Genomic DNA, 71149 nt, shown 5'->3' on the forward strand with positions numbered 1-71149 from the left:
TTTTCACCACCAACTAAAAATAGCCGAGTGAAATTCCAGAGCTGCCTTTCAGCGCCGCCGGCTGCGCTCGGCTTCCCAGGACAATGGCATTTGTAGCCTGTTAGCAACAACAGCGCAGGCCAGGCTCCAGCTCCCGAAATAACAAGTTATAAAGGGCAAATTCTGTCTTTAATTACAGCTGTACAAAAAAGTAGCCTTTAAAAAGACCGTTATCGGAATCTCTTAGCGCGCGGTGCCAACTTAAAACCGAACCGGGGAATGCAGTTAAGAGGGGTATGGACTTACCGTGCATAAAATAAAAATTCAGCGGGTATTACCGAGGGCGTAAGGCACACACAGTTGAAGCATTTCGAAGAGCTGAAGCTCTTTGACACAGGAAAAAAAACGCATTCAGACAGCAAGCAGAAGCTCGTCATCCACTACAAGCGCTCACGCGAGCCTCCTCGCAGCCGGCCGCGGCGGCGCGTGCCCAGCGGCACGCCGCTTCCAAGTTCAGGTGTGAAATGGCGCGGGCGGAGCGGCACAGGGACGGGACCCTCGGGATGTGCTTTAAACCTCTCCAAGATGCAGAGAAGCGGCTCCACGCGACACACTGGAAACAACACTTTATTTATTCTCTTGATTCCAGCTAATCGAGATCGGATCCCTCCTGGGGAAATAATTATTTTACGGTCCGCGGTAGAGCAGGCACGCGGAACTCCATCCTGCCCAACTTTCAAATACAAACCTGCATCCGCCCATCACTTCTGCCTGAAAGCGCGCAAACTCGGCCCCACCGAACTCCCTTCCAAATCCCACAGCAATCCAGCCGTGCCGAAGGCGGTCAGGTCTCCCGGATGAGCGCTGCAAGGCGATGCTCGTGGTTGTACGCCAGGCAGAAGCCGCCCGACGCTCTGCAATATTTGAGGTGAAAAAAAAGACAAGTGTAAATCAGCGCTTTCAAATACGAGACAATCTAAGCGCTAACGCCGACCTTGCGACCGGGAGAAAAGCACACCTGTGATGGGAACTGCTTTTTGAAGGGTGAAAGGGACCCAGCGACCTTTTTTCAGGGGTTATAAGGAAGATAATAGTTTGACGACGTTTCTCTCCGGTGACCTCATCTTTCTGTAACCGTGAAGAGGAGTTACAGATGCGAGCACCTTTCCCGTCAGCCAGCTGAGGGGACCCCAGCACACAGCTCCCACGGCTGCTCTGTGGACTAGACGCAGTTTTCTCGCGCTAGACTAGTGTTTTCTCGCTGGAACATGAAGGGGAAGAGACACGAGAACCAGCCGAGAAGATGAGTATGTGAGGAAAGAGCAGCTGCCAAGCGCGTCTGGCGTGGAGCATTTGCGACGCTGAACGAGACAGCTCTCGGGCATCCCTCCACAGCAGCCAGGCTTCGCTGCTCCTCCTTTTCCCTTGGAATGCCAAACTGAAAAGCAGAAAGCGGGTTTGCTGTTGCTGCCGGTAAAGGGTTAACCAAGAAATAGTTCTGGGGTTTTTTTTGAGGACAATATAAATCCACACGCCTGGTTACATCAACTGGTAAGACCACATGGGTAGTTTTCTGCAAGCCATAGCTTCTCCCGTGACGTGCGCTGACTGATGGGATTATTTTTTTTAACTTTTTTATTTTGTGCTTATCTCAGCACGATGCTTTTATCTGCACCATGAGCTGACTGGTGATCAGCTTTCTGTACCGAGGTTGTAGGGAGCATGAGATGCATGCAGGGAAGTGGGTTTGTGCATAATTTTTATTTCTGCTCCAGCAGAAACGTCACAGCTCCGACACTTCGGCTATCCGGAAACCCGAGGACCGCGAGCCACGCTCTCCCCTCTGCTACAACTGCAGATCAAGGACAACGCGAGGCAGCGAGTACAAAAACTGAAGTCTGCCTAAGCTCCCAGGAGATCTACCGCTGTATGAGCCTGCACGGCGCGGCAAGAGGCAAACAGCTACACAGCACAGATCCTGCTCCCATCTGGTAGTGTGGCATGACAGGGTGGATGCTCAGCCAGAGAATCGCTGCTAGGCGAGACCGGCTGACAGGCGATTTAAAGCATCCGTTAAAATTCCCGATATTAATGATGTCTTTTACACATCGCCTTCCCAGCCAGGGAAGGAGGCAGGTCCCCTCTGGGAAAGCCATCGATACACCTAGCTCGGACACAGGAGAAGCCAGAGGCGAGAGGCCCATGCGGCACATACGCTTCCGATCTGGATTTGTCCCGCACTAAGAGGCAGGGTAGCAAAGTCAGTTCCGTGACTGGAATAGCAAGGGCAGGTTTCTGCATCTGCGGGGTATTTTCCACCTGCCTCCGTTGTTCACTTTAGGTAACACTCACAGCGCAACTTTCTTTGAACTTGGGTTGTTGGGTTTTTTTCCCCTCGCTTCCGAAGTTGGATTTCTGCTACAGCTTAAAAGAGCAACTCGGTATGATGAAAAACCAAGACGTTCTCAAGCCCAGCTATGAAACAGCTACCGCAAAACTCAAGTACTGACCTGAAGCTGGCACCGAGCTGCGAGTAAAGCAGGTGTTTCCTGGGCTAAAGAAAATAAATCAGGAGTCCGTACTATATTCTTAAATATGGTTTAATACTCTTCTCCATTTCTGTACATCACAACACCAAGATATCACTGCTTGGGATCTCTCTGCAGAGGCTATATAGTATGCGAAGGCTAGGATTTTTCACCCCCGTTTAACGTGTTTGTATGTGTAAGTGTAATACATATCAGTATATATTGATATACACATCAATATATAATGCAATATATATCACTGAAGAGAACACATTGATTAAAGAAATACAAAAATTTGGCATCATTTCCAAACTTAAATAGTAAAAATAAAAACTACAAAAAGGAGCTGCATACCCTAATGTATCATGTGAAACAACAAGCAGTATATTCAAAAATGTAAATTTACATCCAATTTTTCTGGTCTTGTCATGTCACATTAGACCCATTTACAATGGCAAAATCCAGAACATACCGCTGTGAAGACCGCAAACGCGCGCAAACCTGGGTTTGCGCAAATCTACGGCGGACCCAGTCGCACCTTCCGTCAGAGATTCCAGCTTTGATGTGAAAACGACAGCAAAGCCATCTGCCGGGTTATAAACCAGGGTTACAAATTCTATCACTCACAATGACAGTAATTTTGGACCTCAAAGAACAGCGTGGCAGAAATTTGAAGACAAGCTCCCCCTCCGTTCAAGTGAAACAGGATTCTCGGAAAAAATAGGCAGGTATGCAACTTGGAACAGAAGCTGCTTTTGACCGATGCACCAGGAGTGAGAGAGCCAGCGAAGAACAGAGCTACCGGGCACCGCGATGTCAGGGTGCCCGTCGGAGAACCCAGGAACCCCCAAAAAGAAGCAAGACCTGTGCATTATCTCGTGCCAACGTTCACTTCACCCTCCGCCTGCAAGACCGTCTGAAAAACCCTTAGCCCTTTCTAGTAGGTTGAAATGCATTCTATATAGCAGGCATGACAAAAAGCTTTCTTGAGTCTTGATGCAACCAGAAGTTTTAACCCGTTAAGGGCACATTAGAGTTCGGCATCAGATTTACAGGACGTTTGTGAGCCACTACAACCGACTGCCTTAGTGCTGGGAGATGGATGTCCCCCGTGGGTCGTGCTAACGTTCAACGCATTAGTATCAAATGCTCCAAATGCGCCAGTACTAAGGTTTCAGTCAAGGACTCGCTTACGAATTATTCCTGTAAAATACCCGCTTCCATTAAAGAACTGTGGGTTCAAATTCACATAATCAAGGAAACCTTACGCAGTCCTAAAGCCAAAAGAAAAAAAAAACCTTACTGAGGAACAAAACAAAGCAAAGTGTACCTTACTTCACTTAAATCGTATGTTTATTTTTGTCAAGACTGAAAAAAAAAAAAGAAATCCTGAAGGCTGCACTGCTCAAATCCAAATTAAGCCCAAGACTTCAGCAGCATTATCATTGCAATCAATGAAGTGCATTTCCTAGTTTGTAAGAGCAGTGCTTCTGCAAATAGATTAAAGCACGTTTGGCTGGTAAGCCTCCCCAAACCATCTGAATTTGAAAGCCACACATTATAAGCTAGCACTCTAGATAAGTGCCTTCTCATTCTTTTGAAGAGAATGAATGGCTCCAATTTCGTAACATTTCTTCTTCTGCAGTCTAAGCTGAGAATGCCATGTAAATGGGTCACGTTGCTGCAAAATGCAGCAATTGATTTCTCCAATCAAAGTAAAAAGAAACAAACCAGTAGGATCTTACTTCTATTAATTTTTGAAGGAAGAGGTTTACAGCAGTTAATGTATCATGAAGGTTAAAAAAATCATTTTCATAAAATACAAGAGCAACCAATTTCACCATTGAGTAAAAGTAAAAACTGGGATTCTTTTTAAATTAGTCCAAAGTGGCATATAGGAACTTAGTAGTTTGCTGCTGTACTGACACTATGACAAATCAAAGTGTAGGGTTTTGCTTTTTTAAATCCAATGCTCGTGGATCAAGTTCTGGAAATGTTCCAATTCTAAGGCAGGGATCTGTTGTGTTTTCCACCATGAGTTTGCTCCTTGGGTTGGATGCTGGAGGGGCGAGGCACGTTTTGCCGGACCCAGGTCGACTACCTAGTAGTCATCAAGGTCAAAAAATTCATCGTCTCCTCCTTGGTATTCCATTCCCTGGAAGTCCACTCGGTACCGCAAGATACCTGGGAAAAACAACACGCTTTAGCTTCTTCGAAATTCAAAAAGCATTTTAAGCAGTTTACTGAGCCCTGTCTGCATGTTAAGAGTCTCTCAATTAAATTTTCAGAAGCTGACTTAGCACCTCTATTGCAAGATAGGCTCAGATTGACAGCAGACGTGCAGCTAGAGTGAAAATGCCACATCATGTTACAGCCCAACGTAATTTATTGCCAAAAGGAAGAAATACCTACCTGCCCAGCACAGGCCAGCCGAGCCTGTTCTAGGAGGACTGTATCTCCAAGAAAAATACCAGTAACAGATCATTTGTCCTAGTAGAACTGCTCGGACGAAGACCTATCAGCTAAATTCAGAAGGCAGCTGGCACTGGAGTAACTTTTACAATGGAGTAAACGCAGGATTTAGCGGCTGTCTTCCTGGACTCTTCCCGCCCCAAACACCAACCTGGGTTTCTGGGAAGCCTTTATCCCTGGAAACATTTACTTAGGTGAAGGGTATTCAAGGGGTATTTCCTTTCAAGTCTACAGGGACTGGAACAGCAAAGAGTATCCCACCATGCAGAAGAGACCAGATCTGGCAGGACAGGAGGGACTCCTGGAATTCTAAACCCTGAAAACTTAGAAGCCTGTTGCTCCTTACGTAGCCAAATAATTCAAGCTTGTTTCCTTCCGACTGGGGTTCTTTGGCCCCCAGAAATTCCTCTTTACAACACACTCATCTCTATTTTACATCCACTAACCTAAACCCAGTAAGTGGCAATAAGTGGCTTATCAGCAAATAAGCAACAGTTTTGTCCTGGAATCCCTGGTCTGGGGAGAACAAGGTGCATGGCAGGTGGGTTTGCTCTGCCCTGCTACTGATTTTTGGCAGACTGAAGCACACGAGCTATGCGCACCTCCACCAGACTTAGCTGAAACTGGTCAGCGAGTTCAAGAAAAGGACTGAAGGATTTCAGAAGCCTCATTTCTCCATGAAGTTAGGCTAAAAATACTTCTATTTTGAAAAGAAGCGGAAGACCAAGGAGCAAAGTACAGGGAAGTTCTGAGAGATGAGTAACAGATATCCAAGTGCTTCAGAAACTAGGCTGCTGTTTGTCATAACACCACTTCTACACAGCAGGGCATGGTCTGCCACAAAACAACTGTGCAGAGAGAGAGTGAAGCAGTTCACAGCCCTTCTGAAATTCAGCAGCTGGAAAGAAGGACAGTCCACCCTCTGAGCACTCTGAAGGACAAAGGGATCTGAGGAACGCAGTCTGAAGCGACAGCTCCTAACATGCAGCATCATCTTGCTGAATATGGAATGAATTCACCTGGAGATCCCTGATGATCATGGTAGTTTCTTAAACTGGTATCGTGACTAATAGAAGTAAGATTAATCTGTTTAGTTTTCCACTTGTGTTGGCACCAGATTATCAAATCAACCATTAAAAAAAAAACCCACACGTTTTTCTCTTGCAGTTTACCTCCAATTCCTCCAAATCCTTTCACAAATTGGGATCCTTCCTGTGATTTGTCTGTAACAATTTCCAATGTTGCTCCAAATTTCTTGTAGTTGTTTGCAAACCACTCCAGAAGGGGCATACTTTCTATCAGTTCATGTTCCTGGCCAGTCTGTGTAGACATTTGGGAGGAAAAAAATAAAATAAAAAAATGTTATGGTCACTGCATGTTGGGTACCGAGAAAATTCACACCAAAAGAGTTGCCTTTGGCTTAAACATCACCACTGTCTTTTCACTCCTAAGGCAGAGACACCAGTCTTCATGCTCTGCAGGCTGGAGCAGCCCGACACACTTGCCAGGGTCCAGGTGGGAGGCATTCCCAACACATCTGTATCAGACAAGTGCTAGCACAAGCAGAAGGCTCCTGGTGTTAAGAAATTAAATATTGACAGGCCTTGTTTTGGGCCTCCGTACTACAGAAGTTAGTGCAGAAGCAGGAGAGAAAAATGCCTTGTTTATTCTTCTGCTCAACTGCCACCTCATGTTACACTCTTAGTTTTCACTGTTTCTTGAGATTTGCTTTATACCCCGCGAACAGTCCATCGCCACTCATCTAACCAGGCGCTGTTTACTCTGAGGAAAGACTGATCTAGGCAAATATAGAGGCAAAAAGCACAGTTTTGTAAGTAGAAGGTCAAGTGATTATTGGCATAGAAACACTACATCATTGCAGATAACACTGTAAGCCTCCTGTACACAGGAGGAATTAGCAATTACCCCACCAGGAGGCAAAGCAGGTGGAAATGGCTACCCTGGCAGTCCTAATACGAGACAGAGATGACCGCCCTTTTTGCAAGGGACAGACTTTTTTGCCCAGCTTACTCTGCAAAGTACTGCAGCCCCGTCTGGGTTTTTTGACCTGCACAGGCAAGAAACTCACAGGCAGTGAATGACAGATTCACGTTTCAAATATATCAAGAAGCAAACACTCCCCTGCACTTAAATCCACATCATAGTTTCTAACCTCACAGTTGCTTTGTACTGACCAAACCAGTACACAATAAGCAGGGAGTAATGGTTTGGGACCTTAGCCTGCATGTTGCATGGTGGCTACCAAACTCTTCTAGCAGATGGTTTGGTGGTGCTCCAAGACCCCGTGTTGCCTGCCGCTTCAACTCACTCACACCAGCTTGGAACTGGCAGCAAGAAAGATTGAAGAAAAGCAAGTACAGAAAATCCAGGGGTTACACTGAAGGTGAACAGGAAAAGCCGCAGGCTATTGTCTTGAAGTCTCATCCGAGTGCCAGAAAGGTCATCATGCTCACGTCCTTGCGATAAACTAAGCTCAGATGTTCACAGCACTGCACCAGTATACTGAGAATAGATCTACAAGCCCCAAAGCTGAAATACCTCTTTATCTGTGAAGTGGGATTTATCCTTCTCTTGCTCTGGTGTCAAATACAGGATCTTCTCCTCTGAGAAGGGAGAGAAAAAAAATATTAGATTGGATAAGACTACCAGATGCAGGTTACAGACAGCAAGAGACTGACAACGGCCAATTACAACACAGGGGGTTTGGTCATTGACGCTACCTTTCTTTCTAGCTGAAGCTCTACGGGAAACCGAATGGGGCACACCAGTAGAGAATAACTGCAGTGCCAACACCAAAAGAGGCAGAGGTCCTGCTGCAGGCATACGGTTTGTCTACAGCCAGAAGAACTGTGTTTCTGGCCTTAAGGGTCAAGTCAGTCTCCCCTCTATAACGCCCTCAGATCACATTTATACTTAGACAACCGAAAGGCAGGTTTCATGCTAGCTCTGTGACAAAATACCACCCCAGCACTGCAATTCTTTCTCCACAGTGGAAGCTTGTTAGTGTCAGACTTTTCCCCCAGAGCAGCTGGGATGCTGCAAGTTAGTGACCTGCCTGCACAACATCCCCTTGATCAAGCCCTTGAAGATCTACTTAGGGAGTTCCTCCAGCATAATCTACCCAAAGTGAGAGGGCTTAGGTGTTAAACCCTCACGGACCTTTCAGTGTCACACAAGCGCTACCTACCCTCCGTGCCTTGGCAGTGCAGAACGTATCTCATTATATCCAGATTTTCATAGACTATCAGTATCTCTACTGCTCCCATTTCCAAAGCTTTTAGTGTATCTTCAACGCCAAAACAGTACTTCCCCGTGTCCTGACTGATTTCGTCGAAGTATCGTCCTGCAGCCAGGATACAAAGAAAGAGATTGTCATGAACGCCGATCATGCCGCATGGATTTTTAAACAAGCCTGATTCAAATGCAAGAAGAAAGTGGAAAAGGAGACTGCAATGCTGCTGAAGGAAGTCAGGGATATAATAACACATCAAAGCATGCAATTTAGAACATTCATCAGCAGAAAGTCAACTCCATCAAACAAATGCCCCGTCAGGCATCTCACTCCATTGAAAGTTTTTCCTTCACTATGAAGCAATCAATTGGACTAACCCACCAGCAGGCACTATTTAACTTCACTCTTCTCAGTGCAAGGTAGCTACTGTTACTATTGCCCTCCTGTGCTTTCAAATTAGCAACATGTGTCTGCTGACCCTCAAAGGGATCATTTCTACTGCCATGTGGAAACAAAACATATCTTAACTCTCAACTTGCTAAAGATGCAAACAATCTGAGGATGTATTTTTTCCCCTCCCACCCAAATGTCACCAGAAGGCCTGGAACTAAGGCAATCTCTGATGAAAGGATAAACGGAGAAGATAGATACGAGAAGTCTGGTGGGGAAAAAAACCCCAACAGAACACCCCACTCCTTAAAGTCTCAGTAAGTCCCGCAGCATTTGAGAAGGTGTCCAGGTAACAGAAAGAATCACAGCAAGCCATGCTCTGCCCAACTCAGAAAGCATCGCAGGGCTGAGGCAGCACACAAAGGCACTACTAGGAGGTCCAAAGCAAGATCAGCATATTCAGTCAAGCACATTTGACTCAGGAGAAGGCTGAACATGCAGTCACATACCTATTAGTTTCTTCTCTTGAATGAATTTCACATTGGAGAGGACCTCAGTTGACAACTCAATTGCTTGATTGAATCCATTTTCTCCTCCATATGAAATGTCAACTAGTTTGAGCACTTTGGATTGCAACCGCTAAACAAGAAAAAGAGGAGACGTGAAAAAGAGTCTATTACACAGCACTGCCGTAAGACTACTTCATAATGCTACAAGAGTTAAGTACCTGGCAAGAGTCACAGCATTAATCTATTTTGCTTCACTTGCAAGCAGAGGTTCTAAGTCAGAGGGACCTCTGAATGCTTAATATTGAAGCACAGTTTTCAGGCAACAGGGACACAGAGATTAGGTTTAGTGCAGTCTAATTCCAATAAAGCTTCTGCTTTAGATTTGGGAACACAAAGAATGTGAATGCCAGTTCCAAACCAGGGAGGACAGATTTCTTGTTAGCACTGTAATTAAGAAAAGGAGATCTTGCCTCCTCGCAGGAGGTATTAGGAAAGGGAAACCTCTCTAGGATACATCAGATTTTGATCTTCAGAGACCAAAGTTACATTCCTCCTGAGATGCTTCTTATACCAGAGCAACTGCTAATTATCACCATGTTACTACTGACAGCTGAAACGTTTGGGCTTTGCTCAGAAAAAGGCCACTCACCTGATCAAACATGTCAGATTGACTTAATTCAGTTTTGAAGTCAGCTGATCCAGCTAAAACGAGACCAGCCACGTTCACCTTGTCGCCAGAAATGAACAGTTGCACAGCCGTCTCTGCTACCTTCCTTACATAGTTGTGTCGTTTTTCCATTCTCAAACGAGCAAAACGCAAGGCAGACTGACCTCCTCTACCTTTACGAGAGAACAGATGTGAGGTAGCAATTTGGAAGTCATTTCATTTCAGGAAGGTTATTAGCACACGGTCCCAACTGGGCCCTGAATAACTGAAGCCACGGGCAGATGCAGCCTTCAGAATTAGTTTGCCACAAGCAGAGCCAGAGGCACTCGTTGAAACAGTAAGTGAATACAGAGGGTTCATTCACAGCCAGAGATTTTTTCCCCCATGTATCCCACAGAGGGAAATATGTTGGGGTTTTTTTTTTCTTTTTATACAAACTCGCAACCCTCTATAGAAATTTTTAACATCTGTGCACATTTTTTATGTCCTGTACCTTCATTAAAAGCAATTTCCTTTGCTACACTGCCTCACCTCATACCTTTCTTGCTGATGCAACGCATCTCAGCAGACTCTGCTGCAGAAACTTATGGGGGAGACGTTTCTATTCCATTTTGTCCCATCCTAATCTACAAAGAAGGACGGTAAGCCAGGAGTAGCCAACAGACAACTTGCTGAATTCATCAGTGGCTCACGACAACGTGACATCGTATAGTGGAACTAGAATTTTGCTTGCTCCATTAGGCTTCTGTGCTTCTTGCAAGGAACAGCTTCTTGCTTTTCACCGTGGTTTGCACGCAACACCATCAGATGCAAACTTTAAAGACACTTCCAAGTGGTACTACTACTTGTGCTAGTAATATTTAGTTAAGACCGTCCCAAAACCAAGTAAAGGATCAAATGCACCAAGAAATAAGAAGTGCCACTTTAAGAAGGTCAACTGCATATTACAGTGATTCATTAATTTTGACAGAAGGCTCAGACTAGAGGCTTTGCTGTCAGATTTCAGGGGAGCAAAGAATTGAGTAGAGCTAAACACCTACAGGCCAAGTTCCCTGCTTCTACCCTCACATCCCACCCCGGGATATTCTGCTGCAAATAGTCTGGAGATACGACTAGCGCATTACCATGCTTCTTTGGAAGATCCACAGTGAATTTGTGCAGGACTTCTCTTGTGTTTCCTTGAAGAGTTCCAAAGAGTGCACCGCTACCATCTATTACAATAAAGCCAAACTTGCTGTCGTCAGAAAGCAGCGCTGTAAGAGCCTGGAACAGAAAACGATGTTGTCAGCAGTTAGCATCAGTTTATTAAGGACCCTGGTTCAGAAAGGCTAGAAGAAACAATACACCTCAATAAATTTTAGTTCCGTAGGCGGTCATTGCTATTTTTTACAAATAAACTAGAGGAAGAGCAGCAGATTCAGGAGTTGAGACTATGCCAGATTACTATCTCACACAACGCTGCCAAGTGCAGAAAGAAAACTAATGTTTAAGCTTCATAACTATTTTCACAGCGTTACCAGTTCATCGCATGACATCAATCACAGGCAGGTGTAATGGCAAAACCCTAAAAAAATTGGTTCTGGAAAGTGTTAAGTGAAACGGGTCACACCTCTACGAGGCTGCACCACCTCTCCGGTTGGCAAAACTGGAAGAGTAATTCTCCTAGCATTTCAGCCAGGAAAGCAGAACTTGCTTAGTTCACTGATCAAGCTATTCGTCAGTTCAGTTTTATACTACGAAGCACTGATAAAGACTTTCAACTTGCCAACTACCACAAACACTGATCTGCTGCACCTGCTGACTTCAAGTCCCAAAGGTAGAATGATGAAATCTACAGTGGCTATGACAAATTCAGCCTTACAAAGCAGAATTAAGTAACAGCAGCAGTAATTATCCTGCGTGTATCCTGGCTATAGAGAAGACAGCCATAATATTTGCTGGAAAATGAAGTTATCCTTCAGTTTTCTTCCCTTTAAAGAGGGCAGCAAAATTCATCCCGTAAGGTCATATAAGTTGACTAACAACTAAAGCACTGCTTAGTATCAAGGCTTTTGAGTTACTTTTGTCCAATTTCCTGCCCAGCCCTGGTTCTGGTGGTGTGGGACCTCCCCAACTACCCAAACTCTACACTCCTTTTCCAAGGGAATCCGTCAGCTACTGTTCCCTCCAGGGCAGCCTGAGCAGGTAGGCACATTCAGCACACGTACACACACTTCTCTTCACTTATACATGCCCAAGAAACATAATAGCAAGAATCCTCTTTCTGGCTGGCAAAAACACATCAGCGGGATGGAGAACTTGTCAAATTCCAGATTGTTTTAAGTCACCGGTTTAATACTGAAAGAGTGATAGTGTTGGTTTACTGCACAGGACCTTTAACTGCCTGCATGCCTGCCAGCTTGATTATTGGGCTGAACGGAAAGAATAAAAACCATCAGTCATCTTTATCCAAAATCCACACAACCAAGTCTACAGCTTTCAAGCTTAAAAGAAACAGACACTAAGGTTTAATGAAATCTACTGGCCAAAATAAATATTCTGTATTAATTCCTCAGCAGTGGGATGAATGAGAGGAGGAAGTGGCATATTGCATTGCAATCTATTTAACTGGGACAGAGCCAAGCAAATCGTGTGACTGGAATGAATGCTCCAGCCAAGGTATCAAAATAAGTCATTGTAAATCCTACCCTTCAGACACACATCAAGGTTCATATCCCACTTGGGAAGTTTCTTTGGTTTCACACAGGTAATAAACTATCTAGAGGAAATCTTATCAGATACTCTTGCCAGGCAGCAGATGACTACAGCTCTGATGTTCTGACTCCCTCTTATTTTAATAAAGTATCCAACGATCAGCGATTCCCCCAGTTTCCCCTTCATTAGTCCTACGTCAGCAATCCCACTCTTTGACCTATCGAGCTCAAAAAAGGGACTATTGCTTTTATTCTGTTCCTTCAGCCTGGGCTGAGTTTCCTCTTTGCAGCTTCAGCCTAAAGGTGAGATCACGTCCTTTTTCTGCTCCTTGACATGTCCTCACTTTCATAGGAAATCTGCTGATGTACGGAGCCGGATGCCCTATCTGATTAGTTGCATGTTGGGGGGGAACCACTGGGTTAAAAGCACAGCTCTACAACCAAATATTTGTCTATAGACAAATCAGGACTTTAGTGCTAACATCATCTCGTTGCTCAAGATAGTATACAGTAGGCTTTTACAGCTAGATTCGATTCTGCAGTGCAGATAATACCAAGTAAAATAATCACACACTCAAAAGACACAGGAGAGCAAACAGCCTGTGGAGAAAGGGGTAATCACATCATCAGTAGTAGCAATTACCACAAATTCCTCTCAAGTTATTGCCACTCTCTTGCTGAGCAAGGCTACACACCAGCATGGGTGTATTTACAGCTGCCTCCCGAGAACAGCCCACTGGGCAGCAGCTACTTTTTTTTTTGTACTGGATCAGTGCCCTGAGGCAGTAGCCGCAGCCAGGACCAAATTAATCCCTTTCCTCATAGGGCAGAAGGCAACTCACCACTGTCCACCCACTGCCAACAACTGCAGGGACAAGTATCTCCCTTGGCTTTGCACCTCTGGCTCTCTCCTGAATTCTCTTATTTACCTCTTGCTTGCAGTTGCCTACGGACGTGTGGGCTCAGCAGAACAAGAGCTGTACCCGTGGACAGTTTTGTTATTCCTGGTAGGTCAAAGATGCATTGGGATTTCATCCTTGGTGGGGAGACAGAAGAATAGGGATGTACCTCATGCGTGCAACAAGCATACCTTTCCTTCCTGTACTCCTCCTACCCTTTGAAACCCAATTGTGGATCAGACCTCCAAAAACCCAAGCAAACAAGCAGAACTACATCACCGAAGGGTCTGTCAAGCCCATGTCAGATGGGTTTGATGACAGGCAATTAAGTCTCAGTCCACACATTTATCGTGGTGAACGCCATGGACATGAAAGGCATCTACTACAAATACTGAGACTGCTGCAACTGCCAACAGAGCCAAAACAGACTTAGACACAATAAACTGACTTCATGCAGTCAAGACTAGTGTAATCCACGTTACTTTAAATATGCCTCAAACCATTCATTTAACTAAGATAAGTAGATGTGGGATAAAAATAATCCCACTTTACCCCAGACAGATTAGGCACATGCCAGTTCTCCATCAAGGGTCTCAGTTATATCATGACTGGCAACATTAATATTATCTTGGCATTACTTTAAGGCCCGGCTTAGAATAAGATCTATGGGCCTCTAAGGTTAAGAAAAAAACTGCCTCCAATTACAGAGAAAAGCTTATGTCTATGGGTTACACAAACTCAGCAGTTACTAGCTGGGCCATAAAGTCAGCTGTAGTAGGAGCTGGACAATATCTCAACTGCTTTCAGCGAATATCACACATTTCTGAATACTAGCCAGTCACAAGCCATCCGGTGGCTTCACCAGCAGGATGTCTTAATTAAAGCCTGCTGTTCTACAGACTGTGGACTCAAGCACACCAAGGATTGTTCCAGTGAGTCTAGCACAGCAGTCTGACTTTGCTGCAAAACCAGCAGGCAACAGGAGACTTCTTACCTCTGTATGGAATTTGTTGTCACACAAATACAACGACGTATTGATTGGTTTGAAAGGTTCAAAGTCAATGTTGACTTTCTTCTCTTTTCCTTCTTCTGTCACAATTGTTCCACAGTAAACAACCAGACCATTTGGAGGTACTATAAAGGACACAATGCAATTTTAGATCACTAAGAAATAATGCAAGCTGTACCCACCAAAAACTAACTACTAGGCCTCGAGACTTAAGGCAGAGTTAAAATTGAAGTTCCCAAGTTTTTTTATTTTCCATTTCCCCCACCTCATGCCCTCCCCAGATCTCTACAATGGAAAACAAACTAATTCAGTGCACCTATACTGAAGAGCTTAGAGCAGGAAGCTGAAGGTAACACTGACGGAAAGACTTGCAGCAGAGCTGCAAGAACACATACCTGTGTTAAACCCATGAGCTTGCAAGCTCAGAGAAGCCAGAAAAAGGCTGAACATCCCCATGAAGCTTTCCTAGTCCTTATATAGCGATTTATAGACTGACCATCTCAATGAAGGCCACTTGCCAGCGTAAAGACAGTAGCGATAAACTCTTTTCCAGTAGCCATTTTAAATGGCCTGGGTCTATTTCCTCCCCAAATGACGGTAGCTGCATCGTGGCATGCATAAGGCATATATAAGTTTCTGCTTGATGGAAAACCACTAGTTTAATGCAAATGAATTACTGTGGAACAGCTCTTAAGGCTGGCCAGGTTTAGAAGAGTCAGTACTGCTAAGGACAGAATCATGAGCCAGCTTATCAAAGACAAGGGCCATCCTACTTATTCTAGTCCCAAGGTCTACCCTTGAAGTAGTCATCCGTGGGCAACATACCTGGAATACCAATGCAAAACAGCAGCACAGGCCAACAGATTTGATTAGCAGAAAACTGCATAGTGCAGGAACTTAAGGCTGCTTCCAAGCAAGGGAAGTTTGCCAGCATCCATACAAGCTAGAAGTTACCTTTGTTATAGAGTTTCAGTCTTTGCTGTACAGATGTAATGGCTCCCAGTACTGAAAGGCGATTCACTCGAGACTTAATGTTGGAGGCGGTGCCAAACTCATCCGCTAACATTTTTGCCACTCGTGAAATCTGGTCTTTGGGGGGAATGATCAACGATATCATGCTGGTACCATTGCTGAGAAAGGAAAAAAGAGGGGTTGTGAGCAGCCACCAGCCAAAGCAACGAGTGTATTCATACCATATTCCATGCACGCAGCTGTCTCTCCTCCCTCCCCCTGCCAAGGATACTTCACTGTTATCGGTGTAACTCCCCTTCTGCTGGACAATAATGGGAGAGAAAAAGAAAACAGAAAAACACACTCTTCAGAGGATTTGACTCCATAACCAAGCGTTCAGGTTAGCCACTACCAAGCAATTCCTCCAAGAGCTGCTCGTTTAACCTGGGATGCTACTCTGGAAAAAAGAACGTATGTACAGGCTAAGGGCTGCAAGCTAAAGGCATGTAAGCAACCCCCAGCAGAGATTATTTAAAACAATGCAGCCACATACTTTAAGGACATTTTTAAGCCCATCGCATTTGTTCTCAGACAGCTAGAGCACTAGCCAGCCCAAGTGCGGTTCTAACACTTTGTTTTCCTCAGATTAAGACAGAAAACTGAACTGGAAGGATCCTTTTGTAGCAGTTAAGTCTTTTCTACTTTCCCACTAGCACTCTGCTTTAAAGAGAAGCTCACCAACTCCGGCAGCTGCTTTAAATAAAGCATGCTTAAGGACATGACTGCTAGCTCAGAATCACCAACCCCAGGCACGGAGTCAGGAGATAAGACCCCACAAATCACAGAACTGGCTAAAATTAAATGAAAAAAAAGTAAGTTTGATATTCGTTTTTCCTGTGGCTTTGGGGTGGATCCTGCAGAGGTCTTAATCCCCAAAGCAGCCTCATGGTTCAAATCCATCCAAAGCCAAAAGGAAAATCAGGGAAGTTCCTGTCCGCCTTCCAGCGGGTACCTCCCATTTGCCATTGAAGTATCGCAGATGTTTGAAGTGCTGCGTCTGCATTGTCTCAAATTTAACCCAGACCTCATACTTCACATTAGAGTAATGGCATAAAAATCAAATGCTTCGTCGTCTCCTCTAGCCCTCTCAAGGGCAAACCAGCTAAGCTCTGTGAAAAAACCTCTACTCAGGATTCTGAGTCAGAGCACCGACAAAGTGCTTTTCAGCCATAAAAAAAATAAATGGTTTTCGCTCTTTTACATTTCTTACAGTAGGACAAGACTAACGCGGTACCTGCCTGCCGCTGTTTCAGGTTGTCATGCACTAGCGTCCTGCCTGAAGTGTTTGGGCTACAGAGACAGCAGGGAAGTGCTTTAAAAAGCATCACTTCATTAGCCTCCTTACAAAAGTTGTACAGCCCTCTTCCAAAGATCTTCAATTCAGGCCAAGTTGAAACGGATGCTGGTAGGTCAAATAAGTCCCTGACCTTAAAGACAAGTAATTGGTTTTAATATCCAAGATCCCCGTACACACTAATCAAGAAAGTCACAAAGAGATACTTGCACACGTTATTCCCAGAAGGAGCTTTGAGCCATGCTGACAGCTATCAAACTTCCAGGTCACACCAGCCAAGAATACTCCATATACCACTCAATTAAAGCAGTTAGCTACCCCAGTGAATGGCACAAGCCTTAGGGGAGATATAATGGCCTATCATTCCCAGCAGGATCCTTTGAGTAAGAGGCTGATCAGAATGAAAGCAACTCTTCCCGACTTTTCTGAAAGTAGCACTCTTGAGGCAAGCTCACGCAGTTCATTTCTTCCTCTGAAAGAAGAGATTCTCAGACTTCGCAGAGATTAGAAAACTCCACACATCACGCCTAACCTGCTGCACGAGCTAAGGGCATCCCGATGTGGCAGGCAGGAGATGGGACCGTTATGCCCCTTGGGCACTCCATGGCTCTCCTGCTAGGAAGAGATTTCATGCAATTTTTCCTGTATTGAGGGAAGAGCAGACAGCGAGCTGGGGGAGCAGGTGGGAATAGCAAGAAGGAAGACCGGGTGTGCCCTCCCAAATCCAATTCTTCAGTATAAAAGCACTTGTAAAGCTACCTTCAGTTTTCGAATGCAAGCCACCCCTCAAATCCCAGCCCCTGGCCTCGTCTTATGTTCCACTGCCCCAGGAACGCCGGCGTCAGCAGAGCCGCTGCCCAGAGCGCAGCTCTGCGTACCGTGAGCCGGCTGGATTGTACCAAACCCACACCTTGAAGGGGCCACCGTAACTGGTGATTGTTTATATTACACATGGCGTCTTATCTATAAGGTAGTCACGTGTGTCAGTCAAATCGCCGTTCCTCAGCAACACCCTGCCCAAAGCACCCTACCCAAGGTAATACAGCGGACTTCACAAGCCCTCGTGATTTATTACCGCAAACAAATAAACAAAAAGGGTCTCTTAGATGATGCATTCTCCCGCATTGAAGTCTCACACTAGTTTAACAGAGCACAGTACTGTGCTTGGTCCAACCCTCCAGCAAATTCCCGCCTGGATTTCTATCCAAAAGCACCTTCCATTACCAACATCAAGTGCATTGCTTGGGTTTGACGTGCTTTCGCCACTATTTACTCGGCCAAAGCTATTTCAGGCACTAACCGATTCCTGCAGAATCCAGCAAAACAGCAGGCACGCAGCTTGCCACGGGAGCAGCGGCAGCCGGAGCACCTCACGGCATTCCAGGCTGCTGGAGCCTGGAACACAAAGAGTCAGCCGGTTTGTCACCCTGTGTCCCCGGGCACCCAGCACCCCAAGGGGGGCAGCCCCCACCAGCATACTGCTGCTGCAGCTTGCTGGGTACAGCTAATCCACCCAATCAAGTAGTTCATTAGGCAGCCAGCTAATTGAAGGTAACAGTCAGCACCCTCTGCTCATCTCCCTCTTCCTTAAACAAGCACACAGTCAGGATCCGATCATTAAATTAGATCATGTCCCAGAGAGGTTGAGATGAGCAAGACACCAGCTGAAGCAGATCTGCACACAAGTGACCGGGATGGCTGCAGAACAACTCTCTCACACGCCACTTAAACCTTGCTATCCTACCACAGAAGAGCGGTTTTCCCCTTTCAAACCAAGCTTGTACCTGTATGTGACCTTACTGCAGAATGGCAAGGTCTAAAAAAAACAAGAAAACCTGTGGTTGCATCTGCTAACTTCACCACAATGAGACAAAGCGTAGCAAAGAGTTTCTAGGAAAGCTGCTGTTCAAAAACACTTAGAAAAAAAGAGGTTATTCTACAGAGTAATACCATTTGCAGGTTTCCTATGGGTCTTTGCAGCCACTGCACCTGAACAAGGCAACAGGTATTTCGGCAAAGTCCCATGCCTCCTCCTCCTCCTCAGCTGCTAGATGAGCTGCACACCAGCTTCTAGAACACATTTACTCTGGGAATGAGGTAGGGGAAATCACGTTGACTACAACCTCCCGAAAAGGGCCTTTCCAAACAGCAGCCCTCTAAAACCAACAGGCTCTGCCGTGCACGAAGCGCTTGGGACATTTGCTGCCTGGCAGGCCATTGCCAACCACGAATCCCCAAGCGAGCACAGTGCCAGACAGAACTTCATTACAGAATTGTTACAGTGAACAATTAAGTAATCAATCTAGATTAAGGACAGCGCTCACACTGGCAGCTCGGGATCGAACGTGCAATGAGCTGGTTCTTTGCCGTAGCATCCCCAGCGCTCCTGCAGGAAGGATGGACCCGAAGCATTCCAGAGTCTATTCTGCTCAGCAGGATCCCCATTTCAAAATGCAGCATTGCTAAGAGGTTTCCCCACCCCCTTGTTTTAGGGTGTCCAGGACAAATTATACTCGATCAGCTGGAAGCTAAAGCTTTCAGACTGAACTCAGCCAGGAAGTTTTAAGCAGCTAGGGACAGTTGCTGTCTCTATTCTGGGCTAAGGAGTGCCTGCACAGCAGCCAAATAGCTGCCATCGTACTTGCAAGTATGTGCATCAAGTCCCAAAATGCTCCGAGATGTTTGCTTTGTAAGAAGCCGGCATCCCGACCACAGAACAGCACAACATGTGCCGCTGCACAAGGGACTGGAAAGGAGAAAACAATTAAAAGCATTAAAGGCACCCATCCACACACTACAAAGAAACACGGGGGTAATTAAGTGCCAACCTCTGGAAAGGTAGAAACACTTCACTGTCTGGGTACTATGGTTACTGCTCACACTGTGCCAGCCCTGCTAGTAATTGGCAATTAGCTCAGATTTAGCATGGCCTGGAAGGTACCAGCATTAGGTATGTCTAGGACAGATGATGATGATGATGATTAAGGCTCCAACCTTACTCCTAAACCACTGCAGGTGGGCTCCAACCTTGCTCCTACAACCTGCCAGAGAGCTGCTTGGGGGAAAGGGGGAAGGAAAACCAAGCACATTTTGCTCTCTCGAGACAGAAAGTTCTTTAAAAAATTGAGGTTTGTGGATAGGACAGCCCGTTCCATTATTAAAACTTCAATGTTACTACAGTTTGAATTTCAGACAACTGTACCACAAAACAAACAAACGTTCCCAGTCACAGAGAGGCCTAAGAGCAAGTGTTAACAAGTTATCACAGCGAGTGGCAGTGCGTGCGGTGCTGAATCATCGCTAACCTAGCCCCAAAACGCCGAAGGGAAAAGTTTTGCCAGTATTCCTGCAAGCAGGTACTACAGCATCCAAGCAGCTCATTTTCCCTGCAAGATCTTCCTGCACTGTCATCCAACAGCATCTCACCGTGCCTTACGACAGCTGTGGTATCGTAGATCAAGACGAGAACCATTGGGTTCTCTCCAGAAGCACGAGCAGGGATGTCACAGAAGACCCTTACACCAGCCGGATCGCTGTGCCGAGTCCCAAGCCACGTTTGGCAGCGGGAGCAGTGCCCGCTGTGTACACGTTTTATGGTTCAGCACGAGGAAGCCGCCACAACAGAAGGCAAGTGCACAAAGCGAGCAGTGTATCCCATTTGAAATAAGCTGCCAAGTATACCCCATGGACAGCTTTCGTTACAGCTAGCAGTCGAGCCTCCTGTTCTGGGTGGCCATCTTCATCTCCAGGGATGCGGTTGTTTCTACTCTTTCGCCTGTCAGAAGGAACAGCTGAGCAGATCCTTAGACCTTCAGCTTTCAGCTGAAACTAGAAACTGGTCTAGCGGTTTTCTAAAAGACTCCTACCATCTTACACAGCGTTACGTCAGTAAAACGGCTGCCTGCATGGCCGCATACCACACAAAAAACCAAACCAGCAAGCACCGACTGTAGCTACCCTCGACTTGGCAGACAAGAGCAATCCCAATCAGAAGTCTGAGGAGGAACAGTCACTCAACCTGTCTCCTGGAATTTGGAATATGCGCTGGCAAGGGAGAGCATTAATTTAACAGACATGCTATATAAATAGCAGTTACTGGCCTATCCTGTGGTATCAGAGGAGACTCGACAAACAGCAGCTGAGCTGTAGTTGTTCCACAATGAAATATTTTACACTAATAGCACACTGTGTAATGTGCAGATACAGAGGCAAGGAAGGTCAGTCATTCTCTACGACCCAAAAGGAGCTTATTTTTACAGTGCACTAGTTTTCCCCAGGATCCAAGGGTAGCACGAGGCCTGTATGGGACTGGCAGGACCGCGGAGCAAACAGCATTCAGATCATCTGATCTTAACCACATACCACAGCTAGGAAGCTTTCTACGAAATAACTGTTGCCACATACTGCTTCAAGCGATTTTACCTTCCCAGGGCAACATCTGTTGGTCTCCATCCAAGAGGACTGTGGATCACTGGGCAGGCATCACACGTACCGAGGAGCCCAAGCTGCCTGGACAGCCAAGACTACTGAAGTTATACGGTGGCTACACCGGTTTCTTCGCTGACACATCCACAGCCAGCTGCAAGATGGATGCCAACAATATCTACGTAATCCAAGACAGAACTTCCCCAGGCACAGACCACGGGTCCAAGAGAGGAGAGCTACCTCTGAACAAATATCCACACAGCGCTGCAGGCATGCCACACTTCAGCGAAGGACTAAGTTGAAAGCACAGTCCACACGAGCAGTGATGTAAGTAAAGAATATTTGAGGTTTTTTTGATCCTGTATCTGAGCAGAGATGTTGAATGGAGTGCTATAAAAAGTACGTGTCCTTTGGTATAGGCAAGTACAAAATTGCTGGTTTGGGTTCTCTTACAAAACACAGGCCATTAGACACTCCCTATTCACACAAGCCTTGTATGCAACAGCATTGACCTTGCCGTAGGGAAGTTCTACACATACGCTCTTACAACTTTGAGTTACGGCTGTGAAGTACATAAACAGGTCATAGCTGTGCCCTTTAAAGACCTAATGTCTTTTAATAAGACAAAGCCTTCATCAAATAGGAAGTGGCTCAAGTCCTCTTGAGATGCCAAATTTAGAAAGACAGCAGATGCAAAAGCTACATAACTTTTCCTGGAAATCCTGTCAGCCCGCTAGGAAAGAACAGAGACAATCTTAAGAGTCTAGGATCCCTTCAGTGCTTCAGAGGCAACATCATCTGGAAGCTTACCCAAAGACTGCATTGCCTGAGAGAACATTGGTTGAATGCTCTGCAACAAACCCAGCCAACATGCCTCAGTCTAACTGCTGCTTGAGAAGCAACAGCTTTTTGTGATGTCTCCATCAGAAATAGATGAAATCCCACTCCCTGGTTTAGATGATGGGCTCAAAGCACATCTCGAGCAGGAGGCAAGTGCTGCACGGATACCTAGACAGAGCACGCAGCACCGGTTAGCTGACAATAGGACCTACCATTAGCTCCTTTGAAGTTTAATGTGAAGTTGAGCTGAAAGCCATGATGTTGGCAGCACTTTTTACAGCACCATTTCAGCAAGAACCTCACAACCCCCACACCTCAGAGGCATTCTGCATTTCACCACAGCATACAGCAGAACACTGGATCATCTCCTAGGAGGTGACATCAATACAAGTTGTTCCTCAAAGATTTCCAGGTTATCCAAAGAAGGGTATGAAGATATGGAAGAGACCAGTTCCCAAGCAAAAGTAAGGCAGAAGTGCCCTCTCTGGATCCAGTGCCACCTCAGAAGCATAGAAAAAGCACAAGATGGGGGCAGGGTGGATAGGAGGGGAGGATCGTAGAGCCAGGAGACCAAGTAATTCTTTCCTCAAGAGTACTTTTCAGCATAAGCATTAATTGGAGAAAGCGAGCCCCCCTCCCCTGAGTCAGAAGAAACACTCCAGATAGCTAATTCCCTGTCAGTCTTTGAATGCCACCTCTACCCTGGACAAAGGAAAATCACTTAGCTGCACAGCATGAGGCCATGCAGCTATTGCCACCATGGCTCACACAACGCCAAGCTCTTGCACTGCAGTTCTGTCCCAGCGTCCTAGACAGGAATCTTGATATATCATCTTCCTGTAATGCTGGCAGATGAGATAGAAAAAGCACTTCATGTAACCAGAAACAGCTTGAACGCAGACATTAAGACTGTCCTGAAAAGGTATTCTGCCCTCTTACCCTAACGCACTGACCTTCTCGAAGAGGAAAACCCCCCAGATGCCAAGCAAGCTTACTGAGTGCAAGCTTGGGGAGTGAAGCACCAAGCCAGAACCGACCCTGGGAAAAAAAAAAGAAGTGAGCCCGCTTTCTTCAGCGCACCCCCTGCTTCAGCAGCAAGGGAAAGCTTCCCACAGGGAGGCAGCAGATGGCTGCTTCAGCAAAGGAGGAGAGGCAAGACTGGCTAGTGTCTCACGGATGGTCAGGCAAGGTAGTGCTCTCCCCCCCTCAGCAGTCGCTGGCCTGCTGCCAGGATCTGCCTCCTGCGCTCAGCGTTCATCACTCCCCAGGGACGGGAAGGAGGTGAAAGAAGAATCGGGTCACAGACATCTAGTCCTCCACATAGCAGAGAATTTGGCCAGGTATCACGTGTCCGAAGGCTGCGCAGGTAACAGCGAGCCCTTGCCCATTGGTCCACCACGTGCTACCTGCAAAGAGGTCAATGTAAGCAGCTCCACGCTCCGAGCTTCCTCCCATCCCCAACTGGAGTGCCCAGCTGGAGCCAGCTCCGACAGTGCGGCTGCTGCTCAGGCAAGCACCAGCACCCAGATCCCAAATCAGTTCTGCAGCTCCAGGAGCAGATCCCGACTTCATCCCGTATTGCTGAAGAACATTGAGTCAGCACAAGTGGATACTGCACACCCCACAGGAAAGGCGAATCAGTGCCACTCTGAAATCCTTGGATCAAAGGCGACACATCACAAAACATAACTGCGTAGGCATGTTTTGAATAGGCCTTATTGGCTGCATCTGACTGACCTCATGCAGAAAGCCCGGATGCCCAATTACTGGTAAATGGAACAAACATTTCTGCACTTCAGACATTTGTGACTCACTGGGAGACTCGGTTTTGCCACAGCTCCCCTGCTCTCCCTCCTCCCTCTCCAATTATTAATGCTCCAAGTTTAAAAGACTTGTTGCATTATGCTAATGGGCCAGTTGGGTACAAGATGTACACTGAGGGACTGAAGCAACAAATCCAGATTTGCTTGTTAAGACGTTAATGCCTTAGAGCTACATGGGAATAGGGAGCTAACGGGGGAAAAAAAGAAATCCAGTTGCCACAGAGCCAAAAAAGTCTGTTCTCTTTTGCGGTGCTCATTCCCATCTTCTACCACGTCATTTGTCTTCAACAGTCAGGGGCTCATTCATTAGCTCTATGTGAATGATGATCTGTGTATGAATCACCCTGTTCACTAATGATTCACGCAGTTGTAAAAGAGGGTACCAGGCTGCCGAACTACCAAGGGCTATAAAACACTTACTAGAGTTCTTGTCTGACACGCAACCATTCTCCCAGATCAGGTCATTTTCTGCCACTTGCTAGTGCGTACTCTCAAAACAGCACTTCCTAATTGTTGCTATAATTCAAAAGGAACAGGTAGAGCAGGCAGATGAGAAAGCCCAGCAAATGTTTTACAATTAGACACAGGCAACCAGCAGGACGTCAACAACCCTTTGGACATTCTCCCCGGCTCCGGCTGCCTTCTCACCTGGCACAGGGAAAGAGCAGCTTTCTCAGACCACCCACCCTCGACACCACTGAAACACAAGCTCTTAGAGACACTGCCTTAGTCCTGAGAGGTCTGATCAGCCCCGCTCACATGAAATCCATATCCAGCTTCTAAGCCCAGCACTATGGAGACCGGCAGCCTGAAGAGACTCGAACAGTCAGAGCAGGGAAACAGCATGTAAGCATCTGCAGTACATCCTACGTGATTACCTGCCACAGAGCCCTCAGGTATCGCTTCTGCCCTGGACTATTTCTCTTCTGGCCTCTCTGTAAATGTCTCCTCCTTCTCCTCACACTACCAGAAGCAAGAGGCTTTATATTATAGCCGTCACCTCTGTAACAGAAACGTGACCTCCTTTCGAAATTACCCTTAAGACAAGCGGGTTGAGAAAGCACTACTTCGAGGAAGCAGCTCGGCTTAGGTAAGAACTTAAACCATAACCTCTTCCCTAAACACTCCACACTTTAATGACAGATCATAAAACCAAAGCAGAAAACTCACTGTCAGTAAAGATAAATTCCACGTGCCACCCCGCAGATGCTACTCTTCCAGTTCTTGCCCCCCTCATCTGTCTCACGTTCCCCACAGAGAGAAGACAGCGGTTTAGCCCAAGGCTGGCCCAGCCCAGATTCCAGCAGAGGCAAAAGACTTCTAGCAAAGGTAAGTCCACTGGAGACATCAGCTTGCTGTGCAGAGATCCTCAAGGCTATCCCACGACCAGCACTAGCGTGACATATCGGCACTGCAACCTAATTAACACAGCACAAGTTGGAAAGCCAAGTAGTACCTTGCCACAGCACTGCCCTTCACAGATCGACCAGCTCACCCAGGCCCGGTTCAAGGTCTCCATCATACTCCACGTCCTAAGGTGAAAGCTTCAGCTCTGCAGAAACAGATCCTGTATCAACGGTTAAACTGTTTCCCAGAGCCCAGACCCAAGGCACAGCCACAATGACAAACAGACCCCGATAAAGAAGGTAGGGAAAGAGATCTGCTGCCAGCCTGGGAGCAGGGGAGGGAGCCTCTGAACCGATGCATCTCTGGCAGCGCGGCCAGAAACCAGTCACAGAGATGAAAGACCACACCAAATCCTCCTCCTGATGTATGACATCACTTAAAAGACAAGATAGTTATACCAGTACTTGCCTAGACATGGTGGTATTTTACAATCACATAAGACACAGTACACCACTATATATGGTGTACCGTATCTTATATGCATATATGGTGCAGTAGAGGAATTCACACTGGAGTTAAGAATCAACTATCCCAGCACATTCAACTATTCAACAGTTATTCCAGCACAGCTGTAATACAGCACCTGCTATCTGCAGAACAAGCCACCTACAGTCAAGTGCTGCAGATGCTCCCAGGAGTGACCGAGTATTTGCACTGCCTAATTCAGGAGAGAAATAACAGCTCACCGATGCAGCATAACCCCGGCACCACCAGTTTCCCAGCATTTTGTTCAAAAGAAATCAGGAAGAAGGCAAACCCGTACAGGACGTCTCCTTGCAATTGACCCCCGTTATTCCCGAAATGCATCCCAGCAGCTAGCGCTGCTGCAGCATTCCCAGCTGCAGTGTTAACTCAGAAGTGGGCTTTCAGGTCACTTTTGGAAAGGCCCACCATGCCAGCAGCAGAACAGGCCGAGACTAACTTGTTCTCCAGAACCACCAGATTGTCCAAACAGGTCTCAGCTTTGTCAACTTGCCTGGTCGCAAAAATGGCATCATCCCAAGACACTCCAGAACAAAGCGTTGAGACGTGCAGCCTACCAGCCACCTTCTCCCAAGCAGCTTCCCGTCCCTGTCACACGAGGCTGGGAAACAGCAGCAGCTTGAGGCTAATTCCAAAGTCAGGCCCTTCCATCAGGACCAGCAAGGCTCCGGATGGACTGCAGGAGAACCCAGCTGCAAATGACGCTTCTGCAACACAAGGTGGGCAAATCATTTATGTCTAAGCAACAGGTCAGCTCTCCACATTCAAGCAGAACTAGTATGTGTTTCACTTTGCAGGAATTCCCACAGATTTTCAGGCCTCTGTCCTTCCTGGTGACTTTTTATTTGCTTCACATTTGGTTTCTCCCAGACAGCTGATGGAAGTCTCAACTTGGCAGAATCCAACCTCTAGCAGGAAACTGCATCGCTTTGCTTTCCCATGGCTCTGGAGACACCAAGACTTCCCCTTCTCTTGCCACTGCTCCATTCTCCTGCCTTGATACACTTCTTCCAGTTACAACCAGAGTAAGTTACTTGTTCAGACTTAGTTTCTGCATTTGCTCAGAAGCCTGCATATGGCCTGTTCCCCGCACCTTCCAAAATACTTAATTTGGAAGAATTTTCTTCGACACACTCTGTTTGTCAACCTTAGTTGCGTTTGCAGACAGAGCCTTCAAAGACAACATTGTCTTTGCCTCCTCTTTCCCTGTTTCAGTAAAGTAACTCATAAGGGCTACTGCGCTGAAGAGAGCAAGATCAAGGCAGGAGAGATGTCTCAAAGGAGTAGGTTCCTGAAGGTTTTACCATTATAATGCAGCTCCAAACCCTGCATCAGCACCTGCTGCACCCTTACTTGGGGTCAGAAAGTCCATCTGCACGGCAGAGGTGTTACTAAACCGTTTCTGAGCAGAGCCGTTTGCAGGAAGAAAGCCCTCATTTCTAAGACAGAAGTTATCCAAACGTGATTCAGATGCGACAGCTCAGGCCTAAGCTTGCAAGGAGACTGCTAGTTGTTGCTGGTACTTGATTTTGCCAAGCATTTACAGCTTAGATTAGCAGAAAAAACTGACCATAGTAGCCCTGCTAACTATTCAGAACCGCAAAGACCAAAGGAACAAAGAGTGATTGTCAGTTTAACACTGACACTGGAAAACTGCATGAAGCAACAGCAAAAAGCCCCGAGAGAGCGGATAAGAGAAAAACATAGTGGATAATACCGTTTCGACTCAAGCTGCTGCAACATCCACGTGCAAAGAGACACGACTGCAACTTCTGGGGGGCACAGTCTTTCACCAAGACTCTGTTTTACAAAACCTAACTGTGGACTGAAAGCAGAATCCCTTTGTAGGGGAGAAGCCGAGATGCCTGATGAAAGTCTGAGCACTTCAAGCTACCAGAGATGAACGACAAGGCTAGACTTCACACAAGGGTATAACTCGCTCATCACCAGCCTCTTACCCTCATTTTCTTCCGGCTAGGAAGGTTAATTGCCTGTAGCGCAGAACTCGGACCCCATTTGCTCTCACTCGTACATACTCTGCAGATACCAGCCACTGCCCCTTCCTACTCACCAAATCAGAAAGATCAACTCATTAACTTTGTGCAGTATCAGACAGTTTGCAACTCAGCTTTGGAAGAGCTAGGAGGAGATAACAGACACTTCTGTTTTAGGAAGCAAGATACAGACAAAAGCTCCTTCTACTTGCCAGCAGAGACATGGTTTTGGGGTGGGTTTGGGGGTTTTAAAAATTATTTTTCATTGTTTTGACTTGCCAGATTCTTGCTATCCAGAGATCAGCGAGAAAGCCAGCTTTCCTAAGCAGGGCTGGAAAAATAACAGAGGACATTCTTGCTAGGATGTTACCGTAAAGTTTGAGAAACAATCTTATCCTCACTGGCCTCCAGCTGATCAGCTTCTGGTAAAGCTGAAGTTCTACTCTTCTCCCTTGGTTTTCTGACCAAATACTGCCACTTACCTCATCTACCCCAGCCACAATAAAAGCATATCCTTGCTCTTACGCTCACCTAGCATTTGAATAACATTCTGCAGATTTCACTGAGATTTTACCAAAATAGCTGGATAACAGCAGAGGTGTCCCAACCGCCACGTGCGAATTGAATGTCTAGCTCCAGCTTCCTCCATTTCCCGTCCCTTTGATCCACTGCAGGAACAACCAGCACATGAAACTGGGACACTGCTGCTGGGTCACTATTAGGAGTACATGAGTAAGGGAAGGTGGAGACGCCAAGGAGTCCCTGGCCCTCCACATCACCCTATTTAAAGGCTTTGCCCCCTAATCCACCCCAGAACAGGTCTTCCTACTTCGCAGGAAGAGGAAGCGACTCTCCCAAAGGCCGGAAAAGCCTGTTTCACTGCCTCACACTTCTTGTGCCAGGGAGCCTAATGCTTCTGGTGGCAAAAGTTGCAGCATCCCTCCCCCTTACTGGACCCAAACAGACTAGGATAATGTTAGCTAGGACCCCCTGGAAGCACAACGCGCATTTACACATAACCAGCGTAGCATTGCTTATAGCAAGGATTGCGAGCATCAGCAGCCTTCGTCAGGCGGCAGTTTAGCAGCTAGCAGACATTAAATTAAGGAACGGCAGTATCACGACATTTAGGAGATATGCTGGATCCAGAGGGCTCAGCTAAACCTCCTACATGCATTGCATTGTGCTTGCAGCACCTTCACCACGAAGCGGAGATGTACCTGGGATCACTGATGGGGAAGAGGGAAGACACGCGGGCTGTGGCCTCAAGAAGCTGTTACCCCTAACAGCCACCCGCTCCAAGCTCGCCCTTCAGCCTCACCTCTCCCAGGAGCTCTCCGATAACAGTTTTAATCTCGTTTTCTGCAACATTCATATATTCCAAACAACACAAGAGCTGTCACTAAAGGTAGACATGCTTATGCTACCAGATTTTGAACCAGGGAGAGCCAAAATGCTAACATCACATTTCCGAAACATAGCCCAGCCTCCCTCAGCGCTGTTAGAGGGACCGACAGCCGTTTTCACAAGCTGCAACGGATGTCCGTAGCTCCCCAAACCCTCTCAACTTCGTGGCAGAAGTCGTTTATGCGCTCTCGTGCTTGCTGGGACCTCACCGTGAGTACAACGCATGCTGTCAACACTGTGCGAAGGCACAGCTGAATGATCAGCTTCGGCAGTCAAAGTCCACTCTGTTGCAGGGAAGAAAAACCCTGGTTCCACACTCCGTTTTCTCACCCCCCCATCCCTTACACAGCTACATTGTAAGTTGGATAAAAAAAATTAAGGGAGACCCATGACTTGGGTTCTCCTCCCCTCTCAGCTCCTACCTGGGTTAGTTTTCAGCTGAATGATTCCCCTGGCCTACACCACACACAAGAACAAACACCAACGCTAAGGAAAGAACAAGATGGTGTCTCGGCTTACGCGAACTGTCCAAAGGCAGCCGGCCTTTTAGGCGGCCACGGAATGATGCCAGCGGTGCCCCAGCTAGATGCACACCGGTTCAGATGAGCCTACAGAAACTGGATCCACGAGGGTGGCTAAGGAGTCACCCTTCATTTTTATTTCATTGCATCGTATACCAAGACATGCACTTTCTTTGCTATGGTACAGCGCTGGTACCTATAGTTCTTGCAATTACTCGAGCCCGAGGGGCTGCCCGACCCATGCAACAAGCCACTGCCGAGTTACCCACAGAAAGAGGCACCATGTCACCTTTGGCACGGGGCCGGCTGTAAGAACATCCAGCAATTTTACGTCTGGTGGGGAAAAAAAGAAATCAAAGCGCAAGGACGATACAAGCAGGATTAGAGACTTTAAATTTAACGCTATCTAAACTTTGGAAGAGCTTGCTTTTGGGGAAACGGAGCTAAGCACTTTCACCAGAAGGTGAAGGGGTGAGAGAGATCAAATAAGTTTTAGGAAGAGAAGTAATAAAGTAAGGGCTGCCTCGGCCCCTGCCTCCCTGCCCTTACCCCCCTGCCTTCCCCGAGCCAGCTGGTCCTTTGGGAGCAGCCCAAGCCTGCACGGGGGCCGGAGGAGCCCTCTACTCCAGCTGGAATCTGCCGTCCCCCAGTGCCAGCTGGCACGGGGCGGTCAGGGGACACGGCGAGGCCGGACGCGACGTGGAGCTCCGCAGCCAACACGGGCCCCGCGTCCCCTCTCGCCCCGCCCGGCGCAGGACCGGGGGGACACACCTGTGACACCCCCGCAGGGGCGGCAAAGCCGCCACCGGGCCGAGGCCGGCGGGGAGCTTAGCGGCAGGCGCTGCCCTTTTCCCGTGCGGGAAATAGGGGTACGCATCCTTTCTGCCGCTAAGCCTTCCCCGGTAGCCCCGGGGGGGGGGGGGGGGGGGGAGGCACATGGCCCTCCCGGCCCTGTTCGCCGGGCCCCAGACTCGCTTTCCTCCCCAAGCCCCAAGCCCTGAGCGGCCGCAGGGACCCGGCCGCTTCACCACGCGGCGAGACAAAAGGGCACCGGGGCCCGGGAAGGGGCCGCCGGGCCGGGGCTGCGCCTCGCCCTCTCCCCGCCTCCGCGGCGGCAGGCCCGGGGCCGGGCGGGCCGGTCGGCAGCCGCCTCGCTCCGGTTCCCGCTCCGGTTCCCGCTCTGGTCAAGACCACCCCCCCCACCCCCCGCGCACTCCCGGGGCGGACGACCCCGCTGCCCACCGGCCCGCCCCGCGGCCGCCCTCCCGCCGCAGCCGCCCCCGAGGCGGCGCAGGCCCCGCCGCTCACCCGCGGGCCGCCTCCAGGCTCTTGATGAGCTTCTTGATCTTCCAGATCTCCACGTTGCGGTCGGCAGCACTGGGATCGTCCGCCATCTTCTCCCTCCTCCTCCTCCTCCTCCTCCTCCTCCTGCTGCGGCGGCGGCTGCGGCGGCCTGCGGCGGGCCGGCGGCACAGACACAGCGGTTAGACCCCCGCCCCGACCCGGCCCCGCCGCCGCCCGCCCGCCGCGCCCTCACCTCAGGCCCGGTCCCCCCCGGCGGCGCGCGGCTGGCGGCGGCGCTGACGTCGGACACCGGCTGCTCGCGCTCCCCCTCTCCGCGCTGCATGTGTTGCAATCGGCTCACATGGGGCCTGTGACATCACTTCCGGGGGACCGGGGCGGGGGGCGGGCGTCCGCCCCGCCCGCGCGGGAGCGGGGCGCCACGCCATAGGTCGCCCGTCCGCCCGCCACCGCCCCCCGCCCGCGTCGCTATTGGCCGTTGCTCCGCGCGGGGCACTATGGGGCGCGTAGTCCGCGGCCCGCCCCGGCCCGGCCGCCGTGCTCGGCGGGGCGGGGCGCAACGGCGGGTCTCGCGAGAGCTGCGCGGCCGACCCCCGGGCGCTCTTAAAGGGCCCGCGCCGGGCGGCGGGCGGGAGCGGCGTGGCCTACGGCACGGCGTCTGCTGCGGCACCCCCGGCCCGGGCGGCCCGCCCGCTGCTGGGCTGTGCCAGCGCCCCGCCTGAGGCCTGCGCCACCCCGGGGCCTGCGCCACCTCAGAGCCGGCCTGCCCGCGCCCTGCGGCTGGCTCCAGCGGCGCCCGCGGGGCTCTCTGTGTCACCCCCCCGGGCGGTGTCACCCGCTGGGCCACCTCTGTGTTCCCGCCCCGGGCCACCCTCCGTGCCCGCTTCCCCAGCCCCCTGACAGCCCACCCAGACCGGGAGCAGAGCGTGTCCCCCCTCCCGGGTCCCCTGGGCCAGCCCCCCACCCCCACCCCGAGCAGTGCCTCGGGTGTTTTTGGGGGGCTGCGGCCACCCCCTCACAGACAAGGGGGTTTTCTCCCTCCTGCCGTGCCCTGTCCCTGCGGCAGCCGCTGCCCCCCGGCCCAGCCAAAGCCCCTTTTGGAACCGCCTGGTCCCTCCCGGCCTGTGGTCCTCAACATTGGGAAGAAGCCAAGCGGGGCAGGAGGCATGGGGAAAGGAGCTGGCGGGGGGACGTGGAAGTATTTGATGGAGCCACAGGGTTATCTCGCCTTTCTCCTTTCCCTAGAGTCGTCACCTTTCTGCTGTCCTTATCAGTGCTGGGGGTGGCCGAGGGCAGGAGCGAGACGCGGTGCCTGCAGAGGTCTCAGCCAAGCTTAGCTGTGACCTCAGGGTGCTGCTCCGAAGGCACCGATGAAATGGTGAATGTCCGGAGAAGGGCAGCGAGACTGGCCAGAGATTTAGGAGAGGGTGGGGAAACAGCACCCAGAGAGCCCAAGGTGCAGGTGGCGGTGGCTGCCTGGGGGGGGACGGTGCCCCTGCAGCCCTGTTCTGGAAGGGGAAGATAAGCACCGGGCTGCCTGGCGTCCCCGGGCGAGGGGTGAGGGCCTCCCTGCCCCACGGAATGGCCGCAGCCTGGCACTGCCGCCCTGCTTGGCCGGGGGCATCCTCCTGCACAAACCCCCCTCTGGGTCCCAGACGAGCGGGGGGGTCATGCCAGCCCATCCCCAGGACAGCAGTGGCTCGGCTCGGGGAGCAGGGTTCCCTGTGGGGCCCTGCAGTGCCCGTGGGCCGGGGCTTCTTGTATTAATGCATTATTTGAGGTGGATTTGACCTGGCAGTCCCTGGCTCTCGGAGAGCACACCGCAGTGACGAGCCGGCAAGTGCCGGTGCTCGCCAGGACAGCGGGGCTGTGGGGAGCCGACTCATTGCTGCGTGTCTGAGCACACGTCCGAGAACTGCGTCTAAATGTATCCGCAGCCTCAGTGTCCAGGTTTGCAAACCCACAACTTGCCTTTTTTGCCCCGAAGACACCGGGCAGTGGGTTTGGGAGTGCCACAGCCCAAGGAGCACCTGCCAGTTCTGCCTCTGGGGCGGCCCAAAATGGGACCAGCTGGAAACACGGTGATGAAATGGTGCTGAAGCCATTTACTTGTTTCTTTTATTAAGTGGTAGCAGAGAGGCTGCTTCCCTGCTGCCCCCCTGAGCAGAGACCCGTCTGGGACTCAGCCTGGAGCTGGGTTTTTCTATCAATCAACAGGGTCATGCTGGGGAAGATACTGAATTTCTGAACTACCTGGTTGGATTTGAAATCCCATTTCTCTTCTGGGGCTGAGCAAGTATCAATTTCAACCCTTACAGGTATTTTTTTCCACTTGCATCTGGTCCCACACAGCCCTTTATAATCCCCCTCAAAACAGGAGGATTATGCCTGGCTTTAGGAGATGATCTGCTGAGATGGAAGTTTCTGTGCCTGATATGACAGGGACGGTGTACGCAGATGGGCAGGTGGACAACAACTTACCCCGTGCTTCCCTGGCAATGCTGCTCTTCCAGTTCAATCCACGGACTCGACTCCAAAAAGTGCCTGCTGAGCATCCCGGTTACCACCTCCCAGCCCGATGCACCCACTTTGCCGTGGCACTTTCTGCTCCAGCCTTCCCAACGTGACAGACGCTGCCGTCAGTTCACCCCGCAGCTCTCCCGCTGGCTGGCTGACACAGATGCCGAGCAGCGCCTGGCTCCGACAGCCGGCACAGCTCCGCGGGAACGAGGAGGGAGCCGAGAGCAGTGACGGGGGCAGAGCCACTGAATTAGAGAGAACTTTTTCAATGTACTGCTGCGTTATTTATTTAGAGAGGCGTTTTAAAAAGGAGCCGTGCCTTCAAAGCGCGCTGGCAGTCGCTGTCTTGCGGAGAAGGGGGAAAGACTCCATCTCGCTTTCCTCCTGCAATCCCCAAGGAAGCCTGTACAGGCAGGTCCCCGTCCTCACCAAGCACGCTCCCCAAACATGGCACGCTGCGGCTGTCCTGAGCCCGGGGAAAATGCTTTTAGGGAAGGAAAAGAAGCCACTGCAGGCAAGTGGAGATACCCTGCTGGAAATCTCAGCCTTCTCTCCCCTATTGAAGTCGGGCAGGAGCTGTGACGCTGGCAGCCACTGTCTCAGTCCTCTTCGTGTTACTGAACGCTGTTATTTTAAGGCAGTCTGACTTGCAGCGCCCAAGGAGGCCGTGCCTTGCCCTGACCTGCTCCCACCCGCAGAGGACACCGCGAGAGGATGCACACGGGTGGAAGCATGCAGCACAAACATCGCTCAGTCACCTTTTTTCCTCAAAGAACACGTGCAAAACTTAATTACATTCATACACAGACCAGTAATTTATTCCAGAGCTGCAGCACTGCTGGGGCTGCGGATTTCCCAAGATGAGTATCAGCCTACATGGAAAATGACAGCGGGCAGCGAACCCCCAACACCCTTTCCCCCCGTGCTGACAGATACCTTCCCAGCGGCGGGACGGCAGCAGTTAACTCCTCAGGACAGGAGTTGCTCCTTTTCACGAGACAAACCAGCCTAGTTGCTGCATCTCCTGCCTTCCTGGCAGTTTTTCACAGCAAAAAACAGTTCTCAGCATGACACCTATCACCTGATTTCACTTTTCCCTCCACAATTCAATAATTTAGCTTATAAAGGAGCTAAGAACAATGCATTAAAAAATAAAGAACATTTATGAAAGATGGGTTTAAACTGTGGCAGGGAAAATAATACATTCAAGAAGTAAAGGCCAACCCCCATCAACGATTCAGGACCCTGGAGGCCGTGAGATGATGATCCATCGCCTTCGCCCTGACGGCACTACAAGCCCGGAAAGAGAGGTAAGAGCGTGCAAGCGGCTCCTGGGCTGCCCCCGGCTCTGCTACAGAAACATCTAGCTGCAGTTTCAGGGAGGCAGCAGGAAAAGCTTCCACGGAGGATGGTTTTTAAACTGTTTCACTTAAGGACGTTTCCTTTCAGCACCTGAAATACCCAACTCGGTTTGCTGGAGAATCCGTCCTTTTTCAGACTGTAATGCAGGGGATCACTGTTGACAGGAGCAGCAGAAGAGGGAAATTCAGGACAGAACTCACCTGTAATCGAGTTTTGTAAAGGACATGAGTCTCAGGAGATGCACAGCCCGGTGCTCCCTGCCGTTACCAAACCCACGTATAGGAGAGGAGCGGGGTTACGCTATGACGGAAGGAAGCACACAGCTTCACACCTAAGACACACACAGTTGCACGCCTAGATGGCACAAACAGCTCTTGGGAGCAGCAGTTGCTGCGATCACGCGTGTCCTTAGCCACGTGTGTTCCTCCAAACTTCCGGAGAACCATGCTGGTCGCATGATCTAAGTGCATCTCAGCCTGTCATTCACCTACCTGTGACAAATAGAAGCCCTGCCGCTTAAAAAAACCCCAACAAAACAGGACCCAGACCCACGCACGATGAATTTGTAACCACTCGGCCACTTGTGGAAGACTTATGTCCACACACCCAGCCAGATGAAAGCCCCCCAGGCTGCCCTGCTGCACCGCACTCCGCTATCCTCCCTGTGAACAGCCACAGCAGTTAGGAACCCTAAACCCCGCTAACTCCCCTGCTGAATGCAAAGCACTGAATTTTGGGTTGGAATTCCTCGGTCCACCCTAAGTCAGGCAGCTTAACACTCTGAATCGCTGTTGAGAGGCCGCTGCACGCCTGCCTGGCACACCATGGCACACCAACCCTGCTGCAGGCTGGGTGCCTGAGGCACTGCCTCTTACCTCCTCCCAGGGCTGGGCAAAGCCCCTGCCTCACCTTCTTTTCTGCCCAGGCCACAACGCTTCAAGCTCCCTCTCACTTTACAGTTAGATAACTCACTATAGTTTTTTTTCCTCTGTCCCCTTCAATAGACAAGGCTGATTTAAAGTAGAAGCTGCTTCCAGTCTTTCCTGCTAGGACTGCTGGAGAGAGCTCCGTGCCTGAAGCAGTCTTGGTCCCTTCCAGTCCTCAACTTAAAAGAAAAGTTCACAGGATGAAGACTTGTAGCCTTCCTCCATAGCTTCTCATAATTAGGAGACTGTCCAGCGTGCCAGAAAAAAAGAATCCTTTCCTCCCTCCTAAATATCTGAGCTGTCCAGACAAGGCAGCTGTAAAGTCTGCTTTTTCTTTCCAGCTGACTAGACACACAGAGTGAGAGAGGAAAAAGGAGAAACAGATAAATATATTGTGGCAAGGAGAGTGCACTTCCTTGGAAGACCTGGCTGCTAGAAGCCGCAGTGGGCAACTGCTGCTCTGGGTCTACAGCCTGTTTCAGAAGGCTGAGCCCAAGCACAAAGTGCCTGAAGGTGAAGTCCCACTGCTACTGGGGATCACAGCAGAACTTCCAAGCATCTCTGAGTGCAGCAGGGATACTCTCAGAAGGGATGGGCCCTCATCTGACACCAGATTCCTTTTCTTTTTGCCTGTGAATGAAGCACAAATTCCACAAAGCTGCTGCCACTACAGCTGGCTGACTGTTCCCCCCAGAAGCTCTGGAAGGGAGTTAACGCAATCACGTTCTCCATCAAAGGGCAGGATACCAAGAATTCCACGTTGGACACTTTTCTGCTTTTATTTTAAAAAAATCCAGAATGGATCCAATAACAGTTTTATTATCAAGGAAATTGTTTTACCATAAGCAGAGAACAGACACAGGATGGAGCAGAAGGCTCAGACAAGCAAAGTATTTAACTTCCACATAGCCTCTTTTGTAAGAAATAACGTTACAGCTAAGTTTGAAGTAACCCCTCTCCTTCAGACCAAGGGTACTAACCTAGCTGCAGATCTGAATGTTCTCTAGCAATGTAACCAGCCTTCTCATTGCTGTTCACAGGTCTTCTCACCCACTCACAAGCACTCAGATCCACAGGGAGGGTCCATACAAGGTGTTACTCTCCTCCCAGTTCCAGCAGGACTTCCATCTCCACCCTTCAATTTAGTGACATGGTTTCCAAACTTCGATATGAGATTTAGTACACCATTGTGTCAAGTATCAGAAATAAATGATCAGCGAGTCCCCAGGTGCCTCAGTTGAATACCACGGGGCCAAACACTTAGAACTCCGTCTGGCATGAATTAGCTTTCATCAAGTGACAATTTATCTAGCAGACACATCACTAAGTTTATACATTAAAGAATTTTATATATAGAATACTGCAAAAACACAGTAAGTCTGAATTCTGCCCATTGCTGCTCAGGAAGGTCCCTTCTCTCCCAAGCGTCAGGAAAAAAATCAACCTCTTCTTCATACTCTAGTCAAGGCAAGACAGAGACTTCTTATTGCTTCTCTTCCTTCTGATCCCCCGGACTTCCAGAACCCTCTCGTTCAGAGGCCATCTGTGAAAGAGTTGGCTTATTAGCTGTAGTAACAACAAAATGCTTCTCCCGGACTTTTTTTTCCGAGCTGGCTGCTTAGGTTAGTTCTAGACTGAAGAAACCCTTCCCTCAGTGAAAAGGGTAATTGTCCACTGGAGAATGGAAACAATCTTCATCTCTGCATGACTGCCACTAAGAACACATCTGCCAGGGCTCGAATGGGTGGGCCTTCCACCGGGAAGGAGATTGAGAAGAAAACCCCAATGGCCTTACTACTGTAATTTTAGGCAGACCGAAGAGGAAGCCTGTTATACCATCATCCTTAAAATGGTAAGTCCAGATGTTACTGTACTTCAGGCACTCTACACACCCAGGGGAAAACCCTGTCTGTGCTCTTCTTGATGCTCCTAATTAAGAGCTTCCAGTACTTTTTCCTACAACACTGTACAGAAACGTAACACGCTGCCAGGGAGGAAGGCAGACTACCTACAGCAGGATGGCCAAGATTTCAGGCCTTCAACTCTACCTGACTTTCTACAGCAAAGTGTCACTCGGAGGGAGCCGCACTGGGACTCAGCGCTACCTCCAAGCACAGCTCTTACCTAAATGTTTGGTGTCCCGACTCACCCCTCCCCATCTGAGGACTACAAAATGGAAATGACCGTGAACTTACCTTCTTGTATGCCATTTCAAAGAGTTTCAGGGAAGCCTGTTGCAGGCTGGTTGCTGCCTGCCTGATGTTTTCTCCCGTTTCAGTATCTTTACGAGCCAGAAGTTCCCTCATTTTAGCAATTTCTTCCTTTAATTTGTTGCACTGCAAGTAAGTCACAAACACACATGATGAAATCCTGCGCTTCGTTCACAGAGAATCTCGTTCCTGTCATTTCAGCCACCTATTGGCCACAGCAAAACTACCGTTTTTTTTGCCAGAAGCCGTGAAGTTAAGTCTCAAACTGAGCCATACGGTCTGCAGGGACTAGGACTGTGCTCAGTTCCCAGTGGGCACCTGTCCACTTCACTAAATGTGCCACAGTTGGCATTAATCGGTCCCCTTGTTTGCAGTCTCAGCAGAGGCGCCAAGGACAGAAAGCCCCGCAGAGACTGAACAGCCCGCCAAGGATGAGAGCTGCTCTCCCTGGCACACCTCACCAGTGAGTCAGTCACCCCGGGAGCCAGGGTAAAGGGAAAAGAAAGCTGGTGTTCATCTATATTTAAGGCATGTCAGAAAGCCAACGAGTAAGGCTGTTCACCGCCCTGTTTAATCCCTTTGTTGCATGTGGGAGAAGGAGCAGAGAGGCAAACCAAAGCAGTACAGTCTCATCCCAGCCCCTGTAGCCATCTGTCAAACCCTCCACACAGTCTGGCGTTTCTCTGTCAGACTGGCACACTGCTGGGAGAGGCAGGCCTGGAGAAGCGAGGTTACTGGGGGACAGCTGTGTCGGCAGCGCTTACTCAGCAGCGTTCGCAGTCAAAACGTGGGCAGAGTTCTCACTCGGACCCACAGGAAGGGGAAGGTGATCGACAGTTTCTGTGTCAGGCCACCATATCCAACCCAGACAGCACGGGGCTTCTTCCAAGCTCTGCTACCCACTTTCCCTTGGTATTCCCCAAAAGACATTACAGGGAACAACAGTCCTTGCAAGGAACAAGGATTTAGGCTCAGTACTCCTGCGAGGGAAAACTCCAGTGATCATAACCCCAAACACAGTCAGCCAATATCCACCCTAGAGAGAGGAGCTGGGCTCAAAACCAGCGTTTATACTGAACAGAGACTACTTACCAGTAAACTATAATCCCATTCCCTCAAACGCCTCACAGAGCCCCTAGGAGCCCTTTTGTTCTGCTTCTGAGGGTTAACTTGAAGATTGTGCATCTGTTTTAAACTCGGCTTTTGAAATTCATAATGCAGAAATTAAACCGTCACTTAGAATGGTATGAAAGCACTCTTTTGATACTAAATATCCACTTCACTCCAAAGACAGAAGAAAAATTGGAGTTAAGTGGATAGAGTAATTTTCATTGCCTCCAAGTTCTTGGGTGCTGTGTGTGTACTACCAAGGCTGCCGAACTGCACAGCCTTTGTCCCTCTGCTAATACACTGGCAAGCACTGTTCGTAATCTCCGGCTTTTGAGCAAAACTCTCCTCTCACACAGGCCACAGGACAGCTCTTATCAAATCACCGCAAGGCCAAGTCAAGGACACAATTCATGCAGAAACCTTTCATTAACAGCTTCCCAGGCTCTTAGATCTTCAGTGACACTGAACTCGCGCTTTGAAGTAGGATATTTGCCACTATCCAAGCCATGGTCATCTAAGTATGTCCTTACATCCTCCCATCAGCCACGGTCACCCACTCATCAAGTGCAAAAACCGGAAGAGTCGATGGCTGTGCCATCTTTCCACAGCATGGAAATACGCACAGAGTCGGTGCCACTGGTCAGAGCCAGCTATGAGTTAAGTGACAATCTGAGCAAAGATATAGTAAGGAATCTTACCTCCTTTACTGTTACAGGATCAGAAACTACCTACCTCATCCGCTGGCAGCTGATCCTTGAACTCCTCCATCTTAGACTCTGTATCGTGGATGATGCCTTCGGCCATGTTTACAGCTTCCACACGTTCCTGGGTAAGAGAGCTCGTAAGGACCTACTGCATACATCACTGGCACTACAAGGTTGTGTAGTTATGAGCTAGCAGCTGACATTTCTTTCCCCAAACTGCCAAATTCCATTGTAGCTCCCACCCAGGGTCCTTCTTAATGGCAAGGGGGAAAAGAAGAAATGCAAGCAAACCATTTCTAGATGCATTCTGGCACCAGAAAGCCCAAACAGGCAGACTATGCAAGGCAGTCCTCATGCTTTCACACTCAGCAAATCCCACTTCCCTGGCAGTGGAAGCAACTAATATAGCAGTACTGCTGGCACACTGAAAGAGCCAGCAACTGCGGAGACAGGACAGCTCCCTCAGAAAGCAACAGAACTTTCGGAAAATATTCTTAGTATTTTCTAAATATTCTTCAGCAACAACGACACCAGACGCAATTGAAACGCTGGGCTGTTTTACTCACATCCCCTTATTACAAATGCTTGTAACATCTCAACAGTTGAAAAACCCCACTGTGCTAGGTAAGAAATCCCAGTTCCTAACGTCGCTGTTACAAAGACAACCAACAGAGGACAGAGTAGGCTGTAGTACAGAGGAGCAGTAGTCCTGCTGAGATATAGTTCATGTTGACACTGGGACTGAATTATTTCACCAGCAACAGTCTCTGGGACACCCAGCCCTCTCCACCTGAAAGAACAGTCTAACTGAACAAGGGTGTGATAATATTCTCAGGAGACTAACCACTTACAATGGAAAGCTGATGAAAAATAATTTTGTTTCTACACTACATCTTCACTCTTCACAGGATGCTGAAGTTCACAGCAGGATGCCGAGTCCAGCAGAGCGATAACTCTATTTATGCATTCATGATACTTCCATGGCAGTAAAACCATAATCAGAAAGGCGTAACGAGGGAATTTTGACAATTACAGTTATGCAAGCCAAGTAAAGAGAAGTGTTAGTTAGAAAGTGATTAGGTTGCTTTCCATCTGACAGGTCACTGGGCAGAGATGAGTCCCACTTCAGGAATACAAGAGGGAAGAACTTACTCAATGATTTAAGATACAAAGTCAAAGTCAGGCAATAGGAAAAAGTTTTCAGCGCAGCTTCTTCAAATGCTAGGCCACCACCTACGCCTCACGGCAACGATGCGGTTATTTAAGCAACATGTCTTTCAGACCAAGGACTTTAAAAGGTTCTCCATCTAACCTAAAAATGCTAATAAGCCAATGCTTTGTGGCTTTAATGCTTCTGAGGCATGGAGATGCTGCTTCACATAATTTAATCCATGCATTCTCTCCGTTGGTCCTCTTCTGATCCCTTCACTACTGAGGGTGAGATTTACAGTGCTGCCTGAACACCTGAGACAGCTTTCTACAGACTAAGAGAGCACAAAGTGAATAAATTCAGTGTGCCAGTTTCAGCAATCGCTAACTATACGCTGGTGCCATAGCAGGCCTTCACTGTGTCTGCTTAAAAATCAATGCTCTATGTTTAGTAGCATAATTCATTAGTACTACTCTCATTAAACCGATTAGTTCCAACCATTAAGCCTATGTATATCACAGGTTCAGTCACTCAACCACGGCAAGTGTCAGTCTTCTTCACAAAGTCAGTGAGGCTTTCAAACAGCTACTGATGGCTTCACCTGCGCTGAGGGCAAATATTGCGCTCAGATGGATATAGCATTCAAGATGCCACAGTGAGATTTTAAGCACTATGGAAAGCAACTTTCCACTTTCGAAGGAAGAGGCTGAGGTGCAGCTTTTTGGCAGGTTCTATAAATTAAGCTTTAAAATAAACTCAGAGAAAATAGCTTAAATATCCCCACTCTGCCTCCATGTAAATGGAACATCACTGTGAGAACCCAGGTGTAGCAGGCTAGCTTCAAATAAACACCCAAGATAACAGGCAGGTAGACAGTAAAGAGCATTGATGACAAAAAGCGTAACTAGAATTGCAAAGCTCAAAACTGTTTGTCATGAGTAACAGGCAGGTGAGTTTCCTTACTGCTGCCTCCACATCCCAGTAATTCTTCAGGGAGGAATTAAAATGCAGGTCCCACAGGGCAAGTTACCCAACCCAAACCCAAGATCCAAACACCTCTGCATACACCTTCTTGCAACTCTGCAGTGTAAACCAAACGTAAGGAAGGAAGCAGATACTCAGGTAACTGCACAAGCAAACAGCTCAAGACCGTACAGACCAGAACCTCCAGCTCCTTCAAAGGTGGGGACAGTTAAAGCACAGAATGGCAGTAACTGGCAGGTACACTACCAGCTGGACGATACCGTAACAATCACATTACCTTCCTTCGCCTGTCTTCCTCTGCGTATTTCTCTGCATTCTTCACCATGTTCTCAATTTCATCTTTGCTAAGGCCACCGGAAGACTGGATAACAACTGCATTAGAGAAGAAGCATTAATAAAGAATGTGCTCTCATCTTTGAGGAAAGGAGAGTACTATTTCCCAAGCCCTCTCGATGGCAGCAGCCTTGCTCAGGGACTCTGCACCTGTGAAGACCCAGTGGGCAGTACAAAGACAGCCAGTCTTTGAAGAGGCAGTGATGCTGCTGGCAAGATAAAAGCCTGACATCTAAGATCTAAGAACTCCCCAGCTCTGCCAGACACTTCCTCTCCACTGGTCTTCAAATCACTTCGACCAGTCTTCAGTCACTCCTCCTGGAAAGCGAATGGGCATGCAAAACCTCCAAACCAAAGGGGCATTCTAAAAACACAGAACTAAAAAAGAAAAGCAAAAAACCAACCAAATAACAAAAATCCAAACAGAAGGAATCATTTTACCAGGGCACAGCCATTCCTTTCACTGTTGGAAAGCAGCCCAGGCTGGTAGCAGGATAAGACAACATTCCCCACCCAGCTCCTCACACTGTCCTTAGTGAACATAGCGTGACTCTATGGGCAGGCTCTTAAAGGTCCCCCCCTTTTTTTCCTCCATTAGTGCCTAAAAGTAAAGTCTAGACTTAAGCTAATTTCTGCAGCAAAGCATAATTTTATTGCGAAAGAGAGGACCAACATCCAGGATATCGCAAAGTCCAAAAAAAAGGGTATACTAAGATCCTCATTAGAAATAAGTTTCCTCCTTAATATTTGTCAATGGTACAAAACCCTGAACAAAGACACACACACACACACACACGTGTCCTTTGGATGCAGATGTGGGATGAGCAGTTCAGTTTTATAATTACAACCACGTTTGCATACAGATAGGCAGCTAAAAAATTCTGGTTGCCTATTATCAGGAGATGGCTATTCAGAGGGAGAAGGCTGCCACACATCGAAAATCTACAAGGAAATCAAAGTAACAAGCAGTGTGGCTTTGGCAATAAATTTCTGCCAAAAGCCAAGCAGCACGATTAAAAGCATATACCTTCAAGTCGCCAATACAGAGTTAACAGTATTTTCTTAACTGGAGCATGCATTTGATTGCTCAAGTGGTTGCCTCCAAGAAACAACTGAAGGGCAGTATAGAGGCTGCACAAAAGACATCTATTTTGTATCAGGGGACTCTACAAATGCTTCAAATTAATTTTCTGAGCCCACAACAGAGCTTTAGAAACTGTCAACTGTGTCGTTAATTACCCCAGAACACTGGGCCTAACATTTCATTGCCCTACAGAGCAAAATATACTGACAGCTTGAAGTCCCCAAGCCTCCTGCCATTTAGAGACGTTTCCAGCCTAAATGGATGAAAATGAACAAGGTGGTTACGCAAAATACCTGCTGCTTCAAAATACTTGAATTTCAAGACCTTTGTAATGGAGTAATTAGAAACAAAACAGGGTCTCGGCACAGGGCTGATCTGTTCAGCTGTACTTGACGTGCCCTGGATTCAACAGAGATCTTTCTAATTCAATTTCTCCCTTAAAAGCTGGCACCTTCACGCAGGCAGCCTCCAACAGACAGCAATCTCTTCCACGTGTTAGCAGAGGGCACTCCCAAAGGAGCAGCATGCCCAGGAGCACAGCTCAAGAACAACTCGTACAAGGAGCTGGATTCCCAAACCCCGATTTCTGTCCCTTCCGGGTAACGTAGGGCAGAACGTCACTGCTCGGAGCTCCTCAGTGACATAGGACATCCCTGTAAGGAGCAGGAGCACTGCTCCACAAACACCTGTGATCCCTCAGTTAGCCAACGTGTATGCCCAACACCTCTCTGGGGACTGAGGCACAGCTGATACATACAGGAAACCCCAGGAAACAGTTGCACTCTGCTGAAGCATTGCTACAGCGGTCACAGCAGACTGCCAAGACCAAGAAAGTACTGTCATACAGTGCAAAGTTGCTTGAAACATGGTAAAACCCTGCCAGCGAGGACTTCCTTGACCTTGGCATAGGCAGATGCTTCGTCTCTGCCTAACGTGCAAGAAGAGAGCATCCATTGGTGGCAGCCTCTTGTCAGCAGACTAACAGAGAGGGCAACAGTGCGCTATGTGTTTACAGAGGCTTTAGTTTCTTAAAACAAAACTACAGGTCAGTTGTCACTTCTCCCTCTCCCTATTTCATTCTGCAGTAATCCTTTGCCCTCCTTTCCAGAGGAGGCACCTAGGCTAAGATGACTTCAACTGCATCTATGCTGCACTGGCAACAGATTGCTGGTGTCATCCTGTCTCTTAATCAAGTAACACGCATCACAGTCCCCAGCCCTGGACTGTAGGATGCCCATCAGGGCAGCACTCTGTTACCTTTGGAGTCACCTAGCGTTACCCTCAGTGCCCAGCGTGCTACTGCCCCCTCACTGCTCCACACCTTTCCTCCTCATCCCTGGGCAGCATCCCAGAGCACTTACTTTGCTGTTCGCGTCCGGTGCCTTTATCCTTGGCTGACACATGAACGATACCGTTAGCATCAATGTCAAAAGTGACCTCAATCTGGGGTACTCCACGCGGCGCTGGAGGAATCCCAACCTGAGAACAAGAAGTGCTTAGCCATTAACTCCCACACGGACACAAGCTCAGGGTACAATGCTCCAGTGCTGGGCACATTATCTTGGTGATCTGTCAGTTGAATCAACTATTAACTAACCCTCAGAGCTGAGTCCTCTAAACGCCTGTTGGTATCATGTGGTGAATTGGTAGTACCTTGACAGATTTAACAGAATACAGATTTCAACCCAGGGCAAGTGCATAGAAACCACAAGAGGTAGCTCCCAAGTCTGATTTCAAGGTGACACAGGTTCTGCTCTATCGCTAAACAAGCCCCTCTTCCATGGACACGGCAGCATGCTGTATTTCCTCAGTTCTGGACATAACTAGACTTCACTGGCTACCATTTTAAAAGAGTGACAGACAGCACAGCTTCCTTCAAAAGTACCAAAGAAAGGCAAAGCCCTTCCTTTCTGCGGGGCTCTTCCTAGCAACAGCAAGTTTGGACAAACAGCTAGAACAGTGCCAAACTTTGCCACCACTGACCAAACCAATTCTGTGTAGGGAGCTGGTTAGTCAGCCACACACTGCACACATGAATCTCTGGAGCACATCTGTCCTCCAGTAAGCAGGGCAGTTCCACAGGCTTTCACAGAAAAGCAGTATCAGGCTAGAAATGGGTTTCTCTAGGGAATGCAGGTAATGTGGAGCTTGCTCCAAGTCTTGTCTTCACAACACCTCAGGAAAGGCCAGCATTCAGGTTATCTGCTGCACAAGCCTGGTACTACAGAGCTCTTCTTGCTCTTTGTGCCTGAAGTGGAGAGGGCCCTTCTACGTGATCAAGCCCTCAAGCTGCAGTCGCCCCCGTGCCACATAAGACCGCTTAGAAACTTTGAGCTCCATCTTAAACACTAGTTGCCCCCCTGCCGCTGAAAGGCTGACCCAGAATTGGGCTGTGCCTTTAGAGACTGCTTTTTGACTACAAACAGGGTCAAATGTCTTCTGTAAGATGACTCCCCCCCCAACACTGCCTTCAGGGGTCAACTGAAATGGAGAAGGCTTTGAACTTCTCAAAGAAGGTTGAGTCTAAGGACACGAACACTGAGAACACCGAGTAGCCAACATACCAATGTGAACTGGCCAAGAAGTTTGTTGTCGCTAGCCATCTCTCTCTCCCCCTGGCATACTTTAATTTCCACTTGAGTCTGCCCATCAGCAGCTGTAGAAAACACCTGTGCAAAAGGAATAGAAAGTTACTGGATAGCTAGTAAACTGCAACACATAAACAGACACAGTTACAAGCTGACTAAACAACAAGGAAAGGAATAAAGAGAAGCTATTTTGAAGAGATAAAGAACCATTAAATGCTTGTTGTTCCCCTGTTCCCCTGACAAAACAGAGGCACCAAGACTGACAATGGCCAAGCTCACTGGCATCTCATCCTATATGCACTAAAGCACACGAAAACCGGCAATGCCATGCCAGCAGCAGGCTCCAGTAGCAGTCAGCCGCATTACCAGAACATTTCCTCCTGAAGCAGTAGGGCTCCTGCCCCAACCCCACGCCCCACAGACAACAAGCGTTATCAGTAAGAGCACACACTAGCAGACCCAGACCAGGCAAAGTGAAAGAAAGGATCACACCCAAGTCTACTACGGCCCTACAACACAGGAAAAAAATTAAAAATAATCCCTTCTGAGGCATGCAGAGCAAGAAAGGTGGTCTCAGACATGTGTGGCGCTGTTACAGAAGGTCTCTACACAATTCTTCTTCGGAATGATGTGTTGGCAGTTATATCATGGCACACACACTTCAATCACAACCAGGCCACAAACATCCTGGGGCATCTTGGCATGCATTAACTCAACTTGCCTCCCCCCTTGGGCACACTAATAAATCAACAGAGATACTCAGCGGCTGACATTAAATCTGATTTCTACGATGCTTCTCCTATCCAGACGAGAAGGAGACAAGACTATTGGGAAGCTTTGGGTAGCCTTCACTGGGCGTTTTGAGACCACCACAAAAGACCACCCCATCTAGAGTCAATTTGTACCTGGCTCTTCTTAGTTGGTATAGTAGTATTCCTGTTGATGAGCTTTGTGAAGACACCTCCCAGCGTCTCTATCCCCAAGGACAGGGGAGTTACATCCAGCAGCAGCACATCGGTAACATCACCAGCTAACACACCACCTTGAATAGCTGCACCAATAGCAACAGCTTCGTCAGGATTAACTGCTTTGCTAGGAGCGCGGCCAAACAAATCCTGTACAGTCTGCTGCACCTGAATGGAGAGAAAGCACAGCTCGTATGCAGAGTGAACCATTACTGCCCAGTGCCGTGGCCAGAAGAACATGCCAGACGTGGCTAAAGGTTTGTATCTTTATGCTCCCGCTGCCACGTAACCCTGTGGCATGACACAAATGCTTCAGGCTTGTGACTGCTCCCTAATTTCCCATCTTCCACGCACCCTATTAAATGCACTCCTTCCATCTAGACAACCCCTTCTCTGGAGACCTTCCTGCAATCAAGTTTGCCAGCTGCAAGTCAACCTACATTGATCCTTTCACACAGCCCAGCCATATTCAGAAAGGATCACTCTATGCTTATTGAGCGGGAGTCAAGGACTGCTCCCCAGGAACTTGTACAAGCCGGGCAGCACACAGCTGTCAAGGACGGTACAGCTGTGGAGGTAGAGCACAGAGAAGTAAAAACCTACAGCAGAAGGACAGTTCATCTTGTTTGCATGTAATAAAAGGGGAAAAAAAAGAAAATTGTATGAAGGACAGTGTTTTCAAACTCTTTAATGGGCTGTTTCACCAGAGAAGATTTGCTATGTCAGCAGACAGTCTGAGCTACGTTATGAGCTTTTCACTGCTCTGCCCTTTCGGAAGGATGTGCTTGTGATTACAACAGATTTATTGCTGAAGTATCCAGACGGGAATGCAACAAGGTGTCTGCACCGGAGCACAGCTCAGTAGACGACTCCTCCACCTTACAAGAGAAGAGTGTGGGACTTTCGTTCCCGCTGGCAGCTTCTCTCCTCCCTGAATACGAATACACCCACTGGGCGCACATCAGCACAGGTGAGCGTGATGTGCCTGGAAGACTGTGCTGTAAGCAAACATCCAGCTCCTCTGCACTTAAGCCAAGAGACATCTGCCGGGAGCGTTCATTACATAGGAAGACACTGTATGTATGAGCATGTAATTAAATGCAAGTCTTTCCCTCTGGAGGCATATTTTCCGGTACAAAAGAAACATGACTGCTAACTACCTACTGTACGTTTCCTGAAGCACTGGCCATGTGAGCGCTCCAAAAAGGCATGTTCCCTCCTAGCAGTGTGAAATGAACACAACAACGTATACTAGAGAAGGGTCTGTGCTGTGTGCAACATACAGGCACTGATCTCAGAGCCAGAGCTGTAACTACGTGCACTCAGGAAAGCATTATGTAAGCTCAAAGCCAGGTGCTGGGGGTTATAAATAGGGCATAAAAAAGTAAAAATAAAAAAATAAAATCAATATTTAAGTACTGTCTCCCACCCCCAAAGGCTACATGTTTCAGGAAGGGCTTCCCCAGTTGTAGAAGTGTTTCTCATCACTTTATACGTAGCTAACCACACCATTTTTCCTTAATCTAGGCTGGAACAACAGGGACTTTGGGAAGGTATAGCACAGTTACTCTTCTTGAGCTTTGGCCAGAGCAGCAGCTTCTGTTTATCTTGTTGCTCTGGTTCCCCCACCTGGGTGACCTTCTGCACACACTAATATCACCTCCAGCCACCAGGCTCATTTAACAGTTGAGGAAGAAAAAAACCCCCACCACCAAGCCCCGAATCAATCCCAGGCAGGACCACGTACACATTTACTATCCGAGAAAGGACCTGCAAATCCCAAATCTTAACAGCAAACAAATAGTCCAAGCCTGACTGATCCCTATGGAATGAGATTTTGATGATCTCTGTAGAAAAGGACAAGCTGTACCCTTGAAGAGAGCAGTGTACACACATGTTCAGCTCTGACTTCAGGGGAGCTAAGCAGTAGTCTGCATTGCTACGAACTAAAACAGTAAATCACCAGCAGACAGCACCTTATCTGCAAGACTGTGCATGTCAGCAGAGCAAGCCTCTAAGTTACCTGTTGGTGCTTATCACCACAGAACACAAGGGACAGGTATTAGGTAATGAGTGCTGGGAACAGCCAGTTAAACATGCTTGACAACACCCAGCCTCACAGAGGTAGCAGAATACATGCAACCAGCAGGTAACAGAGCCGTTCTGCTTGTGCAGTTTCTTCACAGCCAGCTGTAAGTGCTCTACAGAGGGGAAAAATCCACTGAAAGGCAAAGATTACTGATAGGTTATGGCCATTGAAGTGTACCTTTGTCACACACTTAAGTCCCTAACAAGAGAAAAAGCCCTGTGCATCTGAACAATGCTGCTTATGTTTGGTGTGCATCAGAAAGTCAAGTTGAATTTTCAGCTCCTGATACCTCCCACTTGCCTCTGTAAAATGCAACTCTGCTACAGCCCCCAGATCCAAGCTCAGCTAATTAAACAGGATGAGAGTCCCCTGCCACTGCTTTCATGCGACTACTTAACATGTCTGCTGTGCTCCTGGGGGTGTTCAGCTGCTAGAGCGTTGAAGTTACCAGACTCCCAACTTTTCCGTTACACATCATCCTGAACAGTAAGCACCGGCTAGCTGTGCCAGCTTTGCCCGTAACAGAGACGTATCTCATACCTTTGGCATTCTGGTCATGCCACCAACGAGGATGACTTCACCAATGTCACTCTTGCTGACTTCAGCATCCTGCATGGCTTTCTGGCATGGTGCTACCGTCCTTTTGATCAGATCAGCTACAATGCCCTCAAACTGCGAGCGACTCAGCTTCATGTTCAAGTGCTTTGGTCCAGAGGCATCCATAGTAAGGTATGGCAAGTTAATATCAGTCTGCAGCACAGAAAACAGACACAGAGTAAAAAACAGGAATGGAAAATAAGGCAGCTATACACAGGGTTTGGGTTAAGCTACAGGTTCTGTTCTGCCTGTACTGAAACACCTACATGCCTGTTCTGCAGCCCAGTCTTTAAGTGACAGCAGGCATACTTTTATGTTTGACGTTTCAGACAAAAGATAGGAAAATTATTTTGTTACATATCTCATGGTTACAACTGTTAAGTTCCAATTTTAATAGTGTGTTATTTTGAGGTCTTTTATTGTTAAGAAAAACAATTTCATTTTTATCACAGCCAGGAGGTAAGAGCCGAAACATTAGATGTGACAACCTTAGTCCTCTCCCTTTAGCGTAACACAGAAGAAAGCCCATCTTCAGAGTTCCGAAAGATTTTGCCGAATGACTAACGTTTCATGCAAGGTAAGCTACTTGAAGGAAATAACTCATGACTGTTTTCTAAATTCAAACAACTCATGTTCGACAGCCAGTCCACTGCCATTTAACACAAAGTTCATCAGTGCCAGGGACCATAATCCCCACTTTTCATGGCTATTTGTGAATGATCTTACAAATTCACATGTTGGATTTTTAAAGCAAATCTTATACTGAAACCATCAAGTGCTGAGTCATGCTGACATCAAAAGATACTACAAATCAAAGCAATCAAAAACATTAATGCTTCCAGCTCTAGGGATTAAGTTTACACGACAAGAGCTAAACCCACATTACTGACTAGAGGTGCGCATTCACTTTATAAATAGCATGGCCAAAAATATTAGGGGAAAACAGGGCCAAAAGCAAGTTGTTCTCCCTTCACTGCTAAAGAGTTAAGGAATTCAGTTTTTCCTGGTATGAACAGACTGTATTTGCCAACTCTTGAGCTAGTAAAACAGAGCCTGCTATGTCTCTGGCAGAACTATGCATCCATTGTGACGAGCCTAAACCCCTTGCTACGAGCTCCCCACTGGCCAACAAAAAGACCACCATCAAAAAAAAAGTTTATTCAGAGCCTAGAAATTGGCAGAGACCCCACTTCAATTACTATATAATTGACCTTAATTTCACTTAGACAAGACTATTACACCCCCAACTTGCTGCTTCTCCAGCTCCTTACTCAGTAGTGAATAAAGGACATACTTGAACGCATTAATATACAAAGCAGGTGGAAAAAATATACGGGGGTAGATGTGGCCCATTGTCTAGACAACTCTTCTATAGGCAAGTAAGTAAAGATTCTTTATAGAAATTATTTCTTTTATTAGACAAATTAGCTGTTTCAGTGGAATGAGAAGCACCAAGGTTTTGGAACGGCCTGCACAAAGCTGCAAGTGCTTCCAGTAAGCCAGCAGTACTAGCTGCAGCTAAATTCCCTGATGCCCATCATACTTCTGAAATACGTAAGAAGCTGGGAACAAGGTCACGTTCCCTGCAAGATGAGAAAACACGGTGCCAGAAGAAAGGCAAAACCCAGCGCTTGCTAACATTCTCGGCTTCAGACAACTAGCTGTGCTCCTAAACAGTCTACCCTGCTAAAGCGCTTTCTGTTAAAGTGATATCATTTGGTTACACAGAAGCTGTTCTGCCACCACAAGAAAAAAGCAGCAATTTCAGAGAGCTTTGTAAACAAAAATAAGGCAAAACTCAGTGTATCAAAATGTTTTACTGGACTGCTTTGAACCCAGCCACCTACCTGCACAGATGACGAAAGCTCACACTTTGCTTTCTCAGATGCTTCTCTCACCCTCTGAAGGGCCATGTTGTCTTTAGTCAGGTCGACACCCGTCTAAGTGGGAAACGAGATGGGTTAACGGACTCAGCTTTTGCACAGGAGTCATGGAGAGCTCTTCTTGCAGTTCACCTTCCTATCACTCTTGACTGTAAAGACGTTTGTAGAAATACAGCCTGATACATGCACTGCTGCTGATCTCTCTCATTTCTGGCAAACGTACTTAGCATTTCAAAAACATCTGCTAGCCCTCTCTGCTCTGAAAGTGATTATACGGTAAGTTACAGATTAAAGCTTGGAAGAGCTGCTGCATCACAGAATACAAAAGCAAGACTGAATTAGCAAAAGAGTTGGAATTACACTGTGGTTTCCTACAGCCAACCCTGTACTGTATGCATCTGTGCTGACACGATCAATTGGACCACAGATTTTTATTATTAAAAGTAAGCAGATTATGTATAGGATAGTCCTGGTACACTAGAGGAAAAAAGGCAGAAGTCCCGCTATTTTGTCTTTCAGGAGAGGAATATTCCACCTCAAGAAAACAAGTGTAAGAACTGGAAGCCAGACTAACAGGTGTCTTTAATACTCTTAAATTTCAACTGTGCCACAGACTACAAACCAAGTCCTAATAATTTAAGAAAATTCCCATCCTTCCACAGAAGTTAAGCAAGGTTAAAAAACAGTGTAACACAAGATTGAATTCTGATGAGATACCTTACCTCTCTCTTGAACTCTTTAACAATATACTGTAGCAAAGCCTGGTCAAAATCTTCCCCACCTAAGAAAGTGTCGCCATTGGTGGACTTCACCTCAAAGACTCCCTTCTGGATTTCCAAAATGGAAATATCGAAAGTGCCACCACCCAAATCGTAGACCGCAATACTACAAGAACAGATGCAGAAAAACATTACTCTCTAGACAAAGTTGTGTGGCTCAAAAATCATTCTCCTCAGGAGATGAGGTGTGCTGAATTCATGTTGCTGTCCACAAAAGTTAAAAGCCTCTCTAAAGACAGCAGTAAACAAATTACACAGCGTACACACTTCTCGAGCACTCTGAGTCCATGTGGAAGTCTTCTCTGAAAGATGTGCTGCACGATGCTTAACCTTGCCAGTTACTTCAAAGAGGGCAGTTCCTCCTTCTTCAAATAAATACACACTCACACCCAATGACAAGGGCAGGGACACCAGAATCATTACAAAACACGTTTTTCAACATGCAAGGCTTTCGCAGCACTATAAGCTACATCAGATTTACAAAATCTGTAACAACCCCCTTGCGTTTATATAACCACCCTTGGCAGTGACAAAAGGCCAAATGCAGTCAGGGAAAAAGGTGCAAGCTGTAGATACCAGACACCAACCCTCTTGTGCTACACCTCAGCACCCATGGTGACAGCCTCTCACCCAGCTGTCCTTAGCCACACCCATCACTGCTATCAGTAGGTAAGATAATTATCAAAGCTGAGTGTCAATTTAATTAAGTTGTAGCTGCAAGTTATCAACTCACTTTCTTTAACAGGTATGGTTGGCATAGAACAGAGGTGACATTACATAGCACTGAGTCACAGCTGAGTCTACTTTGGCAGAATTCCAACCAATGATTTTAAAAAACAGAAAGCAGAAGAGGCATTTACAAAGCAAATTACAGCATGCTTATGTAAGAGACAGTAGGTGTTATGAACAGGCACTTACACTTTGTCTTCAGACTTGTCCAGACCATAGGCAAGTGCAGCTGCTGTTGGTTCATTAATCACCCTCAAAACATTCAAGCCAGCAATCTGCCCAGCATCTTTTGTAGCCTGAGGAAAAAAGAGGAAGAGTGCTGACTACTGAGAGACACTAAATGCAATTTATAAGCCCGAAAAATCTTACAGCTTGGTCAATACCTGTCTCTGAGAATCATTGAAGTAAGCAGGGACAGTGATCACAGCATTCTTTGCTGCATGTCCCAGGTAATTTTCTGGAGAAAAAAGGAGACAAAACAGAAAGTTATCCTTCTAAAATAAGAATACGACCAAGTTATTACATAGTTTGAAATAACTTTCCTGAACTAAGAACAGAAGACAGGCTTGCTGCCCAAGGACTTGCTGCTTTCTGGGAAGATGCAGAAGGAGCTGTGCAGAAATCAAGTCCTTCCACATAGCATGGAATAGTTTGGAGACTTCTGACAGAACAGCAAAGCACCTCCGCAATGATCAGTGACTGGATGCCACTAGTGAGTGAGAATTCATCTGAGAGCTTAACTGGCCTTTTCAAGCGTGCGAGACTGATGTGGTTTTCCACTTCTTTGGAGTGTTCAACATGTGATGCACTTAAAACTTACGAAAAACCTCATTCTGTTTATAGTTTGCTGTCAGTAAGATTTATATGATACAAATAATGTACATATGCAGTGAGAATGCACAGATAGGATTTATGCCTATGCATTAGCCCTGCACAGACCTTACACACCATATTATTCTGTGTTGCTTGCAAAGCCAGATGATTTCATAGTTGAATTCATGTAGCATCAGGCCAAAAGCCAACAGACCTAGAGGAAGCAGACCCCTGCTGAAGGCAGAGGAACACCACCCTCAGAGTAAGTCAAATTCATCACATCTAGATGCTCACATACCACATACTTGTATTTTACTCTTGGGTGGAGCTTTAGTAAGTGTCCAGAACCTAACACTGAAAAAAAAATAATCTTTGGATGAAGCTTCAATAGCAAACTTTAGTCCTGCCCTCCAAACACTTATCACTGGATGCACATTTACCAAACGAGGCTGTGGAAGGCAGTTACTGACTATTATCACTATGTATTATACTCAGTTTCCCCAGAAACAACATTAGGAATTGAAAAGGAGAAAAAAAAAATTTCTCCAAACCAGTGGATATTTTCCCCTAGTGCACTTATAAAGTCACCACTGGCTAAGAAGCTGTTTGTTCAGCCCCAAAATTGGGTCCCTTGAACACTCCCTTTCTCGCTACACATTCAGCAGCTGAGTAAGAACAAAGCCACCCAAAACCCCAGCTGCCACAGCCCGTGCTCAGCTGCAGCCCAGGAGGCACAAGGACTGCAGTTTACAAGGAAAAGGAGCTCCCCCTTCTGAGTAAGCATGTCTTCAATTCAATTGAGTATCAACTCAATCAGCATTCAATTTTGGTAGGAGTACATTTTAAGTAAAGCACTAGTACCTTGCCAAACATCCAAGACTGAGGCAGGCACTGATCTTCCTTGTGGCTTCGTAACAGCCCATCACTGCACCCTTCCACAATCAGCCCCATGTAAGAGCCTGCTATACAAGGATTTCCCGTACCAAAAATGTACCTTTACGGCTGCTGCACTTCCATTTACCATGGCCCAGCACCATGGTCCCGCTTGTGCTCACACATGGCAAAGACCAAACTGTACCAACCTGCAGTTTCCTTCATCTTCATTAGTACAAAGGCACCGATCTGGCTTGGAGAATAGAGTTTCCCATGAGCCTCTACCCAGGCGTCACCGTTAGAGGCACGGACAATTTTAAATGGAACGTTCTTACTAAAAAACAGAAGAATTCCACACTCAATTTCTGTCTCAGCATACAGCACAAAACCCCTACAATCAGTATCAGCAGATGAACACATCCAAGGTCTAGACAAAGAATACTGAACTTGCCAACAGTAGCCTCAGATCCAGGGAATCCCAGAAGTACCAATACACTACTACTGGTTTTAATCAGCTACATCATTTAATCACAATCACATAGGTATAATCACACAGCTTTGATTGTAAACCTTCACAAGAATGAGAAAAGTCTTCATTGGTAGATGCTGACCATTCTGCACAGCATCAGCAAGGCTTTTTTCTTCTTCTCTGAAAACCTTAAGATGATCAGCAACTAGCGTAGCAAAATACAGCTCGGCCCTCAGAATATAAGCAATGAAACTTTGAGACATGAGGGTGTAACTCCTTCACCCAAAAGAGGGTTATATTTTAAAACATAACATGTCACGTTATACAACATTGTACTTTATGCATTCCTGCTGGTAGCGAAATTGCTCTCCACCCTCACTTACATATCCTTCTTCACTTCAGAGTCATCAAAGCGCCGCCCGATGAGACGCTTGGTAGCGTAGAAGGTGTTGTGTGGGTTAGTTACCGCCTGCCGCTTTGCTGGCATTCCAACCAAGCGTTCGCCATCGGCCGTAAATGCAACAACCGAAGGTGTTGTCCTGGCACCTTCGGAGTTTTCCAGCACCTATGTAAAAAACGTAACAGGATGCCATCAAAAAACGTTGCCTCTGAAAACACTAATTTGGATATTCAACTTCTAATACCATCACTATAAGCTGATATTCATTTTTTACTTACTTTTGCTTGCTTTCCTTCCATAACAGCCACGCAAGAGTTTGTTGTACCCAAATCAATTCCAATAACGGCACCTTTAATTGCTTCTGAGCTGTAAAGATTAGCGTAAGAAAAATAAAATTATTTAAAAAGGAAAATAACTAGATAGCAAAAAACCACATTCTATCCTGAAGACAGGACAAAATGATTCTTCACTAGATGTTGAAGTAAATACAGACTGTATTCTGATCTGAGGTGTTCTCTAACTCTTACACAGGAATTCAACCTTGTGCCTCTGTTTTCAATCAGATCACTTATAGGTAAATCCTCGCTTGCTTAAATAAACATGTAAAATACTACTCTTCAGAAGAATAATCTTTACTACATATATTCTCAACATCCCTTAAGATTTGGATATAAAACAAAGTTGTAACTACTTCTGTCCCTACACAGACAGGACTTGCTTTGGGTTACTTTTAATGTTCAAACTTGTTTGAAAACACTCACCTGGAGTCAAAATGCTAATAATAAAATTTTATTGGTTTATTTATCACTGCTTAGCATGAAGAGAAGAATACACAAAGACAACAAATTACTCAACCCATGCAGGGCTTTCTGAGCCAGAGCCAAAGATAACTATCTTTTTGATCCTGAAGAGCAGTAAATTCAATTCATTCTGAAAAACGGGAGTGGTTCTCACACAAGACAAATTTGAATCTCCTCCTTCTTTCTAGGAAGTCTGTATCACCCTCTTCAAGGCTAGAGAGAACACCTGAACCATAGTTTTGCTTATAAACAAAGCCATGTTCTGGGATGGAGAAAGCATACTGAAGGCAGAGCAGGACCGTGTTTACAACCAGGATATCACCTTCTCACTCCCCAAGATGCCAACTTACTCTAACTCCAGTTCAAATAACATAAAGCGCTGATCTTGGAAACGTGCAACTGCTCGGTTTCTCTGTACTAACCAGAACTGGGCAGTTTTCCTAACACAAACAGATTTCCCATTCTGTGTCCTGAATCAGCATCAGCCACCAAACATCTGACTAAGTTGCACAACTAACTGCTGCTCTTTTCCCATTACCTTGCAACAAGAAAAACAAGTGATCAGAATGCACGAGCTGTTTGAAATAAACTTTATCTGTAGGGAAATGGAGCCACTCGTTACCCTCATTTCATGCCGGTATAAAACAATTTGCCCTACCAACGTTGGGGGTATTTTTTTTGTTTGCCTTTTTTGGGGGTTTTTTACTGAAATAAGTCTCAACAATCCACATTTTGTGGATGCTGCTGGCAGTGGGAGAAGGGGGGAAGAAAATTCTTAAAAATCCTCTGGAAAAAAACCAAGAGATAAAGAAATAGCCTTAGAAAAGTTACATGCATAGGTTCTAGTTTTATCTTGTCTTGCTGGTTTTGCTCCGTTACTCCATTTCTGACTCCAATAATCAGTTCTGATATCGGGAAGAGAGTAAAAATAAGTATCAAATAACCAAACATGAAAAAACAAGGAAAGACTTACGCATATTTTCTGCTGGATGCTGCTCTGAGAACATTTTGACTGAGGCCATTCCAGAATGTCTGTAAAACAAAGATGTTCTAATGAAGATTTAGTTTGCAACATTAAGTGATTTTCAAGCCAAGACTTTCAAAGGTAGACAACTTCTGAAGTGACACGGTCCTACTACAATGCTGTGTTTTTAAAATCTTAAGTGCAAACTACGAAAGAATTTGAGAAAGATTCGGATTGCTGTAGAAAACCAATTACTACACTTAATCATCTGGCATAACCCCGATTTGTATTACCAGACCCGAGCTGCTTCCCTCATACAAAATAGCCTACGAACATGCTACCAGGCAAAAGACATTTCAGTAAATTAACTCTGAACCTTCAGCTTTCAATGAACAGCAGCAGATAAACATTAACCCCGTTTCTCAAAGCTTTATGCGCGGTCAATAACAAATGATCTACTACAACCCTTCAAGAATTTGCAGTCCAGATTTTGCAGGAACTCCCCAGTTTTTTTGCAGTGGCCGTAACTTTGCACGTGCAAATCAGTATCTTGGAGAACTCTGAAAGCATTATCCCTTCTTCTGCTTTGAGAACGAGTTAATACAAAGAGAACCACACTGAGATGCGAATATTTTGCTCATTCCTCGGGACACTTGCCCTAGCCGCGCTCCATGCGCGGATAAGGGTGCAAGGGCCTGGGCAGAGCAGGCCAGCACCCTGTCTGAAACAGGGACCCGCTCTGCGCCAGCGCCGAGCACGACCAGCACAGAGAGCTGCAGGATTTGGTGCCTGTGCCTGTTCACAAACTGCCTTCGTGGGCCTTTCCCAGCTCGATTTCTGCTGCCGTTCTCACACCGGGAGCGAGAAATTGAGAAACCTTACCATAAAACTTCCTCGAAAACAGGCCCAGGTTTACGGAACACGCTCCTGCGGCGCTATCCCCTCCTCACCCACCGGCTGCTGCTACGCCCCGCCGCGCAATAAACAGTTTTCTTAAATAAAATCTCTCTAGCACTTCAGACCAACGGGCCAGCGGCCCGGGCGCGGCCCCGCTGGACTCGCACGCTGACAGCGGCCCGCCGACCCCCCCCCGCGCCATGCCCGTACCCCCTCTATACCCCCCCCCCCCCAGCCTCCCCCTCCCCTCAGCGATGCCGACCCCCCCGGGCCTCCCCCTTCCCCTCAGCGACGCCGACCCCCCCGGGCCTCCCCCGTCCCCTCAGCGACGCCGACCCCCCCGGGCCTCCCCCGTCCCCTCAGCGACGCCGACCCCCCCGGGCCTCCCCCGTCCCCTCAGCGATGCCGACCCCCCCGGGCCTCCCCCGTCCCCTCAGCGATGCCGACCCCCCCGGGCCTCCCCCGTCCTCCTGGGCCTCCCCCGTCCCCTCAGCGGCCCCAACGTCGCCCCGCGCACCTGCGCCAGCCCGGGGGGCGCGGGGGCGGGGGCGCCGCGCGGCAGGAGCAGAGGGAGGCGCGCGGCGGCGCGGCTGGCGCTCAGCATGGCGGGGCGGCGGCGGAGCGGGCCGGCGAGGGGACGAGGGTGCGCGCGGTGCCGCGGCTCTTCTGGAAACCTCCACCCACGTGGGCCGCGGGGGGGTGAGCGCGCGCCGCAGGACCCCTGGCGCGGGCTGTTCCGATGATCGCCTGATCCTTCCCCTCGCTTTCAGCGCTCTGCTCGGACACCAACGCCCGGGACTCGGCTGCGCGCTGTCTTCCTGAGACCGTCAGAGAGCCCGCTACCTCGGCCGGTGCGGACTGAAGCGAGACACGGGCGCTGAAAGGGCCCGCTGCACAAGCGGCACGGCCAGGGACAGCCCAGGTCCTGCGGGCGGCCGCGCACTCAAGGTCGGACAGGATAAAGCGCAGGGCGATTGCAGCGGCCTTGCGTCAGGGCGGGCGGCGCGCATGCGCCGCTCACTCTGGGACGCCGCATGCGCGGCTGGCCCTGCCTCGGCGCATGCGCGGGGAGAGGGCGCTCGGGGCCATCCTACTGCGGCGGCGCAGGCGGGACTGCCCCGAGGCCTGCGCGCATGCGCAGTAGTGTGCGCTGCGGGGTGTTCGTGTGAGGGGCTCGGGCAGTGCGCGGTCGGGGCCGGGCCTGCAGCCGGGCCGGGCCTCCTGCATCGGCTGAAGCGAGCCCCCGTGCCCCGGGACGTGGGACAGGGCCCACCGTGAAGCTTTCCCCTGCAGGCGGGGGCGAGCCCGGGCCTGCCAGCACAGGGCCCGAGCTTGCACACAGCTCCCAGGGATGCTGGAGGCACAACCAAAACCGAGGCTGTATCAGTTTGGCACAAACAGGCCTCTCTGCTTGCAGTGCGTCCTCCTTTCTTCCCCACTCCTGCCAGTTTAACGCCCTTTTTCCAAAAGCACGTTCAGCTAAACGCCTCTGACAAGGGAAAGAACAGGGCCCAGCATTGGTGCTTGGCTGATGCGTGCTCAGTTGGGCTCCCTGCTTCCCAGAAGTCCACCTTTTAGTCTGTCAGAGGCTCTTGGGGTGCATGGAGAAGCACATTTCGCCCAGCACCGGCTTTGCAGAGGAGGTGGCGTGGGCCATGGCTGCCCTTCCCTGCCAGCACTGTGCATTTGGGATCTGTCTGTGGGTTATGCGGTGGGGATAAGCAGGACAGGGTATAGCTCTGTCTGCTTGTTGCTGCCTGAGCGGGTTCATTCTGTAGGGTCAGGACCATTGCTGGGGCGCAGTAAGCACCATCCAACACAACTGAGCCAGGATTAGCGTATACCCACGCTAACAGTTCAGCCAGGTCGTTTCTGCATGGCTCACAAAAGCCTGACTTCATCCCTCAGGCATCTTTGCTTATGTAAATACGGAGTCCTGGGATGGGCCACTTCTAATCCAGCAAGGTGGGAGGGTACGTACAAGTGTCACCCTCTCCCATCACCAGAAAGGGGCAGCAGCCAGCCGTGGTAGCGCTGCTTTCAGGCTGATCTTATGAATCATAAACCTGGAAGAATGACAACTTAATTCGCATCACCGACAACTCCCAAGTATCAGCAAGGCTGCAATTAAAACACTAACGCGCTTCGAAGCGGCTCTCCGGGAGGTCTCTGCGCCACTCTTCCCCGCTCCGCTTTCATCTCCGAGGCGAGAAAGGCAGGCTGTCCCTTCCCCAGCAAACAAACCCTTCACCCTGGGCCATTACAGGAGCCCCTCAGACAGCTACCGACAACGCAACAGGCAAATCTGTTTCAGCAGTCTCTGCAGAGGTGGCAAAAACAAGAGAAAGAGGAAATCCTCCTGCTCTGAAGGTCTCGACATCCCCCCTCCGTCTGCTTGTGAGAAGACAGATGTGACCTGCAGTGGCCTTAGGCACAGCACCTTGAGGTCCGGCTGTCTTTAGGTGTCAGCGCCTGAGTGCCTTCCTCCCAGGCACAGCAAACTCCAGGCAGTGAGAGCCCGCAGAACCCCCTGGTGAAAGGCCAGCAGAGAAGTTCAGTCTCCACTCCTGAAATGCGAGATGCTCACCTTCTGCTTACTAAGAGCCCCAGCTTCGGTCTTCAAATTGCCCTTAGCTCCCCTCAGCTGTACCGCTTGCAGTGTCCTTTGCACCTCTGCTCCCCGCCTCCTCTCACACACATAGATCCCTCAGAAGGGATCTGCCTCGTGGTCCCCTCTGCTCCGTAAATAGTACTCTGCAGCCAACAGCGCTGGCAAAATGCACAGCCATACCCCTTGGTGCTCAGGCAGTGGGTTGACATACGGAGCACGCCCTGCAAGAGATCCAGAGCTTCCAGCTTGCTGGCTTCAAGTGACCCAGAGGATGCTCTGCATCCGGCAGGATTGGCCCCTGAGCCTGTACTCCCCTGCCCTTGAGCCTTCCTGGGGAAAGGGGAAAAACTGTGAGGGGCTGGCAGGGAGGGGCCTGCAAGGCAGGGTGATAACGGTTCCTCTCAGACAAGCTGCAGCGAGGACTAGGCACCAGCTGCCTGCAACACAGCGACACAGAAATGGTGCAAAGGAGCTGCCCTGTGGGGACCCAATTAATTTCCTTCCTATAAACTGTTGCGAGACACGAGGCTGCTTTGAAGCACCGCAGAGGCTGGTCTTGCAGCAGGGCAACCCTTTGGCAGCTGCAAACGCAGGGCTCCACGTGGATGTCCTGTCCCCGCTCCCACAGAGATCAGCAGCGGAGCATTTGCTTGACTCCCATCGGAGCAGAGCGGGGCTGCAACTCCTTTCCTGCAAAGCCTCGAGCCACTTGGCTGTGTTTGTCAGCTCCGTAAGCATCTGTCTCAGAAGGATGTCAATGGAAATGACAAAAATGCAAGGAGGTTACATGGAGTTATGGGGGTTTCAGTGGAAGAAGCATCTGCTAGTGCGGAGGCAGGCCGGGGCTGCCGGCAGTGTGACAAGGCCTGTGGGGAGCTCTGCATTAGCTTCTCCACCTTCATTATTTCCCACCGGCAGGGATTTGAGGGCACCTCCTGTTCTCCGGCTCCTAGGTGCATTGGAGTTACTCTGAGCGATGACAGCAAGACTTTAGGTGACCTGGTGTGAAAAGGCTCGTGGAGGCAGCTGCCAGAACAGCTGCCCTTCAGTTGCTTTCCTGCTCACAGAAATGAAGTCTAATAGAAAGAGCAGTGACGAATCAAAACACAGTGTGGCATCAGTCTGCACCCTGAGTCAGGGTGAATCACAAACAGAGTCCCACGGCGCTGGGTGCACAAGAGGAGAAAGTCATATTTGACTTGAGGGTTATCCCCAAATGCTTCCTAAAGGGCTGCCTGGGGGAAAGGTGGGCTACAGCGTACAGGAGCAGTGAGGAGGGGGCAGCAGGGCAAAATTAAACCCTCCCGGTTGCAAGGGTGGAAGGGATGCAGGCATTTCTCTTTGGCTTGGGTATTTAATAGTTTGTATGCACCAGTGTTGTAATGAACCGCCAGCCAGATGCTTGGCTAGGTAATCATCTCGGGGGGGGGGGATCGCAGCAGGGACACGAGGGTTTGGGGTGGACATTCAACATAGAGCTGGTCAACCCCACAGCATCCTTCCAGGCTTCCCCGCTTTCACCCCCATGATTCCAGAGGGGCTGGCAACAAGCATCAGCCTGTAGAGCATCACAAAATAAATCAGAAAGCAACATAGAAGCAACAAACCAGCAATAAGACAGTTGTGAAGGCTGCCTGCGAGTCTGCCAGCAGCTCACCAGACCTTCTTCCTACAGTGCGTGTAGCAGAGACCTGTCATTCAGCCGAGGATGCAGGCAACCGGAGGGAGCAGCAAACCGCATCTCACCCCTACATGATTGCAGCTGCCATAATAAGGATCTGAGGTGCCTCCAGGAACCATAATAATGAGGGCAATTAGTGCATTACAAATGAAAACTTCCAAATGCTGTACTCTGCAGATTTTTTTTTTTATCCTGATCTGAAGTGGCTGAGGTACAAAGAAAGGGTGGTTTCGGGAAGGATGCTGTGGCTCTGAAGGCTGGTCTCAGCCCCGCCGAGAGGACAGGCTGGCTCGAAGGTCACCCGTAGCCAAGCCGTGCCACGGTGGGAAGGCTGACAGGGCTCAGTCAGCCGACCTCGCAGGCAGGGGAAGCCCCTGGGGACCTTTCCATTAGGAGTTCATGTTGTACATGCATTGGCACAAGTCTCCCCTCTGCCCTTTGCTGAGCAGGGCTGGATTCATCCTCTTTTCCTGGCTCGCAGTGGGGTTTTCCAGCACACGCCAGTCCTCTGCTCTGGCCTGGTGTCTCGGAATAGGCTCATCCGCTCTCCCACATACCCTCCAGCATCTCCACATGAGACCCAAACGTGTTTCCCCCTTTCTGCTTCCCTAATTTCTCCCTCACTAAAGGGCTTTGGAAGGATCATTCGCCTATGACACGCCTGCCTCTGCTGGCACGAATCTCTCCCTCTCTGCTCTTTTTGCCCTCTCTGGTATTTGCAGACTCACCAAATTTACAGCCATGGGAACTTAAAGTGCTCTGTACTCCCTCCTCCAGGCCATCATGAGGGTGTGTTATCGCACTATTCCCTCTGAGCTGGTTCCTTGCAGCACCCCTTGCCCGCCGTCCTTTTATCCGTGCTAGTTTAACCTGCTCTCTGGATTTGTACCCACCAGCCGAGAACCATCGCTTCCCATTCCCAATGCAGCTCGGAGGATGCAAAACTCCCCAGCAAGTGCATAAGTCCCGAGGCAGCAACTTTGTCTTTTGAGAAAGAATACAGCTTTTTATTCTGAAAGCAATATAAATCACTCCATTGATACATACTTGCTATTTCCTTTGTTACTTGCTAAATACTTGTCCTTTCCTTTGTAAGCTACAGTGCTGTGAACCTCATGCAGCTCCTCTCTGCAAACACGCGTTGCTTTGTGCTGACTGGCTGAATAGGGAGCCAGCAGAGAAAGACTCTTCCCTGCCTGGCAGGGCCCGTGCCAGGAAGCTCCTGTTGGATCAGCCGCTGCCAACACACTCAGCCCAGGTAGAGCCTGCAATTTATTTAATACATACAGTTACAACAATTTCATTTTGAAATCAGCCTCATGAGACAGGCGTGAAACAAAAGGATAACATTTGGAGAAGAAAAATTCTTGATTTGTGCTTACACAGAAGAAATGCTCCTTCTCTGCTACCTTGGCAATAAGACAATGAGGGAGGAAAACATACAGTCATTCACATTCCTGACTCCCTCCTTTCCAGTAGCACCAACATATATTTTGAAGAGCTTCAATGCAGGTTTTTACTGCAGAAAATAAACAGTGAATGGTGTACCCCCTCCAAGCACCAGCAGGAGAACACATCCCGACTGCCTCTAGCCTCAGCTCCTCACCTCCTGCTGAGCCTTCCCGCTCAGCCAAGCCTCATCATCATGCCAGGATACAGACACGTTTGGCACAAGCCAACCCCTTCATTGCTGAAGGGGGACGCATCCAAGACCTCCACATTTTGATCTCCAGGAGCTCCCACAGCCCCCGCTTACCTGGGGGCAGGAGGTGCTCAGCTGATGGGCTGTGGGGTTGCCAGAGAGCTCTCCACCCCTTCGCCTGGCTGGCTTTCCCCAGCTCGCTTCCCTAAGCCAATGCCCTGCACAGACAACCACACCACAGGTTGGACACAAGCAGCCAGGCCAGGCATAGAGGCAGCTTAAATTGATTTAAGTAGCACTGCAGCCAATTACAAACCCAAAGTCTTTGCACATGTTTTTCTCCTGCAGGAAAGGCCAAAACCCCTGGGTGTAATTAGCAACACGCTGCACGGCTGAGAGGCCAGCTCAGACGACTGTGCTCTAAACTGCCGCTCACAGGTCACATCCCTTCCTTCAAAAGGAGACGGCTCTGGTGAGGACGCAAGGAAGGTGCTGCCTGGCCGGATCAGATATACCCACACGTGACTGCCCTACTGCATAGCAGGAGGGGCAGAGGGAGCCTGATACCCCCATTGCACTCCTGTGTCCTGCCTGTGACCCCCTGGCCAGCTCCAGGAGCAGCCTGAGCTTGGTGGGGCAAGCAGGCGTCGCACCTTGGCCCCCAGCAGCGATGTCCCTGCGCTGCCATCCCCGTGGGGGTCCCAGCCCTGCTGCAGCAACCGCTCCGCGGGCACACATCCAGGAGCCTGGGGACAGCACAGACACCCCTGTCCAGTCTGTGGGAGCCCTGCCCAAGCCGGGGCAGCGAAGGAGAGGATGTCTGTGTCCTTCAGTGCTCTGGGCATGCAGGGGAATTCCTGGGCTGGGATTTCTCCTGCTATCAGCAGTAACCAGAGAGCTTCAGGGCTCTCTGACAGTCCCCCAACAACACTACCTATCAAACTGTACCAGCACCTGCTCTCTGGCCATTTTTTTTTAAGCAAATGAGGAAACAAGACACACAAACCATGATTCACTCAAACTCACACGGTAGATCAGGGGTAAATTCTGCCCTAGGGCATTTTCTCCTTGAATCATATCACTCATTTTTCAGCCCATCAGCCTCTCAAACGCTCTCCTGACCCAAAATGAGGGAAATCAACTGTACCCTGGGTTCACGTGCTTTCTGCTTCAGTCCTTTCTGGGGGATGTGAGCTCCACCCCTAACTGCATGCCACATTTTGGTCTCTTTGAGACCAAAATTCTTCACTCCTTGAAGCTGGGAACCTGTGTCCTTGGGTGAGAAAGATCAGAAAAGGCCAGGGTGGGGAAAAATACGAGCCATGAGTTGAACACCAAGCGTGTCATTTCCATGGAGGCATCTCAGATGCTTCCTATCCCTGTGTCTTTTGGAGGGAGGGCATCATTTAGCACTTTGATTCAAATGACCTCCACTATTAATCTTTGCAAGGCTTTTTTTTTTTTTCCACTCCAAGAGAGCAGGCAATTTTAGCCACACCATCATTCTGAGGGGAGGGAGAGGGACGTGGACAGCTTTGAAGATGCTCGACTCAAAGACCTAGTTATTCTCCCTGTTTTTCCCTCACCAACTTCAACAGCAAGAACACATAAATTGTGTGTCATAGCTGCCTTTTCATCTGTCCCAGGAGTTATAGACTGCACACATAAGACAATTCATGTTCCTCTGCATAATGAGGTGAGTTTTATAAATCATAAATCTTCACTTAATATGCAGGTGGTGTTTGCTGCCAGGTTTAGGAAAACTGATGCAGTTGCCAAGTTCATGAATGTCATAAATCATTCATGCTACAGTAGTCTGCAATTGCTCAGTCCTTTGAGACAGACCAATTTCAAGGTGGTTGTTTAACACACAAACGCGATCTTCATTGATTGTTTATACAAATATATATTTTCATTAAGTTTTTCCCTCTCCATTTTTTTTCTTCTTTAGGTGCCAAGAGCAATGCCTTGAAGAGTCTCTGCTAGTGGCTTCTTTCCAGTTTCAAAATTCCATCAGAAATCCATTACCAAATGCATAAAAATCCATGGATTTGAAATAGAAAGAGCCTCCCAAAGCTCAGAAAACACAGCCCGGATGTCTCAACAAATCCCGGTGCATGTGATTAAAAACACCGGAGCGAGAGAGCGTGCCTCAATTCTTCACAGGGTCATTTTGGACATACAGTATTTTCTGCAAAATTGCCATTAATTAAGGGTGCGCTGATCCCAGCAGGGCTTTCATCTCTGCTCGAACGGTAGCTGCTGTGTGCACAGGAGCAGGTAATGCACCCCCTGTGGGGAACACCCTGTGTGCTTCTGGATTTAGCTTAGCCTACACACACTGGAGCTTGCTGGGTGCTCCGCAGCCCCCTGGGATGTGCAAGATTCAGTGGGAGGTCTTATGGGAAAGCAGCTTTCCCGTGAGATCTGCAGTTTTTAGTGGGATGGAAAATCAGAGCTGTGTAAATCCCGCAAGTACCTGCGGAGAGACCCCCCGAGTGCCAGTCCCGAGGGGCTGAGCACGGACAAACCTGCTCAGGGCTGTGGGGACGTTCAGTTCACCAAACTCAACCCTGATGGGAGATGCTCCTCCTGGCCTAACTCCTCCTAACCCCAAAGGTCCTCAGGAGCTCTCAGTGCATGGTCTTTGTGCCTCATCTTCCTCTCCTACCACCTCCTGGGCTTTGCATTTTGCTTTCTGATTTCGTGTGACCACATTATTTCCAGGCTGGTCTTACAAGGTGAAAGCTCTGCCCCATCTTGAAGTGTTTAGGGTCACCTAGGGAGGGCTGTCATCTCCCCTGCAGAAGCAGGACCTTAGTTTATCAAAGCCTTTCACTTCCCACCTGATTTACATCTTGGAGGGATCCAAAAAAATAAGGCACAGTGCTACTGGACAGAGTAGTAAATCAAAAAATGTTTAGGCTCAGAGTCACCTGGCATTTGAGAGGGTCTGATATAGAACAGCACATTAATTTTGAGTGGATCTGAGAAAACCGCGTAGGTGGAAAAAGGCAGAAAATTTTGACTGCTGTTCCTATCTTCCATCATCCTTTGCCGGTGTAATTAACTCATCACAAAAAATTCAGGCACCGAGTTCTCTCTCTTCTTTTTCCCCGTGATCAGCCAACAAGTGCTGAAGTTTCTCAAGTTTATTCCTTGTTCCAAACTACTCACCGAGTAATTTTTGCTAATAACTCCCCAGCTGCACATTGTTCCTCAGCATCTTGTTGTAAGCGTTTGCCAACCAGAATTTGAGAATTGAGCCAGACTGGTTAGTTTTTGTCAGATGTGGAGGTCTCCTCCCTTGATTTAATGAGCATGAAACCTAGAAAAGGCTTTTAGGGAACAGATGACTTAAAATTTGACTTGCCACAAATCCGGCATTGGATTTGGCTCCCAGCCTGCCCTGAGATTTCTATAATTTCAGTGTTATTCTTCATGATCCTCCACCGATCTCGTGGTTTTCAGTACAGGATCAGATTGGTAAAACGTCCCCTTTTTATTTACGCTCCTGCCTGCAAACCAATTCACTAGGATATTAATGCAAATTCAGCCCCGGGCACAGGTGCTGCCAAAGGGAGCACACACCCCTCCATTTCAGCAGCTCCAAGGTTTCCACCTCCTCGCCGCGAGGTGCCCTTCAGAGAAGCATCTTTCTAACGAGAATGGCAGCTGACCATTCCCACTAATTTGGAGCTGACATAAAACCTAGGTGAATCTCAAGAGCTATGGGACCTTCATGGCCGTAACTCCCTCCTCCAGAAGTATTTATGTTCCTGAGTCTGATTAAGCTGGGGTTGAGCCACACCTTGTACTCCTTGAGGCGCTTTCCACCAGCGAACCCATGCTGGCTTTGTGCTCTGCGCGTGAGCAAGCGAGCACAGGGATGGGGTACTATCGGTGTGCTTGTAACCAGAGAAATTCAACCCTGGTGACCGTATCCTAAAAAAGAAAAGAAAATGTTGATTGCTTTCTGGGAGCTCTGAGTTTATGGGTAAGAAAGATCACAACCCCGTCCTGTGAAGGGCAGCGTCTTCTGAGAATGTTAATCGGGGATCTGGGCTATTAGAGAGCCCACCAGGAATTGTTGGTGGTGAAACCTTGCAAGCAAAAATTTGAGTCACCAAAATCCAGCAATGGCAAAATACAGAATTATCTGAGTTATTCTCACCCAGTTTGCGAAGGGAAGGAGCTTTGGGGATGGTTTCTTTAACGGTGTAGAGGGGGGATTCAAACCTACCTCTAATTGTTCCTCCAGGTCATAAACTACAGAGACGTGGAAGACATTTCTGTGCAAAACACTGCTACTGGCTGTGTCTCCTCCCTTGGGGTTAGCCCGCAGAGACAGGATGGGGGCACGGGGGCAAGAAAAAAAAAATCCAGCTGGAATTATAGAAGTGAGGAAAGAGTGAAAAGAGGAGAAAAAAAAAAGTCAAAGGAAAATAGAGAAGAGAAGAACTGTAGGGCTGTAGCAGTAGTCCTGCTCCCTCGGGTCCCTGCTGCCAAGGCAGGATCCAGGCAGGCACGGCAAACCGGCTGGAGCTGCTGTGCCGATGCCGCGTGTGAGAGCCGTGATATGATTAGTAGGAAACTGTATTTTTTCTTAATATTTTGGGTCAAATAGCGTAAACTTTTCCACAACCTGGGGAGTCTCACACACTCAGTGGGGCAAATGGGGCTTCTCTGTGCGCTGGCTGAGCCGGGTGACTCCGAGGATCACTGCTGCACCCCAGGACCGGGGTGCTGGCTGGAGGGACGGAGGTGCCAGGTCCCAGGGCCATCCCTGGGAGGCAGGCTGCGACGGTCGGGGAGCCAACAGCCAACCCGCAGCAGTGCTTTCTCTCTCCCTTCTCATTGCTTTTGTGTGCGTCCTACTTCTTCTTCAAAGCTCCTGACCACCTCAGCTAGCTTGTTTTTTTTCCCTTCTCCAAAAAGTGTGACATTATCACCATCTGTAAAACTGCCAAACTCGCCTTTGCATTTCTCTGCAGGGCTGCTCTTCAATTAAAAGCTTTTCTTGATGTTTTAACTTTCACCTCTCTTAATTGAGGTTCCCTTTTCCAGCCTCCTCCCCCTTTTTAAGGAGAAGCTAAAATGCCGGTTGAGGGAGCTTTGCAATGGGCAGCACCGGTGACCATACGGTGCAAAACCCAGGAGCACGTTTGGAGGGCAAAGGCTGCCGAAGCCGAGCTCCTCATGGCCCGGCCAAGCGTCACAGAGCCTGGGAGCAAAAGCCAGCAGAAAAATATAGGATCCAGGCCACGTATAAAATGATCCTGCCCTTGGTACGTGCTCCCGGGCTCCATCAGTCAGCACTTCAGCAGCTAATGACACGGCGATGCTTTTCCTTTCCCTCTTATGAATGCAGGGCAGGGACCCAAGCGATGTGATGGAGGCGAGTCGGGCACAGCCAGGTTTACTCCTTGGCCGGTCCCAGCCTCATGCCTGGCACCCACATCTCCCTTCCTGGAGCACTATTGCAGCATTACCACCCCCAAATATTTTAAAAGCATGAGCTGGGTTAAAAGTAGTGAGAAAAAAACCAAACAACTCAACCTGTACATCCTCTTTGATTTGCCTGCTAATTTATGAAGAGGTAAGCCTGTTCCCTGCCAAGTTTTTCTTCACCAAAAAAGAAGATTAGAAACACTTCATAAAAAATATTGAGCACTTCACAAATTTTGTAGGTCCTTCTTGTGCAGGGACGGGGCTAATTTTCTGTGAATTACTCATTTTTTAAAACTACCGTATACGTGCGAGCAAAGCAACCCCACACCTTTGTTTATTTTACGTTCAGCCTTGGCTAAGTTCAGGAGCCTCTGATTATTATTACACTCAGACGTTTTTAAAAGCTGCTCATTTGTGAAAACCAATCTCCTTATAAAATAATGAATTGGAAGCTTTCATGGGAATTAACTGTGTGCTGCTGGGAACCGGTACGCGGATGATTACAGAGATATCGCAGAGGTTTTTCGGAAGGGCTCCCTCCCCGCACCTCTCCGGGTTCTTGCAGGTGGCCCTGGGTTGCTGGAGATGCAGCGACCGCACGCTCCGGACTGGGATGAACGGGAGCTTTCGAGGCTTATTGCAAAGGGTTTCCTCTCACCAGGGCTGAACCCCGCTGCAGACGTGTCCCCTCGGTGCATCGTCTTGCTGCAGAAGGTCCCCCGGCTCCTCCGCAGGGCTGCTGCACTCGCTGAGCTGGGTGGTGCCAGATGTCCTTGAAATGCTGCTAAAGGGACAAATATCTGTAAAATCACTCATCTCTTGCTGTCCTGACCATTTTATTTCTTCCTTCATACAGGGAGCCTCGTAGCTTGTAAACGCCTAAACCATCCTCCCCAACTCTCAAGCAGTTTTAAACCTGAAACGCTGCATTGAAATATTTCCATGACTTCAGGTGTAGATTTTATTTCTGGCCTTGGAACAGTTTAAGAATTTCTGATATTATGGGCTTGGTTGTCTTTAAAAATCGTTCATTTGCAGCATACAATCGCCTGACAAAGTCATGGTGTGGGATTTGGGAGGGAAGAGCTGGAGCTGGAGCAGAAAGGCTGCTCGGAGCCCGGGAAGCCCTTCTGAAAGCCTCGCAGATGGGCAAGCAGACGCTTTCACGAGGGGAGAGCGGCGCGAGCTCTTGGATGAAAGTGAATGAAGCCAGGACTAGGGGGGAGAGCGCAGGAGTGAAAGCCAGGAGACGGGTTTCCCAGTCCAGAGGGTTGGAGGCTGCCTGCAAGGAGTCCGCACATGGTGCTCGCCACACAGGACCACTCACACGCCAATGCAAAGCCACGGGCAAGCGGCCGGAGGAGACTCGCTGGTGGCACCTGGCTCATCCTCAGGCATGGGGATCTAAACACACAGCTAAAGCTTTGGGATACATTCTGGAGGAGGTGTACATATGTTTTTGTAGACAATAATTTTGATTAACAGGCAGAGAATCAGTTTTATGGGGGCTTTTAGGAGGATGTTTGCCAGCATGAATAAACAAGAAGTGCTCTTGCCTGGCTCTGAGGACAGGCTGGGAACAGGGCTGTGGGGCAGAGTGAGTCTCAACGGGCTCAGCACGTGCCTGGG

The 71149-nt window shown here is 48.5% G+C and overlaps 2 protein-coding genes across 2 annotated transcripts; both read right to left on the reverse strand.

Annotated features, from left to right (window-relative positions):
• Nucleotides 1-2563: 2563 nt before the first annotated feature.
• Nucleotides 2564-30998, reverse strand: ETF1 (eukaryotic translation termination factor 1). Its single transcript, XM_059825221.1, has 10 exons — nucleotides 30913-30998; nucleotides 15354-15529; nucleotides 14385-14524; nucleotides 10923-11061; nucleotides 9781-9971; nucleotides 9132-9261; nucleotides 8188-8343; nucleotides 7539-7603; nucleotides 6152-6299; nucleotides 2564-4691 (listed from the first exon to the last, which is right to left on the reverse strand). The coding sequence occupies exons 1-10, from the start codon at nucleotides 30996-30998 to the stop codon at nucleotides 4609-4611; spliced, it is 1314 nt and encodes a 437-aa protein (XP_059681204.1). The 3' UTR covers nucleotides 2564-4608.
• Nucleotides 30999-36467: 5469 nt separating this feature from the next.
• Nucleotides 36468-58739, reverse strand: HSPA9 (heat shock protein family A (Hsp70) member 9). The gene is made up of 17 exons (XM_059825160.1): nucleotides 58653-58739; nucleotides 57248-57306; nucleotides 55753-55840; nucleotides 55458-55639; nucleotides 54815-54939; nucleotides 53303-53376; nucleotides 53109-53215; nucleotides 52134-52296; nucleotides 51376-51468; nucleotides 49472-49681; nucleotides 46783-47010; nucleotides 45854-45958; nucleotides 44651-44768; nucleotides 42150-42244; nucleotides 39767-39859; nucleotides 37910-38050; nucleotides 36468-37257 (listed from the first exon to the last, which is right to left on the reverse strand). Exons 1-17 carry the CDS (start codon nucleotides 58737-58739, stop codon nucleotides 37198-37200), a joined length of 2028 nt encoding a protein of 675 aa, XP_059681143.1. The 3' UTR covers nucleotides 36468-37197.
• Nucleotides 58740-71149: the final 12410 nt, after the last annotated feature.

The sequence above is a fragment of the Gavia stellata genome, chromosome 16 (assembly GCF_030936135.1).
Source record: "Gavia stellata isolate bGavSte3 chromosome 16, bGavSte3.hap2, whole genome shotgun sequence".
Taxonomy (NCBI): domain Eukaryota; kingdom Metazoa; phylum Chordata; class Aves; order Gaviiformes; family Gaviidae; genus Gavia; species Gavia stellata.

Coding starts and splice junctions, on each gene's coding strand:
- ETF1 (XM_059825221.1), bottom strand. CDS start 30,998: ATGGCGGACGATCCCAGTGCTGCCGACCGCAACGTGGAGATCTGGAAG. Junction 8,344..9,131: donor TCAAGAGAAGAAACTAATAG/GTATGTGACTGC, acceptor TCCTGGCTGCAG/GACGATACTTCGACGAAATC. Junction 6,300..7,538: donor CCCACTTCACAGATAAAGAG/GTATTTCAGCTT, acceptor ATGTCTACACAG/ACTGGCCAGGAACATGAACT.
- HSPA9 (XM_059825160.1), bottom strand. CDS start 58,739: ATGCTGAGCGCCAGCCGCGCCGCCGCGCGCCTCCCTCTGCTCCTGCCG. Junction 55,640..55,752: donor TGGAAGGAAAGCAAGCAAAA/GTAAGTAAAAAA, acceptor TTTTTTACATAG/GTGCTGGAAAACTCCGAAGG. Junction 44,769..45,853: donor TTCTTGGCCAGTTCACATTG/GTATGTTGGCTA, acceptor TCTTGTTCTCAG/GTTGGGATTCCTCCAGCGCC.